The 68,678-nt window shown below is 46.4% G+C and overlaps 2 protein-coding genes across 2 annotated transcripts; both read left to right on the top strand.

Moving 5' to 3' along the window:
- The first annotated feature begins 19,124 nt into the window (after positions 1-19,124).
- LOC306638844 (phospholipase A and acyltransferase 2-like) lies at positions 19,125-26,474 on the top strand. The gene is made up of 4 exons (XM_079102245.1): positions 19,125-19,446; positions 21,560-21,668; positions 24,122-24,390; positions 25,197-26,474. The coding sequence occupies exons 1-4, from the start codon at positions 19,438-19,440 to the stop codon at positions 25,284-25,286; spliced, it is 477 nt and encodes a 158-aa protein (XP_078958371.1). The 5' UTR covers positions 19,125-19,437; the 3' UTR covers positions 25,287-26,474.
- An 8,455-nt stretch (positions 26,475-34,929) lies between these two features.
- LOC306638745 (ubiquitin carboxyl-terminal hydrolase 1-like) lies at positions 34,930-38,006 on the top strand. Its single transcript, XM_079102043.1, is given in 6 exon segments — positions 34,930-36,010; positions 36,013-36,111; positions 36,114-36,980; positions 36,983-37,102; positions 37,105-37,253; positions 37,255-38,006. Coding segments are annotated over 6 exon segments (2,301 nt in total). The 5' UTR covers positions 34,930-35,325; the 3' UTR covers positions 37,636-38,006.
- The last annotated feature ends 30,672 nt before the right edge of the window (positions 38,007-68,678 follow it).

Raw genomic sequence — 68,678 nt, 5'->3', positions numbered from 1 at the left:
CTCACCGATGAGGAATCGAGGGTCCCGTGTGAACCCACTGGAGAGGCTCCTGGAAGCTGGCGCCTGGCTTCCTCAGGAGTCCCCCCACGGGCCTTTCCCCATCTGGCTTTGTGGCCTTTGCTCTGCTAAACCTTAGCTGTGAGTGTCACTCTGTGCTGGGGTCTTCCTATGAGCCAGGGACTCTGGGTGGCCTCAGGATGCCCTCCTCTGGTAGCTGATGCCTGGCTCGTGCACATTGAAAGACTCTCACGTCAGCCAACAGGAGGTTGCCCAGGTTGACTCCTGGGGAGTCACATGGTTGTCCCCAGAGATGCAGCACCTGATTCAGGGGCTCTCCCTCCCATGGTCCCATCCACCTGCCAGCTGGAGGAAGAGGGGTGGACTCTCTCCCAGGGACGTTCAGAGACTGGGGCTTGGAGAGGTGGCCGATGTGCTCCCGGTCACTGTGTGCAGAGGCTGAGCGGGTCCTCCTCTGGCACCACCCTCAGGAGTCACCCAGGGCTGCTCTGCTCCTGTTCCCCCTCTTCCCTCCCTCTGGTCTCTCCACCCAGGGCCCGCAGCATCAGGAATCAATGCCTTCTCTCTTCCTCCTCCCTCCTCCTGCCTCACCTGATGGACTCGATCTCCTCCCAACCCTCATGGCAGGCTCCCCAGTACCAAGGAGGGTCCTCCTGTGATCTCCACCTGCCCCGCACCCCTCTCCCCTCTGCCCGTAGCCCACACAGAGTCCAGGCAGCGTACCCAGGAGCCTCCCGGTCCCTCACCTCCTCCATCTCCGTCAGCTACCTTAACTCAGGCCAGTTGCACTCCTGTGTCCAGAATCCCGTGGCCTCCTACCAGCGTCCACCTCCTGTCCCGGTACCCCAAACCTGGTCCCCAGACCCACAGGCCCTTCCTGACCAACACTGCCTCCCTCCTCCCCTCCTGGGCTTGCCCCCAGACCCACCAAGGCCTGGCCTCCGCTCTCCTCAGGCTTCCTCTGGTTTCTGCCCTCTGCCCTCTGCCCTCTGCCCTCCAGGCACCCTTCCTCCACCCCCCACGCCCACCTTTCCTCTTCCCGGACCCTCCACACTCCCTTCCCCCCAGGCTGCCCCACTGCCTTTCTGGCTCAACTGCTACTCTCTGGGACACAGGCCCCGGAGCCAATCATGCAGGATCATGATGAGTCCCAATTCCCTGTGCCGGTCTCAGCTCCCTCAGCTTCCAGGAGGAAAACCTTCAGTGTTGGGCCTCCCTCCCTGTGCCTCCAACATCGACCCCAGGCCCTGACGTGCACTGAGCTGCAGCCAGGCCTCCTGCCCAACTCCTCCTGCACCTCAGCAGAGGCAGCCTGTCCATCAAGCCACAGCAAGGGCAGAGACAGTGCAGGGAATTTCCTTCCATCTCCAGTTGCCCAAGGTCATGGCCAGGGCACTGGGAAGAGAAAGAGCTGAGCTCTGTGGCTGAGCCTTTGGCTCCATGAGGACACAGGGCAGGGGATGTCCCTGGCGACAGAAAATAGAGCCCCACCACTTCCCCTTTCCAAGTGGTAAAAGAGGCCTTCCAGGAACAGTTTCATCTCCAATCATGAGAGGAACCTGGCTTCTTCCTTTTCCATGAGGGAAGGATTCAACCCTGCTTAATGTGTCTCTTTCTCTTACCCTCTGGGTAGATCATTACCCAGTCTCGAGGCATTAGCCAACTGTGGGAATCTCATCAGCGAAGGTCATCAGCCATAACTTCTGCTCTCAATTCCCTTCTAAGTTTCCCTGTTTGGACAGAAGCCACACACCAAAAATTGCACCCTGGAGATTCCTTGAGCCCATATACTAGAAAAGGCAAAACCATGTGAACGGGGACGGAAATCGGCTCAGTGGATTTCAGGAGGTGAGTGTGGACTGTTTGGGGCAAGTGGTGATTACATGGTTATACAGTCAGACTGAAAATTAGGGGAGGTTGCCCTGTGTGTAAATCATCCCTGACAGTCGCCCCTACTGAGAACACACCTGTAGTTGGCTTTATTGCTCGTTACAATGAGGGGAAATTCCATGGAGAAAACGTGGATGTCTCAGTAAGTGGGTGTCTCAGTAAGTGGGTGGGAAGCCTATTTTGGGGTTTGCGTCTGGATCGGGTGATTTGGGGAGGAAGCGGGGTGTGCTCTAGACTGGGAACTGTCAGATCGCTTTCTACCAGGGGACTCAAGAAACTCTGCTGAGCCAGAAGGCAAACTTGCCCGAGGATGACATTTTAGTTGATAAAAAAGAAAAACAAAAGCAATCATTCCTTTTGGCTGAGAGAGCCATGCTGGTGTTTGGTGGTTAACACAGTGAACTTGTTTTTCATCCGTGCTTAGACAAAATTATGAAGTGGTCCTGTTTTCTCTCACTTTATCACAGTCTCCGCGGGTCCTTGCCTGAGACTGATGTTCCCTGAGATTATTAACGTTCAATACGAGGATAGCATGGCCTAGTTCTAAGGGCTAGACCAGCATCCAGGTGGCAGGGCAGAGGCTGCTTCCCACTCTGCCTCAGTTTTTTAAAAAGAAAAAAATTCCAAATGTGACATTTTCACCAAAGTGTGACAATACAGAAGTAACTCAGAGTTCACACAAGGCACTCATCTGAAGCCTCAGGAAGAAGCACCTCTCAAGTACTTCCCTTTACCACTCTTGAGGACTTTCAGCTGTGAAATCTAAGGTCAGAAGCAAAACCGCTGTCAGTCATGCAAATGAGCTCACTGACAGAAACTGGGGCAGCCACAGAGGTGACAGGTGGGGAAGTCGGTCACAAAAACACACCAGCAGCCCTGCTTCAACAGAAGGGAAATGTGTCTAAGCTAACTAAAATCTCATGGCAGGCCAAAGAAATAGACGTTATCATTGTCTCCATTTTAACCAAGTAACTGGGCCAGGATCTCACAGGGAGTAAGAGGAAGAAGTGAAGCTGGATTTGAGGCAGCGGGCTTCTCCCGAATTGCTGTTAAGATGCAAACCAAGCTCTTTTTTTTTTTTTTTTTCTGTAATACTGGGGATTAAACTTTTATAATCTTGTCAAAGTGAATCCTAATGTTATGTGTAACTAAAAAGAATCAATTAAAAAAAGAATATATATATATTTAGATGTTGATAGGCCTTTATTTTATTCATTTATTTTTATGTGGTGCTAAGAATCAAACCCAGTGCCTCACACATGCTAGGCTAGCGCTCTACCACTGAGCCACAACCCCAGCTCCAGGAATATACTTTAAAATAATAGAAAGTATACTATAGCAAAAGGAAAGAAAGAAATCAAACCAGCAATCAGAAAATGAATTTACTCTAGATGAACCTAACTGTGTTATGGGGCGCAACTTAAGAATAGACCGATCACCAATGACAAGTCCAAATTTGAAAGTCTTTATTAAGCCAGCTGGCTGATTATCTCACACCATGCCCCAAAAATGGCTATTGGGAGAACAGCCCTGACCATAGGGTTGCAGTGGTTTTTACACCATAAATCAGTATATCAATCATAAGTGTCTGTTGCTATCATTTAAAATTACAAACTAATGTCATGGGATCTGAAATCATTAGCAGAGGGGAAAGTGGGTCAAAATGACCTTACTTAGGTTCAAACTAAGGAATGGTTACTAACATCCACACAATCACTGTTGACATCACCGTTAACATGGTACAGGGAACTAGGAATCAAAAAGAGAACAATTTTTCATTATACAAGAATTGCCATTTCTTCATTTTGTATCGCCAAACAAGTCATGCTAAGCAACATGGGTAAAGAGGTGGACGTTCCCGTGAGAGAAGCCGTTCCTGCATGACATGGAGTCTCAAGGTTAAATGAAGTCTGTTTAGTTAATGCCCATTGAGCCTGGCCTATAGCATTTCCATGAAGTCGAATATGTCAAACGGTCACAAGTGAATTGAGCAGTCAGACCAACTGGATCTTTAAGTCATTTTAGAGTGTTGAAGGAAATAAATGAAAGAACAACTTTCATCTTACAAAGGATCCTTGGGTGAGATGGAGATAATGACACATAAAACAAGATCAGAAATCTTGGAAATGAAAAATACAGCCATTGCCATAAACGCACATCCATTTTCAATTGGCAGAACGAACTGCTGCCCATGCCCACTCCACAGAGGGACTCATGAACTGAGCCAGGTTTACCATGAGAACAGAATGTTGGAAAGTTTGCAGTTTGGTCAGAAAAGTGCATGTTAAATCCAGGCCAAGGAAGGTGTGTGTGGCTCCTGAAGGTACCAGCCCTGTGAAAGGGGAATCAAACACTTTGCATCCTGAAAATCAGAGAGATGCCCTGGGGCATCTCAGGAGTCAGAAGAGGCCACCCACCCCAGGCTCAAGGGTAGGAGTGTCAACTAACAGGGAAGACTCTCCTCTGAGGAGAGAGTCAAGGCAGGGGCTCCGCAGGGCAGCTCTCTCAGGGCCGCCTCGGAGGTGTTTCCCCAGGATCATTTCCCTGCTCAGCCATCCAGGGATGCAGGGGATGGTACCGCCATGGTTGGAGGGTGCCCAGCTGCTGCTCCTGCTGGTGGCAAATCTTGGCATCATCTGTCTGGTGCTCATGTTGCAGAAATGAAGAACGCAAGAGTGATGGGCGGTGGAGGCTCCCACGGAGATTCAGAGGAAAGCCTGGCAGGCCAGGCGGCGAGCCCCGGGGTTGGGGAGGAGGATGTGGGTAGCCGTGGGAGCTACGCTGAAGCTGACACAGAGACCCCGTTGTCATTTGGACATGAGGGCCCCACAGAAGTTCCGTGCTCCTGCAGGAATATGCACAGGTGAAATGGTTGGACTGTGAGAGCTTTCACTCCATCAGTCCATCCTGCAGGGAGTGGACTACCCGGGTGGGAAGTGGAGACAGGCGGAGCCTGGTGGAGCAGGTGGGTCGCTGGGGCTGCCCTGGAGGGTGCGCTTCCCTGCCAGCCCGTCTCCCCTGTCTGCTTGCTGGCTGCTTCGAATGGCGCAGTGTTCTTCCACTACCGCCTCTGCGTGATGTCCTGCCTCGCCTGGGACCCAGAGCCACGGCACCAGCCCACCCCTGACTCAACCTCTGGACTAAGAGGGGAAATCGATTGTTCCTTCTCTGAGTTGTTTTTGTCAGATACTTTGGTCACAGTGACACAAAGCCGACTAAAAACTTGGTACCGAGAACTGAGACCATTGCTGAGACTTACCTGACCATGTGATTCAGAAAACTGTGGAGCTGAATTGCAGGAGGAATTTTGAAAAGCTTAGGAAAGGCTCTAGAATGTTGTCGGCAGAGCTTCATGGATGATTCTGCTGGGCACTCAGAAGCCCTGAAGGAACACAGTCTGTGCTCCTGAGGGAAATAAGGATTCCACTGGGAATTGGGCTAGAGGCCATTTGTGTTATTTTCTGGTAAAACTTTTTCTACATCTTACCCATGTCCTGAGACTTTGCATGAAGGGAAATTTAAGGGTGATGGGCTAATTAATTTAGTGGAGGAAATTTCAAGGCAGCACAGCATTCAGTCAGGGGTATGGATACTGCTGGCAGCTTTTAACTAGGCGTCCTGTGAGATTCAGGAGATTTAAAAAGCAGAGATGAGAGATTTTAAAACTTACAGGTTGACCAGAAAAGTGTTTGTAAAACTGGGGCCAATAAAGTGGTTGTCAAAGAGATGATAGGCACTAAGGAGATGCTACATACTTCACATAGAGACAATAGGAAAGACCCTGACGGGCATCTCAGGAAAGGCAAGATGGCATTCACTGCAGGCTCAAGGGCTGAGGAGGTATGAGAAATAACCATCTACTACTCCATTTTGAGAATACAGTTTTAGCTTTAAGTGTAAAATGCCTTGGGAGGTAAGAAAGGTAGCTGGAGGGGCCACCAGAGCGGAAAGTGACAAGCAGTTAACACCAGAGTAGACATTGGTAGCTCCTTGACAAACGGGAGGTGAGAAGGAAGGAATCGACCTGCAGCAGGTCAGGAGTTCAGTCTTTGTTTTGGTCCTGTTCCTTCTTTCTGTGTCTCTGTGCCTCCCCTTTGGGATGAGGATGCTTACTCTGTGCTCTGTATATTGGATCAACGGAACTTGCTTTTGATTTTTACAGGGACTCACAACAGAGATAAGTGTGTGCATGCCAAGAGGCACTGGATCCAAGGGAGTTTTCCCTCCTCAAGAGAACAAAGGGCCGTAGGGACAACTACAGGAATATTTTTTGAATAACCCAAGAGGAGACAATAAGACCGAGGTGATGTTGGGGAAGATTGTGTACCCGTGGCACTTAGCCAGGGAGGAACCGGGGGAGGGATCTTGAGCTCTAGGGGAGAAAACCCTGGTTGTGCCCAATCTGTGAATCCCTGAGCACCAGGCACCCGACCTTGCAAGACTGTCATTAAAGCGCAGCCTACTTTCTGCTGTTCGAATGTCTCTTAATCTATTCTTTGGGCTTGGACAGGTGAGCGTGTTTCTCACAAAAGGAAATTCCTTAGAGAAGAAACATGAGGGTGCCCTGCTTGACGGGGACGCCTAGAAAGTCCTTTCACTGTCCTCAGTCACCAGGCACGTAGAGGCTGCTGCAGCCGTGAGCTCAGGAGCTCAGCCACTGCACAATCCTAGCCTCATCCTCGTGGTGCTACTTCTGCAGAAATTCACGAGGCTGGCGTTCAGGGGTCACGGAGGTCTCTGCAGAGATTTCAAAGGAAGGCCTGGGAGCCAGGAAAAGTACCGCAGGCGGCCTTGAGAGGTTGGAATGTGAAAGTGAAATCGAAGCTGGGATGGAAACCCCAGGGATTAACAGTCGCAGGGCTGCTGCCGAGAAATGATGCGTCTGCCGAGAAATGATGTCGTGCAGACCCAGTGAAACAGCCTAAGGAGCTTGCGCTCCTCCAAGTAGCTTTTGTCAGATATTTTGATCTCAGCAATGCCGAGCTGCCTGAAACAGACCCCAAGAGGTTTCGGATGCAAGGCTAAAGACAGCCGTGCGTGCTGCCACCAGGCGGGCCAAAGGGGCAGGGTCGCTGAAGCCTTGTGGTGAGAACATATCGCCACCGCACGCTGGAGGTGCCATATGTGGAGTTGGAGACCTGTCTGCCCAGCTGGGTCTCAGTCTTGTTTCGGTCCTGTTCCTTCTTCTGGGTCTCCATTCCTCCTCTCTGGCATGAGAATGTTGACTCGGTGCCTCTGTATGTTGGATATGTGGAACTTGCTTTTGATTTTTTACAGGGGCTCACGACCAGGAGTTTGCCTTCAGTCTCAGAGGAGACTTTGGACTGAGACTTTTGGGCAATGCTGGGACAGAGAAGACGATGGGGCCCTTGGAGATCCACTAAATGCATTTTGCGCTGTGAGATGGATGTGCACTTTGGGGGCTGCGGTAAAATGTTATGGTTTGATATAAGGGGTTCCTCAAAAGCTTCTCTATGAGTGCAGGAATATTCAGAGGTGAAATGACTGGCTTGTGATCGCTGTAACCTAAGCAGTCTGTGCTAGTTTAAGTGACCTGAGAGGTAAGTGTAGACAGGTGGGGCATGGTGGAGCAGGGGGTCACTGGGGGTGTGCCTCGGAAAGGGTGCTCTGTCCTGCAACCCCCTTCTCCCCACTCTCTCTGCTTGTGGCTGCCATGAGCGGAGCTGCACTCTTCCTCCAGGACCTTCTACCATGATGTCCTGCCTCACCTTGGGCCCAGAACAATGGAGTCAGCCCACCATGGACTAAACCTCTGAACTATAGCCAAAATGGATGGTTCCTCCTCTAAGTTGTTTGGTCAGATATTTAGGTCACAACAATATAAAGTTGGCTAGAACAGTCCCCAGGATTTTCGACATGCCAGGAATGGGGAACATCTGCCTAGGAAAGCTGCAGGCAGTGAGCAGAGCCAGGCCAAGAGAGAGCCTATGTGGTCTGCAGCAGGCAAGGTCTGCAGCTGCCAAAGCCCTTTCCAGTTCCTATCTTCCCACAGTGTGCTGCAGATGCTGGACGTGGAGCCTCGGGATTTAATGTTGCCCTGCCGGGTTTCGATCTTGCTTTGGTACCATTCCTTCTTCTTAGGCTACTACTATTCCTCTCCTTTGAAATGGGATCATTTACTCTGTACCACTGTATGTTAGAAGTACATAACTTAATTTTTTTTATTTTATAGGGCATAAGAGCTAGGAGTTTGTTTTTGGTCTCAGAGGAGACTTTGGACTTGGACTTTTGGGCCATGCTGGAACTGTGGAGATTTTGGTGACTCTTAGAAGTGAAATGAATTCATTTTGCAATTTAAGATGGATCTGGGCCTTTCAGGGCTAGGGGTATAATCCTGTGGTTTGGATATGAAGTATCACCCCAAAACTCATGGGTTGAAGTTTTCCGCCTCAACGCAACAATGTTCAGAGGTGGAACTCTGGGGAAGTGATTAGATTTTGAGGGTTTTGACTTCCCCATCACGTGACAGCCTCCCATCCACCCCATGAGTCAGGCCCGGGTCCTGCAGGTGCTGTGGTGTAGCAATTAACAGGCAGACACTCCTGTTAGAAGCAACTGGGGTTTGAGTCCAGTTCTGCCACTTCTTCGCAGTGTGTTTTAGGGCAACAAAATTGGAGGGCTGTGGAGGGGTAAGAATGGCAGCTAGACACAGATCTCACGTAAAAATATTCCCAGGCTATTGACATAGGTCCACGAGACCCACACACCCCTGCCCGAGTTCTCTCTGGGAACTCAATACCCCCGACTCTCTGGAGGGTTCTCGGGCTTCAGGAGCTATTTCTAGGGTAACTCTCAGAGTGGAGGAAGCCCACATGGGAGTTGGCCAGGTCCTCTGAGGTCCTGGATCCACCCTTCCTCTGCACATGGGAAACTGAGGCCAGAGTGGAAAGTGACCTCCCCAAGACGCTCTGTGGATTAGAAGATCTGGGGTTTGAGAAGAGACGTCCTGACTCCCAGCCCACAGGTCTCCAAGAGAACATGTCAAATACTCATGGTGATTCACCCCTCTGCTACACAGCCCACTCTGCCCCACACAGCACCCCACTCCCCAAAGGAGACAGATCATGCACACAGGGTCTCACCTGCTCACTGTGGGACTTGCGTATCCCACATGGGTGACAAACTGCTCACAGTCTGAAGCCAGAATTGGGGACAGGCAGTGTAGAAATAGGGGATCTGGTCAGATGAAGGAAAAGGAGACCATGAAAACCATCTGCCTCTGGAAGTTGGAAACTGTCCTTGGAAGAATGGAATGTCAAGGATCTCTGGAGCCCATTGATTACCTAATTTACCTTCTCTTCAGGGACTACAGGCAGGGAGCTGTTAATTAATGCCCCCTGGGCCCTTGCCTGCCTGAATCACTTTGGCCTTCCCCCCACCCCATTCCTTTCTCACTTTTTACTTCTCACCTACTAAACCAGGCCAAGTCACATAGGCAGGAAGGAGAGATAAGCGGGGAGAGAACTGGAGAACAAAAGAGACCCTAACCTATAAAAGTTGTAGGGTGCACTCACTTCTTGGGACTTTAGAACATCAGCCATGGCCCCCTTCTCCCCCTCAGGAGAATTCTGTGCTATTACCTTTAAATAAAACCTGCTTAATATGCTAGCCTTAGCGTGCTTCTCTAGTGTTCAAACTTCAACATTAGAGGGAGCAGAACTCATCATCGATAAATGGCAATATCTCATCCAGCCAAGAAGGAAGAAGGACAGAAGGAATCTGCTGCTGAGCTTTTGGGTTTGCCATTTCAGCAATGTGAGTGCAGGACCCGGTCTCCCCTTAATGAGATGTGAGAATTGTTTCAACTCAGCAGACTCGTGATTGTCAGTGGAGGCCACAGTAGTCCACCATGTGCAGGTCCATCATTTATGCATTCAGTCCCCTCTTGCTGGTCACTTAGGTATTTGACTATTATAAGTGATTATGATGATGAAATATTTACTTGTTCATTTCTATACACTTGTGTGTTCAGAAGGAGATCAAATTGGTTTTAATAATCACCAGTTTTCAGATATGCTGGATTGTTTTTCATATACTACTGGATTGAATCTCCTTTTTGTTCTCAATGGAAAATGTGATCCCCATTTAACAATCGCTCTAGAACCCAGAGCAAAATTATCAAATTTTCTGTGCTATGAGAAGTACTAGAATCGGGATGTGAACTCACTTTTCCCAAGCCCCACAGCTCAGGTTCCTTCACTGTGCTGAGCTCTGGCTTTAGGAAATCCTTCACGTCAGTGTCTTCTGTCCAATGACGTGGCACAGTTCTGGGCACCTAGGATGACAGAAGAGCTCCCAAGTGATGGAGTCCAGAGTCCATCCTAAGGTGGGTCCCTCATGCTAGGAGCATAATAACTAGGCGTGTTCCTCTCCTGCTCCCATTTCCATTCTGAGGCTGATGGTTGACTCAGAACCCTCTTCAGAAATCCTCCTTCAAAGCTCTCCCCAGCCTGGGTAGCTAGACACAAAAGGAGGCACCTGTCCCTGCTCTCATGCACTGTCCTACAGCCCCCTAAGTGTCACTTGGGTTAAGTGGGTCGATTTACTATGTACCATGGATTCAGGTACTTTCATGACTGCTCAGGGAGGTGATACTTGTGAAAAGCTGATTTGATGCAATGTGTTGTTCTGGGAGAGAGACAACGTGTCCTGTGCAAGACAAAGGGTTGGTGAGAAACGAATACCGTGGGTGTGGTGGCACTGCTCCGGAGGACGTGACCCGGTCTGCAGTGCATTTGGCAATCTTACTCCAGCATCTGAATTTTTTCTTTCACTGTCCCACATCTGCCTCCTGATTTCTCCTTTGAACCGGCTCTGCCATTCAGCTGCATCTCTCATAAGAGTTAAATCATCAGCGTGACTCAAGATGGTGGACTAGAGGAAGGCCACATTCCAGTCGCAACAAGGCTCGGGATTCAAGCACTGGACGACTGCTTCTCAGAAAGAGGAGGGAGAGAAGGAATCCCCTGAAATTGAGTACCAGGCAGTCGGAGACTCTTAGAGACCCAGAAATTCAGGTGCACTATACCAAGGACAAGGAGGAAGACAGCGGAGCCGACCTGGTGGTGGAAGCAGCAGTGGTGCTGGCTCACTGCAGAGGGGAGGGGCAACACAGAGAGGAACACCATGGGCGCATCCACACAGAGGAACCTGCAGAACAGAAAGGCAGGCTGGACTCGGAGAACCCGGGGGCTTACAGCAAGCTGGTGTTTGAAAGGTGCTGCTTCTCACCAGCAAATGGAGGACAGAGGCGCGCACCATCTTTAGGCAGACACATTGCAACTTGTTAAGGATCCACAAAGATCATAGCAAATATTCCTGCTCTGTGGCCCAGGGTGTACTAGCAGACTGCGACTGAGGCAGACACAGAAAAGAGCGTACCCAGAGGGATTCGAGCAGAGGACTGCAACTTGCTTTCCCTTGAGTAACCAGCGGAAGAGGCTCAGGAAACAGAAGAGGAGGGCAATTACACTCAGGGACTCAGCCTGGGAAGGCCACATGGTGGAGTGTGCAAGACGTGCTTTGGACATTCAGCAAGTATTGCAGAAAAAACAAGAAGTAACAATGAATGACCAGATTTGACGAGAACTCTGCAACACTAAGAGACCTGAAAACTTAAGAGTCACTGAAACTGAAGAGGTTCTGGTGATGTAGCTAATGGCATTAAGAAACTTTTCAGTAAAATAGTAGCAGCAATGGTTCTAACCCTTAGAAATTAGACAGACATGCTGATAGAGGAGTCATTCAGAACTGCACATAGAATCAAAAAAGAACCTCTTCATGACACATTATAATTCAAATGCTTAACATACAGAGAACGGATAGAATTTGAAGAGCCTCAATAGAAAAATGTGAGGTCACATTCAGAGGTACGGCAATCAGAATTACCTCTTCTTTCTTCTAGATAATATGACCTGTCAAAATTGAATGAAGAAGATACAGAAAACTTAAACAGACCGGAAACAAGCAATGACACAAGAGCTAAGCTATGGAACCAAACTAGGTGCCCTTCAAGGATGAATGGATAAAGAAAATGTGGTGTATATACCCAATGGATTATTACTCAGTCATAAAGAAGAATGAAATTATGGCATTTGCTGGTAAATAGATGGAACTGGAGATTATCATGCTAAGTGAAATAAGCCAATCCCAAAAAGCCAAAACCCAAATGTTCTCTCTGCTATGTGGATGCTGACTCACAAGAGGAGGAGGAGGAGAAAGAGGAGTGGAAGTTCACCTGATTGGTTAGCGGGGAGTTGGGGGAAAGGGTAGGAGGATGGGAATAGTAAGACAGTAGAATGAATCAGACATAACTTTCCTGGGTTCATATATGAATCCATGACCATTGTAAATCCAAAATATATACAACCACAAGATTGGGAAATTGTACTCCATGTGTGTATGATATGTCAAAATACCATGTATTTTCATGTACAAATACAACAACAAATAAAAACAAAAATAACAAGCAATATAAAAGGTCTTCAAACAGAAAACCCAGGATCAGATGGATTCTCAGCTAAATACCAGACCTTTAAAGAAGAACTAATGCCAATATTTCTCAAATTATTTCATGAAATAGAAAGGGGTGGAACACTTCAAAATTATTCTATGTAACCAGTATCACCCCAATACAAAAATCAGAGAAGGACACATCAATGGAAGAAAACTATAGATCGATATCCCTAAACGATTTAGAGGCAAAAATCCTTGATAAAATATTAGCAAACCACATTCAAAAATGCAATAAAAAGATTATAGACCATAATTAATTTGGAATCATCCAGAGATGCACGGATGTTTCCACATATGCAAATGAACAAATTACTTCACCACATAAACAGAAATAAGGACAAAAATCACATAGTCATCTCAACAGATGCAAAGAAACTTGGACAAAATTCAGCACCTGTTCATGGTAAAACAAAAACAAAAAACCAAAAACAAAACAAAACACCGAAGAGAGTAGGAAGAGAAGGGCCTTACCCCAAATCATAAAGGCTACACTGACAAAATTGAAGCCAGCATAGTAGGGAGTGGGGAAAACTGAAAGAATTTCCTTAAAATCTGGAAAAGTGAAGGATGTCACTCTTACTACTTCTGCTTGATAGAGTCCTGGGAATTCCAACTACAGGATGTAGACAACAAAAGGAAATAAAAGGGGTAAAAATAAGAAAGGAAGGAGTCAAATTATCACTGTTTGCAGATGATATAATCCTATACTTAGAAAATCCACTTCGTTGAAGGAGCCAATGCCCCTTTCCCTGTTCTAGATGACATGGGAATCCGCTGCCCTTGCCCCAAGGGACAGATACCTGCACAGCTTCGTCTAGCAGTCCCTGGAAGGGGTCCCCCACTCCAGGTTCCCGTGTTCATGGGGCCTTCAGTTCTCACTCTGCGATTCACAGATATTCTGAAAGCTGCATTTTCATCTGTCCTTCCAGGGGGTAGTCAGATGGACCACGTAACCGTTTCCGACATAGACAACCCAGTGCTGATAGCCAACCCTGAAAAGCTCAATTGATTGTCCAGGTTTGCCCCGAAAGAGAAAAACCAGAGAAAGTTAGACAGGCTCCCAGGCACCTGTGGAACCCTCCCTGGGGACCTGAAGTTCACCTGAGAGCTCCTCCTTGCTCATGTTCACCACCTGGTGAGAATGTGTGGAGGGGAGAGCAACTGTGACCCTCGGGGTCCCCAGCCCCAATGTCACCTTGTAAGGCTCCCCTCCAGGGGATACTGCAGTGTGGAAGTCTGGAAAATGGCATGTGGAGTGGAGAAAGGTTTGTCTGGGTGTGTGCTCCCTGTGTGTCAAGGGTGTGTGCGCTGAGGAGACAGAGGTGCATCGCACCTGTGCTCCCAAGAGCGTTGATGTAACCTTGAATGGACCAGCACCTTCCCTGAGGGGGTGATACTGCACGGCAAGGCTCCAGCCCTCTGCCATTTTCAGACAGACCCACGGGCCCTCATCAGTCCTCCTGCCCGTGCTCCTCCATGCCCACATCAGACACCGCCTCCTCCCTCCCTGCCCCCACTCAGCCTGACTCCTCTCCCTTGGACATGCCCACTTGGGACATGGAAGTGCCAAGAGTCTGATGGGGTTTCAGCCTTACAGTGGAGTCTCTGGGGCCAATTGCTCCCAGCACTGAAGGGCTTGTCTGCCCTCAAGGAGAAGCCCTCTCATCCTGGAATAACTTCGACAACAACCCCAGGAGGGCAAAGAATCCCACTGCACAGATGAGGAAACGGAGGAATAGGAAGGAATAGGGAGGAAGAGGGCCTGCCCAAAACTATCAGCTGGGAAGACCCCCTCTGCCTGCTTTCCCAGTGGTCCTGACTCTCCTCTGCCATCCTCACCCCTCGCTTCTCCACACCCCCCCACCTTGGACACTGCAGCTTTGAGATCTGAGAAAACCTCAGTGTCTCTTCCACTTGGAGCCTGTCCTCAGTGGACGACACACCCCCCTGCACTCCTGAACCCAGGCTGTGCAATCGGAAATGAGGGGTCAACTTTGCCTTCTTTCTCATGCCAATATGTAGTCACAAGGTCCACTCAGTGCAGACTCCAGAAGTTTCTCCTGATTCATTTCCATGTCCAGCTCCCATTCCAGCCTCTGTGACCCTCACCCCAGACTTCTGACTGGCCTCCCACCTCCTTCCCTGGCTCTGCATGTCCAGTCCCAAGGACCACAGTGGCCTTCCCAAGGGGCATGTCTGGTCACTAGCTTCCTCTCAGGTCAGGGTACCTGACGCACACTCCAGGCAGCCCACAGGCCTTCCTCATGGGTGCTTCCTCTCCGTCCTCACCTTCTCTTGGCTCTGCCCAGCCCAGAACCACTGGAGCACATGCTGTCCCTCTCCCCATGGCACCTGTCTGGCCTCTGCTGAGGAGCAGGTCTGTGTCCCACCCCCACAACCTGCCCCACCTGGCTCTCCGGGTACCAGGTCCTGGGACCTCCTCTCCCTGTAAGCAGCATGTGGGTCTATAGTCCCTCTACCTATGTGAGCCCCCCTGCACTGTGAGCTCAGGAGCAGGGTCCTGTGTGCCCACCCTCCTTCCTGTCAACACCAGGACCCTGCCAAAACCAGGCCTGGAACGGGGCAGAGGAGATGAACACAGGGGAAGAATGGAGGGTCCCCAGGGCCAGACCCCTCTCCATCTCCTCCTGCTTCTCAGTCCAGGTGGTCACCTCAGTCAGGTCTGAACGTGGAAATAGACAGTCTCCATCTGGGAAAGCAGGATTTTCATTCCGTCTTCACATGTCCAAGGTCATGGCTAGGCCACTGAGCTTGGACCTCTGCCTAGGTGAGGAAACAGGGCAGGGTGTGGTCACTGAGTCAGAGCAACGCCCTTCCAGAGCCTGCCTCATCTGGATAAAGACACGTGCTTTCCAGGATCTGTTCCATTTCCAACAACTGCAGGAACTCACTTGCTCCTTTTTAGCTGAACACCATGCACTGAATCCAGCCGTGCCTAGAAAGTCCCTGACACAGAAAATCAAGGTTGCTGGGACCTCGTACTTCATGGAGCACAAGAGTGAGGCAAGAATCACCCTGAACTGGGAGGAAAAGACCATGAAGTTAAGAGGAGGGAGCGAGGCAATGCTGTCTGCGACTTGGAAGGATCCAAACCCTCATCCCAGCAGCAACGGGCAAGGCAAGGTGTCTCCCCTCCCCAGCCCAAGACCCGAAATCAAGCCCCACGGACAAAGAGAGGAGATGTGCACTTGAAAAGAACCCATTGACTTCCAGGGAAGCTCACACTTCTGTAACAGCAGAGTCAATATCCAAGCTTTCAAAATCAAAATAGCACAGATGCCCACAGGGCTGCGCACCTGTCATCCCAGGGGCTCGGGAGGCGGAGGCGGAGGATCTGGAGTTCAAAGCCAGCCTCAGGAAAAGGGAGGCTCTAAGCAACTCAGTGAGACCCGTCTCTTAATAAAATACAAAATAGGACTGGGGATTGGCTCAGTGGTTGAGTGTCCCCGAGTTCAATCCCCGGTGCCAAAAAATACATAAATTATGTGTATATATATATACACACACACACACACACACACACACACACACACACACACACACGTGTACTTCTATATAATTTTTCTGTATAATACACATGTACCAATGCCGACTGCCTTCTGGGAGTCCAGAGCTTCAGCACAGCAGGGAGCAACTACCTGACTCTCCAGGGACTGGGACCCTGGACTTGCACGCTTGGGATCCTCTCGGGTAGAAACGCTGCCCACGAGTTGTCACAACTCACTGATGAGGAATCGAGGGTCCCGTGTGAACCCACTGGAGAGGCTCCTGGAAGCTGGCGCCTGGCTTCCTCAGGAGTCCCCCCACGGGCCTTTCCCCATCTGGCTTTGTGGCCTTTGCTCTACTAAACCTTAGCTGTGAGTGTCACTCTGTGCTGGGGTCTTCCTGTGAGCCAGGGTCTCTGGGTGGCTCAGGATGCCCTCCTCTGGTAGCTGATGCCTGGCTCCTGCACATTGAAAGACTCTCACATCAGCCAACAGGAGGTTGCCCAGGTTGACTCCTGGGGAGTCACATGGTTGTCCCCAGAGATGCAGCACCTGATTCAGGGGCTCTCCCTCCCATGGTCCCATCCACCTGCCAACTGGAGGAAGAGGGGTGGACTCTCTCCCAGGGACGTGCAGAGACTGGTGCTCGGAGAGGTGGCCGATGTGCTCACGGTCACTGTGTGCAGAGGCTGAGCAGGTCCTCCTCTGGCACCACCCTCAGGAGTCACCCAGGGCCACTCTGCTCCTGTTCCCCCTCTTCCCTCCCTCTGGGCTCTCCGCCCAGGGCCCCCGCAGCATCAGGAATCAATGCCTTCTCTCTTCCTCCTCCCTCCTCCTGCCTCCCTGATGGACGCGCTCTCCTCCCAACCCTCATGGGCTCCCCAGTACCAAGGAGGGTCCTCCTGCGACCTCCACCTGCCCTGCACTCCTCTTCCCTCAGCCCGACAGCCCCAATTCCCTGTGCCTGTCTCAGCTCCCTCAGCCTCCAGGAGGAAAACCCTGAGTGCTGGGCCACCCTCCCTGTGCCTCCAACATCAACCGCAGGCCCTGACGTGCACTGAGCTGCAGCCAGGCCTCCTGCCCCACTCCTCCTGCACCTCAGCAGAGGCAGCCTGTCCATCAAGCCACAGCAAGGGCAGAGACAGTGCAGGGAATTTCCTTCCATCTCCAGTTGCCCAAGGTCATGGCCAGGGCACTGGGAAGAGAAAGAGCTGAGCTCTGTGGCTGAGCCTTTGGCTCCATGAGGACACAGGGCAGGGGATGTCCCTGGCGACAGGAAATAGAGCCCCACCACTTCCCCTTTCCAAGTGGTAAAAGAGGCCTTCCAGGAACAGTTTCATTTCCAATCATGAGAGGAACCTGGCTTCTTCCTTTTCTGATTTCCATGAGGAGGGGATTCAACCCTGCTTAGAACTTCTCCAACACAGAAAAGTGAGGATCACACAATGAGGTGAGAATCATCAGGAACCGGGAGGAGAAGCTTGTGGAAGGAAGAAGAGGGACAGAGGTGTCCTCTAGGGCTTGGAGACATCCCCGCTCTCAACACAGAGAGGCAGGCAAGGGAGAATCAGCTCAGCAGCCAGAAGCCCAGAGTCGGGCTGAAAGTGGACTGAGAGCAAGCCAAGGGCCCCAAGGCCCAGACACACCTCGCGCACCACTCACTGCCTCCGTCCCCAGCCCAAGACCTCCAATCGAGCCCCATGGACACAGAAAGGAGATGTCCACTGCTAAAGAAATCATTGTCCCCCACGGAAAATCCACTTACTTATAATCCTTGAATTGTTATTAAAGCTTTCAAAATGCAAGCTAGCATAGCTGCACATGGTGGTGCACAGCTGTGATTCCAGTGACTCAGGAGGCTGAGGCAGGAGGATCCCAAGTTTGAGGTGGCCCTTGGCAACTTAGCTGGATCCTATCTCAAAATATTAATCAACACAAAGTACTTGATCTGGAGCTCATTGACACAGTGTCCTAGTCATCCCAAAAGCTGACTGTCCCCATGCTCTGCCCAGGGGGAACACCCTGGACCCTGGTCTGCTCAGCAGCCACATGCACCAGCTGGGGACAGGCAGCGTTCCAGCTGGACCCCCCTTGGTTGTTGACTCCTGTCATGTGACTCCTGGGCCTGAGTTTCTGACTCTGAGCTCATTGGATTACCTGAAGAGCTACAAGTCCCAGCTGGAGGACTGTGGCCTTTCCTCGGCCTCTGCCCTGCACACTCCAGGTGGTCCCTGTGCCCATCTCACCTGCCATCTCCTCAGCAGGCAGTGCCCAAAAAGTCCTCCTGCTCAGGAGATGGTGCTGTGACATTGCTGAAAGTGCCTGGCACCCATGAAGAACTGAGATCACCTGGTTCAAGATCAGCCACCCAGTGATGTCCAGTGTGGCCAGGTAGGGGACTGCCCACAAGGATCTGGTCAGTGTGAACATGAGGGAATTAGCTGAGCCCACCCCACTCTCCCTCCAGAATGAGGAAGGGAAGACCTTGAGGAGGGTCCCTCTGCGACCCCCAGGACACTGTTGTGGAGATGCTGACAGAGGCCAGTGTCCACAGGAGCAGCGTGGGCTGCAGGAGCAAAGGGTCTGCAGGGACGCTGTGGATCCTGCACACGAGGCTCCCCGTTTTGGTTCCAGTTCCCCTGTGTGCTCACCCCAAATCTCTCTTCCCAGGAGCCTGAAGAGGGCAGTGGGCTGGACACTCCTTCCCTCACAAGCCTGCTGAGCTGCCTCCCAGTCCCTCCCACGCCTTGCTGTCCCCTGACAGCAGGATGTGACATCGATGAGGGGCTTGGGGGGTAGCACCCTGGTGCCTCAAAGAAGCAGCCCCTTCTCCCCAGGCAGTGAGGGTGGGGTTCCTGTGGGGCTGGAGTGGATGTGCTGTGACGTGGGGGACAGGGAGGGAGGGTTTCTTTCCACACTTCTGGCCACGCAGACTCCCTGGCTTTCCAGTGTGTGGGGAATGTGGCTCTGGTGGCCTGTTCCAGGTCGTGGTTGGCATCATACTGGGTGGAAATGTTCCCCTGCTCTGGAAGGTTCCTCCTGACTGTGGGGTGTGTGGTGTCCTCAGACCCCTCCTTCCTTGGCGCCCTCCCGTTGGCTCTGACCCTCCATCCTGCCTTCCCCACCCCCACCAACACACATGTGGTCATTTTTCTTCAGTTCTAGGACTTGCGTGTTTCACTTTCTCTCCTCTCTCCATGAATCATGGGGATTTTGGAACGTTCCCCTGACCACAGAAGCCACCACATCCTCCTTAATGCACACAGAGTTTGACCTCTCTCCCCTCCAGCTGGTTTCCATGTCTAACTGTCTCCTGGACGTGTGACGTCCACTCGTTGGAAGATGAAAATTTCTATGTGAACTTTCATCTAAGTTTTCCCCTCCTTGGAGGCTTGGGTAGGTGGAGTTAAGGGAAAACGAAACTCAAAGCTAAATAAAAGGAGTCCGGACATCTAGCCAGCAACACACAACACTTCTGGACAGAAGGATGGCTTCGGTGAGTCCCCAGAAAGGGTTTTAAACTTTCATTTTAAAAGCAACAGTGACAGTCTGTTAGCAGGAATTATGGGTGCTGTCCTTGTGGGCCAGAGCTCAGGCAGGGAGGGACAGGGCAGGTGGAGGGGCAGGTGGTCTGCAGGTCTGGGGCTCCCACACAGCAGGAAAGGAACCCTGGTCTTAGTCTAAGAGCCCAGAGGCTTCTGGGTCTCACAGCAGGTGGGTTTGGGTTCCCTGAGCGCTGGCAGCCCCTGACACCTGGCTGAAGGCTTTGCTTTACCCAAACCAGGCTGCAAGAGTCACCTTGTGAAGGAGGACGCGGGGACTGATATTCCAGCTGAGATCAGAGGGGAGTGTGCAAGCGGGGGTTAGAGTCCAGAGATGGAGTTCTGTTTTTAATTTAATAAATCCCACAATAATATGTGAATGTATTTTCCTTCTTGAAGAAACCAAATCAGAAAATCCAAGGGAGGTCACAGAGGAAAGGGACCAGGGGTGGGAGGAGGGGAGTGAGGGGAGGCGTTGGGGAGTGACATGGGCCAAAACACACTGCACCCTGGGTGTGTGTGTGTACAGGCAGCACACACCCATTGTGTGTACAAGTGTAATGCACCAGTGATAACTTGTGGAAAGAGAGTAAAATAAATAACTGAAAAAGAAACCAACAGCAAGTCGAAGCCATGGGCATGAAGGATGGCGGCTCCCTGGCCTCTCCTTCCCTTGGGCAGCTTGGGCTGCGCTCTGCCAGGTGCATGTCTGTGCAGTGGCTGGTGCGCATAGCTGCCTATGAGTGCTGCTTTCTAGCTTTGCATGTTGTTGTAGTTTGTATTGGGTTCCCTGAGGACACTTCATCTAGACACGCTTCAATCTTTCCCTTTACTTAAATGTCTTTACTAGAACCACTTTCACTATATGTGTACTTCTTTTTTTTTTTTTTCAGTACTAGGGATTGAAACCAGGACCTTGTGCATGCTAGGCAGGTGCTCTACTGCTGACCTACCTCCCCAGGCCTTTTTAAACTTCATAATGAGGCCATGTCTCCTTCGGTTGCCCAGGCTGGTCTCAAACTTGTGACCTCCTGCCACAGTCTCTCAAGTCACTGGATTACAGGCGTTCTAGAGCACTGCCAGAAGTTATTATCATTTTGATGCTCAAAGTAGCCCATCTCTGGTCACGATGACTCTTGATCCTTGTTGCCAAGAACTTTAAATTGCACACTATCACCCACCAGACCTCCCGGGAGCTGGCATCCTCATTCTCTCTGCAGCAGCTCAGCTCCCTGACAAGGGGCACTGGCCCCAGAAGCCTGACTCAGTTGAGTTTGGGGAGGGTGCTGGTTGCCTCAGAATTTGCCAGAAATACAAATCACTCATGCAAACTTCAGAAGGGAACCGTCTCCCTCTGACCTCCAAACACATCCTGTCTTTCATTGCCTGACTTTGCCGGAGCCCAGACTCCAGCTGCCCCAGCTCCTCGGGCCCTCCTGGAATTGTTCAGGCATAGACGTTGGAAACTCTGAGATCTCGGTTTCCATCTGACCCTTTTGATCTCTAGCCAGGTTCCCTAACCATCCTGAGACCCAGTCTTCTCATCTGTCCATGAGGGTGGTGGTAGTTCTTATTGAAGCAGTAATGGACAATGGGGGGTCACGTGTGCCCCAGTGTTTGGCACGCTGGGCTCTGTACGTGGGACTCTGGAACTCACAAGCATCACTGAGACCCAGGCCCATGGCTGGTGGCCCTTACGGAGGCCTTTTAGGCTCCTTGGGAATCACATGGTCACGTGCAGATACACACATGCTCTGTGCATAGAATGTGCTCTCTGCAGCTTGTGCACACGCCTGCCCACACTGCTGTGCTGCAGACCTGCTGCCATGGCCCCTCAAGACAACCTTGCCATCTCCTCCTTGTCCTCAAGCACCTTTCCAGACTAGCAAGCCCACGGTCAATGGAGAGGCTTCCCACCTGTGTGAGGAGAGATCTCTCCACCATGTTTGCATCAGGTGATGAGCAGAGGGATTCTGTAGGCCTGGGATGGGGCTTCTAGTAGGTCAGGTTCTAGAACATTCCATGGGAAAGGCCCCCTTCAATCTGTGCCTGCTTTTTCTCTTGCAGGGTGGAACACAGCTAAAAGTTGGAGACCTAATTGAAATTTTTCGCTTTGGCTATGAGCACTGGGCCATCTATGTGGGAAAGGGCTATGTGGTCCATCTGGCTCCACCAAGTAAGCATGGTTTCTCTGTTAAACTCCAGGGCTGAGACCAAGAGTATGAACACAGGCACAGTTATGTGCTGGTGCTCAAGCCAGCTGGCAGAGCAGGCACTCAGTCGGCACTGACTGAATAAATCTCGCTCTCTCCCTGTGGCTGTGTCTCCTGCTAGTCCTCCTTAGCAGTGAGTTCGGGACGGAACATTGACCTGTGTCCATTTAGAGTGGGGCTCAGTGCCAGGTGAACCTCCTGTAGTTGAAAAGCATCCCTCCAAAGATCCAATACCCTGTGTGTGGGGAGTTCTGGAAGCTGACACAACAGAAGGAGTCCCTCCTTCCGAGGGTTCACACCTGGCTGCAGGTGCACAGGGCAGTGGTGTGGGCCTCCAGCTCCCCAGCACCAGTCTGGAATCCCGGCCCCTCTGCCTCCTGACTGTGGGACCTGACGAGTGGCTGCACCTCACTCAGCCCAGCGGCACCTCAGAGGAGCAGGCTAGGACTTCCTGTCTCCAGGCCACGAGGGCGTGGCATGAAGGAGGCAGTGGAAACCTGGTGCAGGGCCTGGCCGGGTGCGGAGGCCTCCTTCCTTCTGACTGAAGCATCCTGGCTTTAAGGGGTGCGCTGAAACCCCCTCACCTGCACAGAGGGTCACTGTCCAGTCATCAGAATCCCAGCAGAGCTGGTGTGGATAGCCCCTGGGCAGTGAGGAGACAGTCAGGTTAGAGGATCTGAGCGTCTGTGGCACCTAAGCCGTCCACACACTCCAGACTCTGAACGCAAGGTGACAAAAGCTCAGCTCACAGCAGTGGTCACAGCCCAGGGTGTGCAGCGTCATTAAGGGAGGACATTCTCCCCGAGTCTGGCCACCAGGAGCCCGCCCTCCTTAGGCTGTGCTGCTGCCTGGGCTCCCTGGTGGGCCTAACCTGGACAGCAGGTGCTGCTCACAGGAGAGGGAGGGCTGTCGAGCTTAGAGCTGGCTGTGGGGAATCAGGACAGTTCCCTGTTAGGGCTGCATGTCTTTGCCCTTTGTTCTTGTTGGTTGCAGCCCTGAGGACTGAACCCAGGTGCTCCAACACTGAGCCCCACGCCCAGCCTTTTTAAGATTTATTCTGAGTCAGGGTCTCACTGCATTGCTCAGTTGGCCTCAGACCAGCATCCTCCTGCCTCAGCCTCCCGAGTGTCTCAGATTACAGGCAGGTGCCCAACAAATTGCCCGGCTGTGGGGTTTTGGTCTACATTCCGTCCTTCGTCTTATTTCCATTTCTGTAAAAAATCCCCAAGGTTACTCTTGATCCCTGGATCCCTGACCCCTGGATCCCTGTATGTTTATCCTTCAGGGAACTTTGTAGATGGCAATCCAGGACTGACAGATCCTTCACATGGTTCAACTGAATACAGTTTTGGCGGCTTAGTGCTCATAGAAATCGTCTGAAGAGCAAGTGGCTGGTGACAAACTTCATGTCTCTTGAGAGCACACCTCATGTAGGGAATGTTATTAGTGCAACTAGGTGGAGAATAATACCAAGTGTGGAGAGAACATTCCAAACCAGGTCTCTAGCAGCCAGAGTCAACCAGTTGATTTGGGATCTGTGTCCACTGATCATGTCTCCTTGTTCACAAGAAGTACCTGGATCCATCCTTTAGATCTTTTAGGTTCTGGGCAACAACCCTGCTTTTCTTTTCTTAGAAGCAGCATTTGTCCTCAGTAAAGGCTTCAGTTCCTTCCTGTTGAGCAGTTAGGCGATCAAGAGCTGCTTTGTTATGCACTGTTGAAGCTAAACTGCTATGTCAGGCTGTCTTCCTTGCAGAGCAGGTATTGTATCGTTAGCGCTCTTTCCAGGCCCTGCAGAGATATTGGTCAGGGATTTCTGTAATGCACAGTCACCCACGTAAGGGAAGGGTGTGCTGACAAACGATGTCATCCAGAACTTCCCTTCATACTCAGCTCTGGAAGCCCTGCCCGTTGGTCTGTCCAGCGTGCACAGCTGCCATCTGCCTCCTCGATAGGTCCTACCACAGAAACACGCCGTTTGCTCACAGAGTTCCATTGACTCTAACTTCGGGTTCAGTCAGGGTCCTCATACTATATATGAAGGAATCATTTTCACTTTCTAAATTTAGTTCTGCATCATTCAACACTGGACTCTGTATCTGCCACATGAATCACATGGAAAGAATTAATGATAGAGTAAGTCCAGGACCTGCCCAAGTCAGGTCCCATGACATCAAAATTTTCCAGGTACAGGGCAGGCAGGAAGTCATTAGAGCCACCTGAGCCAGGCCTGGTGTACTGCTGCTTTCCAGCGCCGCCCCAGGGGGAATGAGGCTGGTTGAAGACGCTATCAAGGGGAGGAGGCCAAAACTTTCTGAAAACCACTTACTCTCCCAATTTGGCAGTGAGCTGTCTGGCTCAGGGCCAGCTCTGAGCCACTGTGGCCCTACCCAGCCTGAGTGCACTGTTTCCACAGGTGAAGTGGCAGGGGCTGGGTTGAGCAGCAGCATGTCCATCACGGCTGACAGAGCCATAGTGAAGAAGGAGCTGCTGTCCGTGGTGGCCGGAGGAGATAAGTACCGGGTCAATAACAAGCACGATGACAAGTATGAGCCACTGCCACCCAAAAAAATCGTCCAGAAGGCAGAGAAAATGGTGGGGAAGGAAGTCCCCTATTCAGTGACCAGCCAGAACTGCGAGCACTTTGTGAACGGGCTGCGCTATGAAGTTTCCCGCAGTGACCAGGTGTGTCCTCAGTCTGTGTCCCCCTCCCTGCAACCAGACCATTCCCCAGTGGACAGGGGCTGGGCACCTGCTGTGGGATGGCAGTGCCACCTGGGATGGAGATGCCAGAGGTCGGGGATCAGGGAAGCTGGCAGTGAACAGTGGGATCCAGGGGAAGGGCAACCTGGTCATGTCAGGCATAGGAAACTCCTCAGATTTCTTGGGCCAGCTGCTCCCTCTCCTTCCTCTGCCAGGGTAGCTCTGTAACCTGAGAGCAGCCACAGCCTCTGTGTAAATGAACAGGCGAGGCCGTGTTCTGGTAACACTTGATTTATTTTTTGATTTATTTTTGTACAACGATGTGGCAGGCTAGATTTTACCAATGGGACTAGTCTTGGATTAGCAAGTCTTGTTTAAAAGGACTTGAAGTGCTGGGACTGTAGGTCAATGGTAGTTCACTTGCTTAGAGTGCATGAGACTCTGAGTTCAGTTCCTAGAACCACAATAATGAATGAATGAATGAATGAATGAATAATTAAATAAATAATAAAAAAACAAAACAAAAACCAAAATCTTTGACAAATTATGTTATACATTTTCAGGTGACAAACATTTCAAAAATCATGAATGTAAAAGATTTATAGGTGATGTAACATTGTGTATTTTGCATCCATAATTCCAGTACAGATTTTTCTTGCCCATGGTCATTCCCTCTGTGATGTGGATGAAGAGGACAGGGCCTCTGGGTCTTCTCTGAGCTGCAGGTTCTTTGTACAAGTATCTGGTCAGAGTCCTGATGTGACCCCGCCCCTTGTCTTCTATTGCAGGTGACTGACGCATTCGCCATCGGTGCTTCCTCACTTCTCTTTGGTATTGCAGGAATTTTCGGAACGATGCTGGCCAGAAGCAATCACTAAAACTAATAAGTCCACGGCATTATCTTGGTGGCACCAGTTAGCTTGGGGGAATTTGAGCAAATCGGTGAAAAGTAGTTTGGCCTAGAGCATTAACTCTTTGTAATCATGAGCGCTTGATTTCATGAAGCTGAATCAAAGCATAGGAAGCTTTTTCCTGAGGGAGATTAAGCTGGTGCCAAATTCTATTAAAGAGCTGGTTGCACAATGTCATAGTCTCAATGTTTGTGTCCCCTGCCACCCCAAATTCATTTGTTGATGCCCTCACCCCCAATATGATAGTGTTTGGAGGTGGTGTCACTGGGGGGGGTCACTAGGTTTGGAGGAGGTGGTGAGGGTAGGACCCATATCCTGGGGATAGCGTCCCTATAAGAAGAAGAGGCCAGAGCTCTCTTTCCCTCCCTCTGCCATGTGCAGGCTTAGTGGAAGGGGGCCAAGTGTGAGCCAGGGAGATCTCCAGACACCAGACCTGCCACACCTTGGCGTTGGATTTTTCAGTTGCTGTGGCTTCAGAACAGTACAGTTTGTCCCTTAGGAACCCATGCTGTAACACAATTCCCCGTAAGAGTTGGGACCAGATTAATATTAAGAGGCGGGACCAGGATCAATCCATTCATGTGGATTAATAGGTTAATGGGTTGGTAGTCTGGTGCCTTATCTCCGAATGAGTTTCCTATCAAAGCCACCTTGTCTCCGTGTCTTAGCTTCCCCGTCTCTGTCCATGTGATTCCCTGCAATGCCTCAGGACTCTGTCAGCCAGAAATACATCTCCAGATGTGACCTGTTGTCCTGGGACCACACCATGAGCCGAAATAAACATCTTTTCTTTATCTTTTACCCAGTCTGTGGTGTTTTGTTATTAGCCCCAGAAAACAGACTAAGACCCCCATCTCCAGAACCGCGCTGCGTGCAGAAGTCTGTGGTTTAAGCCGCGCCACCTGCAGCACACTGTCACAGCCTGCGCTGTAAACACGGACTTGGCCCTTCACGCTTTCCTGCTTCCTTCCTCCTCTCGGAGGGTTGTTTTGTGTTGTTTTGTTTTGTTTCAATGTAGTTAATGCTGTGGAGACATGCCAGGGACAGAGGGGAGACCGAGCTCCCTGATGGGTAAGAACGGAAGCCGTCCGTTCAGCCAGGGCTGGAACCTCGTTGGCTGGAGTTGCGTGGAAGAGCCTTGGCCTTGAGTGCGCCCCCTTCCTCTAGCCACTCTCCATTCCAACAACGGTCGGCACCACTCTTCCCCTCTGCTCTCCACGTCTCACTCCTGCCTGGTCTCTTCTGCCCCCCCCCCCCCCCCCCCGAGCTCCTGCTTCCTGCCACATCCGCTTGCCGTGACTCTGGGGCCCGGATCCCACACTCCCGTCCGCTCTGCTCTCCCTGCCCTAGTTCAGCGCCACTGTGCTCGGCTACCACGTGCTCCCACGCGAGTTCCTGGGACTATCTGTTTGGTCAAGTGCAACACGCAGCTTTGCCTACCATTGGCTGCTCTTTCATCACACGACCCCCTGGGTAATGGGCTCTGCCCACTGCGGTCTGTCACATAATTCCCACCTGGCCACAGAAGCAGTTTCACTAGGAGAGGATTGCGGGTCAGTCCAGGTTCATGGCTAACACTCCTGGTACAGGGGCAGTGGAGAATCAGGTAGTGGGGTAAAGCTGGCTCCAACTTTGGCCCCTCAACAACTGCAGAGAGCTTCGATCTTGTACTAGAGGAGATTCATCGTCTGGAATTAGCAACTGGAGCTCACAGTCATAAGATCTGATTCCCAATGTAAGTAACACTGTTATTTGTAAAATTAAAAATGTGTGAATCAAACTTATTTACTTTTTTTTTTTTTCATGTATCAAATGCTCCTTTTCTTAGCAGGTATCAGGAGTGGTTAGAGAGAAGCAAAAGTGCTATGTCCCCTCCAGCTCATTCCTCCCCTGGCCAGACCCCTCTGTCTGTGCCTGTGATGTGGAGAAAGAAGACCAGCTCCTGTGACTACTGTGCTTGCAGAGCCAGTCATCATTTTTTCTTTTTAGGCAGTGTGGGGACTGAACCCAGGGCCTTACATATGCTAAGCAAGCACTCTACTACTGCACCATATCCCTAGCCCTACAGACCCAGTTCTGGGAGCCTGAGTTTGTCACCCACTATAGCAAATGACGGTGAGCTACCGCAGGTCACACACAGAGTTCTATAGTAATACTGGTCCACCCGTCTGAATGAGTTCATGCCAGCTCTTGCTCACATCTTGCCCTCAGTTAGTGAAATCATATTTCAGAGCCATTTATTGAACAGGCGATCACCAAGGAGTCACTGGGCCATTCATCCATTTTGTCCTGAAAGCTGAATGAAGACACACTCCTCTGTCCTCCTGGGTGCTGTAGCCATACCTCACATGAAAGCTTCACTCAGTGCTGATACTCAAATATCAGCATTAGGCAACTAGAACCCCATACAGATGCTGGCCATGCCAGATGCATTCAAATGCCAATCCTAAAGGCACAGCTCCAAGCCTGACCCGTGTTCTGTCACCTCAGAGTTGGGTAGAGTCTCTACAAAATTTTAGCCAATCCACATCTTATAACTAATAGTAATTTCACCTGGGAGATGTCATTTTCAACCTCCAACTGTGCTGGGTATCAAGTCCTTAATTTTTCCAAAGAAATCCCACCTCCAAAATTCAATTTACTAACTAGAAAAACATCTGGTGATCAGATGTTGCTATAGTTTGGATAAGAGATGCACCCATCCCAAAGCTCCTGTGTTAATGCAGAAATGTTTGGAGGCACAATGATTAGATTGTGAAAGCTTATTCTGTCCATACTGCTATGATGGAATTGATTGTGCTGTAGCTATAGACAGGTGGGGTGTGGCTGGAGAAGGTGGGTCACTGAAGTCATGCCCTGGAAGGGTTGTTCTTCCCTGAGAACCCTTCCTTCTTCTCTCTTTCTCTGCTTCCTGGCCACCATGAATGGAACAAAGCTCCTTCATCATGCCTTTCTGCCATGATGTTCTTCCTCGTCTATCAAAATTAAGCGCACGTAAAATTAAAATTTTAAAAATGGATCCAAATACTTTTAATTCACATGATTTAAAAAGGTTCAACTTAAATTGGGTAAACTAATAGGAGTAAAATGTCTTTGAAATTAACTCTCAAGTCTCTAGGTGGTCAAACTAATAAAATGTTGATGTTTATAAATGTCTAATATCAATTGTTTCTGGGACTTTTCTTCAACAGGAAAGAACTGGCAAATACTGTTCAATACTGTTTATATAGACTCATGAAACAATATATGTAAGCTTAAAATGATATTTAAGGAAGTCAAAGATCAACATCAGAAATAAAACACTTAAGATTTGTGAGGGGCCACGCCTTACCTCAGATAAGGCTCTGCCTCCCAACTTGCTGCATGTTAGAGTTGCTCCAAAATAAGCCAGTCTTCAGGTTATTTAAAGTTATGGTCAAAGGATTGGTTCTTGCTGTGGAATCACTGTGATCTCAAACAGGGGATATAATATAGAGCTGAAATGCTCAGCCAAAATTCAACATAGCTGTTATACAAGCTGAATGTACTTTTGCTCTTGCTAATTTCATTTTGTAAAACTGTTACCTGCTAGTTTTACAGAGGTACTGCTTCAAGAACACACAACCTTGGTAACTTGTGATAATAAGGCATCACCTACAGAACAGATAGTATGTAGTGGTAACCTTTGGTACTAATACAGACTCCACTTAAAGAAAAGGGTAAATAACTGTAAAGTTACAGACATTGAGGTTAAAGACCAGTACTCTTACTTTATGACTGATGAGACTGGCTTGCTGGATGGTTAAGATCAAACTTAAAGATTGAAATTACATACAGAGATTATTGACTTCTGTCATCTTCATGATATTCATTGACTTGTTCCAGATGCTACAACATTTATTTTGTATTAATCTCATTTCAGTACTCATGTCTTTTTGTTCTTCTCTCACCCCCAGATGACTTTACAACCTGCTCTTCCCCAACCAGACTTCTACCATGGACTCCTCCATTGACTCGGTTTCTAAAAGTGAACTCCAAACTGCTTGCCCCATGCTGCCCCCTTCCAGCTCAAAACAGCCAGAGCAGATGTTGCCCCCTTTCCTTTCAGCAGTAAAGAGTTCCTAAAGCAAAAAGGAGGAATGAAGCCAGAACAGGGAACAGGCAGTTAGTGTAGAAAGAGGGGATCAAGTCAAATGGAGGAAATGGAGGGCATGAAAGCCATCTGCCTCTGGAAGTTGGAGACTGCCCCTGGGAAAATGTAATATCAAGGATCTGCAGAGCCCGTTGATTACCAGATTTACCTGGCTGAATCACGTTGGCCCTTCCCCTGCCCATTCACTTCTCACTTTATGCATCTCACCTGCAAAACTAGGCCTGATCACATAGGCATAGAGATAAGGGGGAAAGAACTGGAGAACAAAAGAGACCTTAACCTATAAAAGATGTAAGGTGCCCTCGCTTCCTGGGACTTTAGAACATCAGCCGTGGTCCTCTTCTCCCTCACGGGAGAGGTCCATGTTATCACCTTTAAATAGAACCTGCTTAATCTGTTAAATCCTACTACAATGTTAAGATTAGTCTGTATATTCTACCTTATAATTCTTGCAGTTCTTAAATGTTTGTGGTCCATTTTCAACAAGAGACTCATGAGGATTCAGGTCAATCAGGTCCTCCTGAAAGAATCCCTTATCCAAATTAATAAAAATGGGGGAAATGTTGGGAGAAATCCTAGTTCTTGGCTCGCAGCAGTTAATGTCTCAAGTGTGTAAACTTGCAGAGAGGAGCATTCCCCTCTGACCACTTATGAAAGTAAACAATTGCCCCCAAATTGACCTCATGTTACCAAGGGAACCTATATAGGGGCCTGGTGGTCTGATCCCCCGTGGCACATTGTGATTGGGCAAAAAGTTTATAAAATGTATGGATTTTCCTACAATAAATGAGTTTGCAGGCTGCTCGCCACAAGCCTGCTCCTACCCAACTCCTAGGGTCTGGGTCTTGACACCACAGCTCTTACCTGCACCTGAGCTAGCCTGGCACCCCCTACAGGGATATAGAAGTATTTTGACACCTTCCCCCAAGAGTGGATGGAAGCTCTTGGCTTCTCCAATATATGATATAGATATGATATAGAAAAACATCAAAAATCTGTTGGACCCATTTCCCAGATCCACCTTTAATACACCCAATGATGTGGACTGGAGAATCAATTCCAGTATTTTCTGATGATATTCATATGATGGGAGGTTTCACAGATACTCACATTACACCCATCCATGTGACCGGATTTGACTATACTGGCTGCAATGGAAACTTATCTATATGCTGGTCCCATGATAGACTCTGGCTGTCTAGAGGTAACCTTTGAGGAAAAGACAGGATAGGGAGTACCTAGGCCAGCCAATCATACTGGCCCTTGGAACATAGAATTGATATTCAAACAGTTATTAGGATGGGACTTTCTTATAAAAAGCCAGTCATTTCTATAAAATATCCACCAATATCTTACTGCCTTAATTGTTCTGCAATAGAATCTGGCACCTTTCCTAAATGGATAGAATATACAAATGTCTTGCCAATACTACATAATATTTCTAAGGGTGATGGATATGTTTTTGGATTGATCTTCAAAACTTAATAAAAGTTACATCAAAATATCTTCCTCTAGAAGATTCAAAGCCACAAAGGCCTAAAGTGGCAACATTGCCATTTCACTTTTACTTCTTAAAAAGAATTTGCAAGCAACCATGTTTAATCTAAATTTTTAATATAATGAATGATCTAAGGAACTAAGCAAATAATTGAATTATTTAAAACTATTTTCAGAATGCAAAATAAGATTAGATACACAATCATTCTGATTTTTGAAACTCCATGTAATTTGGACTATTCCCTATTGTTTGGATATTACTTTGCATTGATAGTAACCATATAATAAAGACCAAATTAGAATGCAACAGACTGATTGATATTATACTATAAAGATGAATAATTCACATTTATATTCACAGTTATTTCTTATTTGATGATAATTTGGGTCCTATATATTTTTTCTTTTTTTATTTAATTATTTATTTTTTGACTTTTTACAGGCTGCATTTTGATTCATTGTACACAAATGGGGTACATGATTGTGTTTATGTGGTTGTATATGATGTAAATTCATACCATTCATGTAATCATACATGTACATAGGGTAATGATGTCTGTCTCATAACACCATTTTTCATACCTGCCCTCATTTTAATGTGTTCTTTTAGGTTTCTATCTGTTCCCACATTAATTATAGCTAGGGGCAGAATTCCTTCTGTTAAGATACTATGACCCCTGAATGTTAAGTATTAATAAAATGATTGAGATCAAATTAAATGCTTCAACAGCTATTATTAAAAATATCAGTGTTTAAATATCTCCAATTTAAACAAAGGCTTAAATGCCATAATGATTGTAATCATGTCTGTGTTGCTACAACTAAATATCATGCTTCTCAATGGGACTAAGTTAATTAAGAATCATCTAATGGACATTTGAAATAGCAGTAATAATAGTTTGGATCTTATAAAAGCACATCACTACATCCAGAATATTCAAAAGGTAGAGTTGATCTCATGGACTCTGTAATTCTGGTTGATCAAGTACTTCCAAAATTGAATGGTATGTTATTGAAATGACTCTTTTGCTACTAATTCTTTTTGTATCATGATAATAGGTTGCCATACCCTCAGAACCAAGATCTGGGACCTTTAAGCAGCTCTCAGAACCAAGAGGTGGAACCTCAAAATAACTGCCCATCATTTATATTTTAAAAAATAAATAAGGGGGAGACTTGGGGAGCCAACCTTATTTAGCAGAATCAGATGTGGTTGAGCCATGAGACACAGAAGCCTGACTTCTAGGAATTGGCAACCACGGAGGATTGTCCCAGATTGCTGGTGGGTATGTGGCACTGTGTGGGAGTGGTTCCCTGTCTGGTTCCATGGTAGCTTCCCTGGGCAGATGGCTCCCCTAACTCCACCTCAGCCTGTTCATCACAGAAGAGGCCCCTCCTGTTCTGGGCCCTTTACCTGTGCAACTATAAACAAAAGAGTTGGGCTACTCCATGTTGTTAGAGACCAGATCAGGTATGGCCAGATCCTTCATGTTCCCTCTCATTTAAAAAGTGTTGACTCTTGTGTGTTTATTGATTAGATAAGTTTATGGGTGCTTGATTGATTGATAGCCAATATCATCTTCCAGCAGTTAACCCTTTTCTCATCCACATGGGACATGCTGAGAGACCCCCACAGTTACAGGCTGGAAAAGCTTTAGAATGTTGTAGAGTGATTCTGGTGGTAGCTCAGAAGACCCTCAGAAGGGACAGATGGATTTCATAGACTCTGGAAAGTTGCTAGATTTAGATCCTCCTTTAGTCAAGGGCTCCCGAGAAAAGATAGGGACTGGGAACTGTCGTGGCAAACATCAAGGATCAGGAGAGCAGAGGAACTGAGGGGCGGTGACTGCATCTCTACTAGAGTCGCCACGGCGGCTCCTAACACAAGATCTCTGTGGCTACTTCAAGGAGTCACTGTTTCCTGGTGTCTGCTCCTCAGAAGAAAGCCTGCAATTAATAACATGGGGTCCTTCTGTCATCATGAGAAATTCCACCTGAAAGCAAGCACTTCCAGTTCAGAGTTCACAGCTCTCTCACCCTCCAGGGCCTGGCCTGGAGGTCCTCCTCACTGTCCTGTCCCCAGTGGATAAGGACCCAGCCTCTTCCTCTTCCCTCCCCTCCCTTGTGTTCAGTTTCGAGTTCTTAATCCTGAGGGCTCCATTTCCTGAATTATGGCCACTTCTCGGTGTTGGGCTTATCTGGACTCATCCTGACAATGGGTCGCAGGAATCCTTTTGGGTCAACTTCCTGGATCAGGACATCTGTTCCTGATATGGGGTTAGTAGCAAGAGTGTTTGTGCCTGGCTTCCTGGGGTCAGAGATCTGAGTCCTACTTGGTCCTGTCTTTCAGTCCGGGTTCTACCTCAGCTTCATGCCTGCAGGGGGAGGACCAAGGCAGAAGCTGAGGGGAGACATAGAAGACCACAGCCACAGGGATGCTCTTCAAGTCCACTGTGCTCCGCTCACAAATGCAGCCTGGAAACTTCTACCTCCAGCCTGCCTCAGACCTGACCTCCGGTTCTTGTCTACATGGCTACCTGGATTTTTAATGGGGCACCTGAAACCTCCCATAAACTGTATGAGTTCTTCGTTTCTTTCCTTTCTCATTTCCCTCCCTCTTGGTTACGGGATGACCTAAATCTAGCAACTTTCCAGAATCCGTAAATGTACCTATCTATCCCTGCAGAAACTCTGCATGTTTTCTGGATGTCTGGATCAGAAAGGAGGAAAGTAACATTGACGGAGCCCCTCTTGGGTGGTTAGGGTAAGTTCCAGCTCTGTGACCTTGTAAAAAGTGCCTGACCCTGAGAACGCACTTCCTTCACCTGTAACTAGTGGTAATGAGTCACTTCCGGTGGTGCATCCCACTCAGCACCGGGGTTAGCCTGGATAGGGGAGCTTTGGGAAGAGGAGAGAGATACACGGCCTGAAGGAGGAGGTCATCAGAGTGAAGGTGGTCAGGAGGTCAGCCTCGGGTGGGTTCCTTAGCACTTCCTCGAAGCCCTCCCCTCAGGGAAAATGTTGGCACCAACAGATGGCTCCCTTTATGTTCCCCCTCATGTTTTTCTCTCTGGGAAGCTTCTGCCAGACTCCTTCAGACTTTTCCAGAGGATAGACTGCTCTGTCCCTTTGCACATCCCTCCTGCCCAAAAAAGGTAAGAGGCTAATGTCCTCTGAAAAAGTTGCCTGGTATGGCAACTTTCCATTAGGGAAATTTACCCCAAGGGCAGTCAGTTGGCTTGGTGCTAAAAGAGGTGGTCCCTATAAGCCATCTTTACCTCTCAACATCAGATATTTTTCTAGTAAGCTTACTGAATGCTGGGGATGGGTTTTCCGTGAAAAATTAAAAACTTGATTATCAGTATAATTGGAGACTAGAAAGACTAAAATGACCACTGACTAGTGATATTAGTGTTAGTCACGAGATCTGAGTTGGCTAAAATATTTTAGAGATCTGATGTGTTAGCTTTTCATTGCTGTGACAATTACCTGAGAAAAATAACGTAGAGGAGAAGAGATTTATTTGGCTCAGGATTTCAGTTGTGGACAACTTGCTCCATTGCTCTGGGCCTGAAGTGAGCAGATCGTCATGGCAGAAGTGCATGGCAGAGGAAAGCGTATTGGTTCATGGCATCTAAGAAGGAGACACAGATAGATGTTAGATCAATAGAGAGAAAGCAGAGGGTCCTTAGAAGGGCACACCCAGTGATCTACTTCCTTCAGCTAGGTCTGATCTAGTCCACTCAGTTACCAATGGATTAATCCACTGAGGAAGAATAACCCTCAAAATCCAATCACTTCCCCAGAGTTCCACCTCTGAACATTGCTGCGTTGAGGCGCAAAACTTCAACCCATGAGTTTTGGGGGGATACTTCATATCCCCTAGCCCTGAAAGGCCCAGATCCATCGTAAATTGCAAATTTATTTCACTTCTAAGAGTCACCAAAATCTCCACAGTTCCAGCATGCCTCAAAAGTTCCCCTCGGTGGAGGAGTGGGAGAGACCCTGGCGGTTCAGGCGCTCTGCGAGCGCGACCACCGCTTGTTGCGCTCCTAGCGGTCCTGGGCGGGCGCAGCGGGCGCCGCTCCGGGGATGTAGTGGGTGGCGCGCTGGGCAGGAGCGAGCGGCGGCGACCGGGGTTCCCGCTCTGAGCTGATGGTCACTCCCCCGCGGGAGGGCGATCCCATCACCTTTCCCTTGGGTCGGGGACCCGGCGTCTCAGGCAGGGACTCACCTGTGGTACCCACACTCATCCCGACTGGACTCAGCGGCGTCACCGCCGAGGACCTCGCTTAGGGCCATGGCCGGATATAATTGGTGATTACAACTGCCCTCTATAAATTAATTCTTGTCAACTCCTTGGGATTTGAAAAGAAAATGCCTGGTGTCATACCCAGTGAAAGTAATGGGCTTTCAAGAGGTAGTCCATCCAAGAAAAACAGACTTTCTTTGAAATTTTTTCAGAAAAAGGAAACTAAGAGAGCCTTAGATTTCACAGATTCTCAAGAAAATGAAGAAAAAGCTTCTGAATATAGAGGATCAGAAATTGATCAAGTTGTTCCTGCAGCACAGTCCTCACTTATAAACTGTGAGAAGAGAGAAAACTTGCTACCATTTGTGGGACTGAATAATCTCGGCAATACTTGTTATCTTAATAGTATACTTCAGGTATTATATTTTTGTCCTGGTTTTAAGTCTGGAGTGAAGCACTTATTTAATATTATTTCAAGGAAGAAGGAAGCTCTAAAGGATGAAGCCAATCAAAAAGATAAGGGAAATTGCAAAGAAGAGTCTTTGGCAAGTTATGAACTTATATGCAGTTTACAGTCCTTAATCATTTCAGTAGAACAGCTTCAGGCTAGTTTTCTCTTAAATCCAGAGAAATATACCGATGAACTTGCTACCCAGCCAAGGCGACTGCTTAACACACTCAGGGAACTGAACCCTATGTATGAAGGATATCTACAGCATGATGCACAGGAAGTACTACAGTGCATTTTGGGAAACATTCAAGAAACATGCCAACTTCTAAAAAAAGAAGAAGTAAAAAATGTAACAGAATTATGACTAAGGTAGAAGAAAAAACTCACCAGAAAGAGGAAATGAGTGGAATTAGCAGCATGGAGACTGACAGTACGAGGAATTCTGAAGACCATAAAGAAAAACTCCCAAAGGGAATGGAAAAAGAAAAAGTGATACAGAATTTGGTAACACAAAGAAAAAAGTTAAAGTATCTAAGGAACACCAGTCATTGGAAGAGAATCAGAGACAAACAAGGTCAAAAAGAGAAGCTACTGGTGATACATTAGAGATTCCTCCTAAAGTAATCCCCAAGTGTGTTTCTGAAAATGAGAGTGCAAGACTCTCACAAAGGAAATCAAGAGTTAAAATAAATTGGTTAAAGTCTGTAACTAAGCAACCCAGCATTCTTTGGAAATTCTGTAGTCTGGGGCAAATAACAACAAGCCAAGGATCCAAAGGACAGTCTAAAGAAAATGAGTATGATCTTGAGGAGGACTTGGGGAAGTGTGAAATTGATAACACAGCTAATGGTTGTGGACTTGAATCTCCAGGAAATAATGTTAAACCTGTAAATGTTAATGAAGTTAAGTCCATAAACAAAGGTGCAGAGCAAATTGGTTTTGAGCTAGTGGAGAAATTATTTCAAGGTCAGCTTGTATTAAGGACTCGTTGTTTGGAATGTGAAAGCTTAACAGAAAGAAGAGAAGATTTTCAGGACATCGGTGTGCCAGTACAAGAAGATGAACTTTCCAAAGTAGAGGAGAATTCTGAAATTTCTCCAGAGCCAAAAACAGAAATGAAGACCTTGAGATGGGCAATTTCACAATTTGCTTCTGTGGAGAGGATTGTAGGAGAAGATAGATATTTCTGTGAAAATTGCCATCATTATACTGAAGCTGAAAGAAGTCTTTTGTTTGATAAAATGCCTGAAGTTATAACTATTCATCTGAAGTGCTTTGCTGCTAGTGTCTTGGAGTTTGATTGTTATGGTGGTGGCCTTTCCAAGATCAACATCCTTTATTGACACCTCTTAAATTGTCACTAGAAGAATGGAGCACAAAGCCAACTAATGACAGCTATGGATTATTTGCAGTTGTGATTACAATTAATAGTGGGCATTACACTGCTTCTGTTAAGGAAATTTTGTGGTTGACCAGACGTGTGAAATAGGTAAGCCAGAACCAATGAATGAGGAGGAAGCAAGGGGTGCAGTTGAAAATTATGATGATGAAGAAGTGTCAGTTAGAGTTGCTGGAAATACACAGCCAAGTAAAGTTTTGAACAAAAAAAAATGTAGAAGCTATTGGACTTCTTGGTGGACAAAAGAGCAAAGCAGATTATGAGCTATACAACAAAACATCTAATCCTGATAAGGTTGCCAGAACAGCATTTGCTGAAAATAGAAATTCTGAGACTAACAATACTAATGGGACCCATGAATCTGATAGAAACAAGGAATCCGGTGACCAAACAGGCATTAACATTAGTGGATTTGAGAACAAAATTTCATATGTAGTGCAAAGCTTAAAGGAATATTTAGGGAAGTGGTTGCTTTTTGATGATTCTGAAGTGAAAGTTACTGAAGAGAAAGACTTTTTGAATTCTCTTTCCCCATCTACATCTCCTACATCTACTCCTTACTTGCTATTTTATAAGAAATTATAGAGTGAGTGTACTTTCCTTGTGTATATATTAAACAGACGTGGACAAACATGGGTAAAGTCAATTACATCAGAGTCTAGCTTTTATCTTTTGAAGCTATTGGATATTATTGGTCTCTCTAGGTTTTTATATAAATAGTGAAATTTGAAATACTGAAAAACCATGTTAATTTTTAGAATTCATTTTCCTTAGAGACTAGTGATGCATTAGCTTCTGGGAACAAACTTGTATAGGTTCTTAATCATCCAAAATGGAAGCATTTAAACACTTTTGGATTTACACCAATCTTTTGTGTTTGCTTTTAAAAATAAAGTGCTTGTATTTGTATTCTCCATATTTTGGAGTAATTATCTACATGTTTATAGCTCTGTGGTTTTTCATTAAGAAACAGAATCTCAGGACAACTGGGAGCGCCATAAAGGAGGCCGCTCGGCACAGCGCTGGGACTCGGAGCAACCACTGGGGCAACGGCGGCTGCCCAGGGGAGGAGTGGCGAGGAGAGCTGTGTGGACTCAGGACACTGGGGCCTGCCCTGAGGAGGAGGAGGAGGAATGTGGCCGCTTGGATTCGGAGTGACTGCACCAGAGCTACAGGCGGTTGCCAGAGGAGAAGCTCCGCGGCGAGCTGTTTGGACTCGGACCACTTCTGAACACCGGGGCCTGCCCGGAGGAGGAGGAGGAGGAGGAGGAGGAGCGTGGCGGGTCGTTTGGACTCTCAGTGACTGCATTAGTGCTCCAGGCGGATGCTCAGAGGAGAAGGTGAGTGGTGAGTTGTTTGGACTTAAAGTGACAGCTCCTGAAAACAGGGGCGCTGCCTGGAGGAGAAGCGTGGTGGGTCGCTTGGTCTTGAGTGGACACACCAGAGCTCCGGGTGCTTGCCCAGAGGACCCATGCAGCGGGTCTCGTGGATTCAGAGCCACTCAGAGCGACCGCTCCTGAACACCCGGGGGGTTATCTGGAGAAGGAGGAGGAATGGGGAGAGTCACTTTGACTCGGAGTGATTGATTGCCCAGGGCTACGGGTGGTTGGTGGGAGGTGGAGGCACGCAGTGAGTTTCTTGGACTCCTAGTGACCGCACCGGAATACTGGGCGGCTGTCTGGAGGAAGAGGCGTGTGGCGGGTCTCTGGGACTCAGAGCGATTGTACGGGGCCCCAGGTGGCTGCTCAGAGGAGGGGCCGCATAGCCAGGCGATTAGGTGCAGAGCAGGGTCCCAGGATCTAGGAGGCTTCTTGGTGGAAGAGCCTCACAGAGACAGGCTTAGGCCGGAGCGAAGGTTCCAGACCTGCGGGCAGATTCTCTGAGGAGGGGCAGCCTAAGGAGATTCATCTGTGAAGGGTGAGGCTCCCAGGCCTAGGAGGTAGGGCCGGGCCCCTGGGAAGTTTGCAGAGGAAGGCAGCCCAGCCCAGGCGGTAGCTGTAAATTGAGGGGAACCTCTAGGAAGGAACTGACCAGAGAGACCACCCCACCGGGTGAGTCTTCCCTGCTGGGTGAGGTTTCCCCACAAGGACGGTAAAACCAGAGACTCAGGCCCAAACAGGATTTGCCTCAGCCCGCAGCCTAGGTCCCCTTTGGATGACCATTGGTTAACAAGTGGAGGCACCTCTGCCCACTAGCAGGGATTATACCCCACCTGAAGGCCACCACTCCTAGAGAAGCAGCTTCCTTGTGTTGCACCGCATTATCAACTTCCTCTAAGACTTCAGCCTACTGAAGGCTAAGGGGGGATATATATAGAAATCTTCAGGGACATTGTTAGTCAATAGAGGAAATCTGCAGTATCTCAGCGGTCCACTGAAACCTGAACAATATGAGAAAACAAGGAAAGAAAATGCTGCAAACAAATCTAGATGTTACATCAATAAAACCCAATGACAGCATGGCAGAAGAAATGACAGAAAAGGAGTTCAGAATGTACATAATTAAAATGATCAGAGAACCAAACGATGAGATGAAAGAGCAAATGCAAGCATTGAATGATCGCACCAATCGACAATTAAAAGAGCAAATACAGGAAGCAAAAGATCATTTCAATAAAGAGTTAGAGATATTGAAAAAAAAACAAACAGAAATCCTTGACATGAAGGAAACAATAAACCAAATTAAGAACTCCATAGAAAGCATATCCAGTAGGATAGAACACCTGGAAGACAGAACCTCAGACATTGAAGACAAAATATTTAACCTTGAAAACAAAGTTGAACAAACAGAGAAGATGGTAAGAAATCATGAACAGAATCTACAAGAACTATGAGATATCATGAAAAGGACAAATTTAAGAATTATTGGGATTGAGGAAGGCCTAGAGAAACAAGCCAAAGGAATGAACAATCTATTCAATGAAATAATATCAGAAAATTTCCCAAATCTGAAGAATGAAATGGAAAATCAAGTTCAAGAGGCTTATAGGACTCCAAATACACAAAATTACAACAGACCCACACCAAGGCACATTATAATGAAAATACCTAACATACAAAATAAAGACAGAATTTTAAAGGCTGTGAGAGAAAAGAACCAAATTACATTCAGGGGGAAACCAACACGGATATCAGCAGATTTTTCAGTCCAGACTCTAAAAGCTAGAAGGGCCTGGAACAACATTTTTCAAGCCCTGAAGGAAAATGGATGCCAACCAAGAATCTTATACCCAGCAAAACTTACCTTCAAATTTGACGATGAAATCAAATACTTCCATGATAAACAAAAGCTAAAAGAAAATGGATGCCAACCAAGAATCTTATACCCAGCAAAACTTACCTTCAAATATGACGATGAAATCAAATCCTTCCATGATAAACAAAAGCTAAAAGAATTTACAGAAAGAAAGCCATCACTACAGAACATTCTCAGCAAAATATTCCATGAGGAAGAGATGAAAAACAAAGAAGCAAATCAGCAAAGGGAGGAATTATCCTAAAGGAATTGTCAAATAAAGGAGGAAACAAGTTGTGTCAAACAAATAAATAAATAAAATTTAAAAAATGAACCAAATGACCAGGAAACCAAATCATATCTCTATAATAACCCTGAATGTTAATGGCCTGAATTCATCAATCAAAAGACATAGACTGGCAGATTGGATTAAAAAGAAAGATCCAACAATATGTTGCCTGCAAGAGACTCACCTCATAGAAAAAGATACCCATAGACTAAAGGTGAAAGGATGGGGAAAAACATACCATGCACATGGACTCAGCAAAAAAGCTGGAGTATCCATCCTCATTTCAGATAATGTGGACTTCAAGCCAAAGTTAGTCAGAAGGGATAAAGAAGGTCATTTCATACTGCTTAAGGGAAGCATAAATCAGCAAGATATAACAATCATAAACATCTATGCCCCAAACAGTGGCTCATCCATGTATGTCAAACAAATCCTTCTCAATTTCAGAAACCAAATAGACCATAACACAATAATACTAGGTGATTTTAACACGCCTCTCTCACCACTGGACAGATCTTCCAGACAAAAATTGAACAAAGAAACCATAGATCTCAATAACACAATCAATAATCTAGACTTAACGGATATTTATAGAATATACCATCCAACCAAGAGCGAATACACTTTCTTCTCAGCAGCACATGGATCCTTCTCTAAAATAGATCATATATTATGCCACAAAGCTAATGTTAGCAAATACAAGAAGATAGAGACACTACCATGTATTCTATCAGATCATAATGGATTGAAGTTAGAAATAAATGAAAGAGTAAAACACAGAAACTATTCCAACATCTGGAGATTAAACAATATGCTATTAGATGATGAATGGATAACAGAAGATATTAGGAAGGAAATTAAAAAATTCTTAGAGGTAAATGAGAACAAAGAAACATCATGTCAAAATCTCTGGGACACTATGAAAGCAGTACTTAGAGGGAAATTTATTTCATGGAGTGCATTTAATAAAAGAAGTAAAACTCAACAAATAAACAACCTAACACTACAGCTCAAAGCCCTAGAAAAAGAAGAACAGAAGAGCACCAAAAGTAGTAGAAGACAGGAAATAGTTAAACTCAGAGCTGAAATCAATGAAATTGAAACAAAAGAAACAATACAAAAAATTGACAAAATAAATAGTTGGTTCTTCGAAAAAATAAACAAAATTGATAAACCTTTAGCCACACTAACAAAGAGAAGACGAGAGAAAATCCAAATCACTAAAATTCGGAATGAACAAGGAAATATCACAACAGACAGGATTGAAATACAAAACATAATTAGAAGCTATTTTGAAAATCTATACTCCAACAAAATAGAAAATTTCGAAGACATCACCAGGTTTCTAGAGACATATGAATTGCCTAAACTGAACGAGGAGGACATAAACAATTTAAATAGACCAATTTCAAGTACTGAAATAGAAGAAGTCATCAAAAGCCTACCAACAAAGAAAAGTCCAGGACCAGATGGGTTCTCAGCCAAGTTCTACAAAATCTTTAAAGAAGAGCTCATTCCAATACTTCTCAAAGTATTCCATAAAATAGAAGAGGAGGGAACCCTCCCAAACTCATTCTATGAAGCCAATATCACACTGATACCTAAACTAGACAGAGACTCATCAAGGAAAGAAAATTTCAGACCAATATCCTTAATGAACATCGACGCAAAAATTCTCAACAAAATTTTAGCAGATCGCATACAGAAACATATTAAAAAGATAGTGCACCACAATCAAGTGGGTTTCATCCCAGGGATGCAAGGTTGGTTCAACATCAGGAAATCAATAAACGTAATTCACCATATTAATAGACTTAAAGTCAAGAATCACATGATTATTTCAATAGATGCAGAAAAAGCATTTGATAAAATACAGCACCCCTTCATGCTCAAAACACTAGAAAAAATAAGGATAGTGGGAACATTCCTTAACATTGTAAAGGCCATTTATGCTAAGCCCATGGCTAATATCATTCTAAATGGTGAAAAACTGAAAGCATTCCCCCTAAAAACTGGAACAAGGCAGGGATGCCCTCTTTCACCACTTCTATTCAACATCGTTCTTGAGACTCTGGCCAGAGCAATTAGACAAACCAAAGAAATTAAAGGGATACGAATTGGAAAAGAAGAACTCAAACTATCCCTGTTCACTGATGACATGATTATATATTTAGAGGAACCTGGAAATTCCACCAGAAAACTCTTAGAACTCATAAGTGAATTCAGTAAAGTAGCAGGTTACAAGATCAATGCTCATAAATCCAACACATTTTTATACATAAGTGATGAATCTTCAGAAAGAGAAATTAGGAAAACTACCCCATTCACAATAGCCTCGAAAAAAATAAAATACTTGGGAATCAATCTCACAAAAGAGGTGAAAGACCTCTACAATGAGAACTATACAACACTAAAGAAAGAAATTAAAGAACACCTTAGAAGATGGAAAGATCTTCCATGTTCTTGGATAGGAAGAATTAATATTGTCAAAATGACCATACTACCTAAAGTGCTATACAAATTCAATGCAATTCCAATTAAAATCCCAATGACGTACCTTACAGAAATAGAGCAAGCAATTATGAAATTCATCTGGGAGAATAAGAAACCCAGAATAGCTAAAGCAATCCTTAGCAGGAAGAGTGAAACAGGGGGTATTGCAGTACCAGATCTTCAACTCTACTACAAAGCAATAGTAACAAAAACGGCATGGTAATGGTCCCAAAATAGAAAGGTAGATCAATGGTACAGAATAGAGGCCATGGACACCAACCCAAATAAATACAATTTTCTCATACTAGACAAAGGGGCCAAAAATATGCAATGGAGAAAAGATAGCCTCTTCAACAAATGGTGCTGGGAGAATTGGAAATCCATATGCAACAGAATGAAACTAAACCCATATCTCTCACCATGCACGAAACTAAACTCAAAATGGATTAAGGACCTTGGAATCAGACCAGAGACCCTGCAGATTATAGAAGAAAAAGTAGGTCCAAATCTTCACCTTGTTGGTCTAGGATCAGACTTCCTTAACAGGACTCCCATAGCACAAGAAATAAAAGCTAGAATCAACCACTGGGATAGATTCAAACTAAAAAGCTTTCTCTCAGCAAAGGAAACTATCAGCAATGCGAAGAAAGAGCCTACAGAGTGGGAGAATATCTTTGCCAATCATACTTCAGATAGAGCACTAATCTCCAGAATCTATAAAGAACTCAAAAAACTCTACTCCAAGAAGTCAAATAATCCAGTCGACAAATGGGCTAAGGAAATGAATAGACACTTCACAGAAGAAGATCTACAAGCAATCAACAAACATATGGAAAAATGTTCAACATCTCTAGTAATAAGAGAAATGCAAATCAAAACCACCCTAAGATTCCATCTCACCCCAATTAGAATGGCAATTATCAAGAATACGAGCAACAACAGGTGTTGGCGAGGATGTGGGGAGAAAGGTACACTCATACATTGCTGGTGGGGCTGCAAATTAGTGCAGCCACTCTGGAAAGCAGTGTGGAGATTCCTTAGAAAACTTGGAATGGACCCTCCATTTGACCCAGCTATCCCACTCCTTGGCCTATACCCAAAGGACATAAAATCAGCATACTACAGAGATACAGCCACATCAATGTTCATACCTGCTCAATTCACAATAGCCAGACTGTGGAACCAACCTAGATGCCCTTCAATTGATGAGTGGATATAGAAACTGTGGTATATATATATATATACAATGGAATATTACTCCGCCATGAGAAATGATAAAATTATGGCATTTGCAGGCAAATGGATGAAATTGGAGAATATCATGCTAAGTGAGATAAGCCAATCTCAAAAAGCCAAAGGACGAATGATATCGCTAATAAGTGGAGGATGACACATAATGGGGGGGAGGGAAGGGTTAGTGTTAGGGTTAGAGTTAGGGTTAGGGAGGGGGGCAAGTATGGAGGAAGGAAGTACTGTATAGAGGGTAAAGAGGGATGGGAGGGGTGGGGGAATGGGAAAAAATAACAGAATGAATCAAACAACATTACTCTATGTAAATTTATGATTACACAAATGGTATGCCTTTACGCCATGTACAAACAGAGAAACAACATGTATCCCATTTGTTTACAATAAAAAAAAAAAAGAAAAAAAAAAGAAACAGAATCTCATTCAGTACATTTAGTTTTATAACAGGAAGGGAAATCTTTGATGGGCTGTATCAGAGGCACAAAGTCTAGAATGTGTATTCACAGTGGTGTACATTTTGTGCCCTGAATCACTTTGAAAAGTGTCTCAGAAAACTTGGACAGTCCTCTATACCTTCATAAGAATTTTATATATATTTATGAGATGATTCTGTATTCTAGTAAATCTTTTGGGGCATGGACTAATTTGTATCTCTTCATACTCATTCTGCACGATCTGTATATAGTACATCAAACTTAGAGGTGTGACCTTAAATTTAACTTTTTTTAAATACTGGGAGGTCAATAAAATTTAAACTACTTAACAACTATGTATACAAATGCTCAAATTTTTTACTTGCATTTTTAAAAATCATAAATATAGCTGACTTCTCTTAAAGAACAGAATCAATGTGTGTGTGTATATAGAGAGACAGAGAGAAAGAGGAGAGAACAAACATGCATGTTACCTTTAATAATACTCAGTATTTTCTGACAGTGGAGGTGAAGATTATCTCAGAGAAACTGCTTATAGGCCAGCCTGGTTATCATGCTTAAAAGAGGTTTACAATAAAAACTGTCACATCTTGGTTGCCCTTGAAAATAGACATAATTTAATGGAATCTAAAATGAGAATTTAAGATGATGCTTTGGGCACAAAAACTTTGTTAAACTATAATATTAAATTTTGTATACTAAATCAGTAAGTGGTTAATTGTCATATGATTTGTTAAAGGACATTCTTGGTACTAAAAGAGATTTTGATTTTGAATATATAAGTGCTTCTGGGATAACATAATCCCATTTCAACAAATAAGAATACCTGGTCAACAATAAATGACCCATTTCCCCACAAAAAAAAAACTCCAAGTCCAAAGTCTCCTCTGAGACCAAAAACAAACTCCTAGCTCCTATGCCCCTATAAAAATAAAAAATTAAGTTACATACTTCTAACATACAATGGTACAGAGTGAATGCTGCCATTCCAAAGGAGAGGAATAGTAGTAGCCTAAGAAGAAGGAATGGTACCAAAGCAAGATGGAAACCCAGCAGGGCAACATTAAATCCCGAGGCTCCACGTCCAGCATCTGCAGCACACTGTGGGAAGCTAGGAACTGGAAAGGGCTTTGGCAGCTGCAGACCTTGCCTGCTGCAGACCACATAGGCTCTCTCTTGGCCTGGCTCTGCTCACTGCCTGCAGCTTTCCTAGGCAGATGTTCCCCATTCCTGGCATGTCGAAAATCCTGGGGACTGTTCTAGCCAACTTTATATTGTTGTGACCTAAATATCTGACCAAACAACTTAGAGGAGGAACCATCCATTTTGGCTATAGTTCAGAGGTTTAGTCCATGGTGGGCTGACTCCATTGTTCTGGGCCCAAGGTGAGGCAGGACATCATGGTAGAAGGTCCTGGAGGAAGAGTGCAGCTCCGCTCATGGCAGCCACAAGCAGAGAGAGTGGGGAGAAGGGGGTTGCAGGACAGAGCACCCTTTCCGAGGCACACCCCCAGTGACCCCCTGCTCCACCATGCCCCACCTGTCTACACTTACCTCTCAGGTCACTTAAACTAGCACAGACTGCTTAGGTTACAGCGATCACAAGCCAGTCATTTCACCTCTGAATATTCCTGCACTCATAGAGAAGCTTTTGAGGAACCCCTTATATCAAACCATAACATTTTACCGCAGCCCCCAAAGTGCACATCCATCTCACAGCGCAGAATGCATTTAGTGGATCTCCAAGGGCCCCATCGTCTTCTCTGTCCCAGCCTTGCCCAAAAGTCCAAGTCCAAAGTCTCCTCTGAGACTGAAGGCAAACTCCTGGTCGTGAGCCCCTGTAAAAAATCAAAAGCAAGTTCCACATATCCAACATACAGAGGCACCGAGTCAACATTCTCATGCCAGAGAGGAGGAATGGAGACCCAGAAGAAGGAACAGGACCGAAACAAGACTGAGACCCAGCTGGGCAGACAGGTCTCCAACTCCACATATGGCACCTCCAGCGTGCGGTGGCGATATGTTCTCACCACAAGGCTTCAGCGACCCTGCCCCTTTGGCCCGCCTGGTGGCAGCACGCACGGCTGTCTTTAGCCTTGCATCCGAAACCTCTTGGGGTCTGTTTCAGGCAGCTCGGCATTGCTGAGATCAAAATATCTGACAAAAGCTACTTGGAGGAGCGGCTCCTTAGGCTGTTTCACTGGGTCTGCACGACATCATTTCTCGGCAGAAGCATCATTTCTCGGCAGCAGCCCTGCGACTGTTAATCCCTGGGGTTTCCATCCCAGCTTCGATTTCACTTTCACATTCCAACCTCTCAAGGCCGCCTGCGGTACTTTTCCTGGCTCCCAGGCCTTCCTTTGAAATCTCTGCGGAGACCTCCGTGACCCCTGAACGCCAGCCTCGTGAATTTCTGCAGAAGTAGCACCACGAGGATGAGGCTAGGATTGTGCAGTGGCTGAGCTCCTGAGCTCACGGCTGCAGCAGCCTCTACGTGCCTGGTGACTGAGGACAGTGAAAGGACTTTCTAGGCGTCCCCGTCAAGCAGGGCACCCTCATGTTTCTTCTCTAAGGAATTTCCTTTTGTGAGAAACACGCTCACCTGTCCAAGCCCAAAGAATAGATTAAGAGACATTCGAACAGCAGAAAGTAGGCTGCGCTTTAATGACAGTCTTGCAAGGTCGGGTGCCTGGTGCTCAGGGATTCACAGATTGGGCACAACCAGGGTTTTCTCACCTAGAGCTCAAGATCCCTCCCCCGGTTCCTCCCTGGCTAAGTGCCACGGGTACACAATCTTCCCCAACATCACCTCGGTCTTATTGTCTCCTCTTGGGTTATTCAAAAAATATTCCTGTAGTTGTCCTTACGGCCCTTCGTTCTCTTGAGGAGGGAAAACTCCCTTGGATCCAGTGCCTCTTGGCATGCACACACTTATCTCTGTTGTGAGTCCCTGTAAAAATCAAAAGCAAGTTCCGTTGATCCAATATACAGAGCACAGAGTAAGCATCCTCATCCCAAAGGGGAGGCACAGAGACACAGAAAGAAGGAACAGGACCAAAACAAAGACTGAACTCCTGACCTGCTGCAGGTCGATTCCTTCCTTCTCACCTCCCGTTTGTCAAGGAGCTACCAATGTCTACTCTGGTGTTAACTGCTTGTCACTTTCCGCTCTGGTGGCCCCTCCAGCTACCTTTCTTACCTCCCAAGGCATTTTACACTTAAAGCTAAAACCGTATTCTCAAAATGGAGTAGTGGATGGTTATTTCTCATACCTCCTCAGCCCTTGAGCCTGCAGTGAATGCCATCTTGCCTTTCCTGAGATGCCCGTCAGGGTCTTTCCTATTGTCTCTATGTGAAGTATGTAGCATCTCCTTAGTGCCTATCATCTCTTTGACAACCACTTTATTGGCCCCAGTTTTACAAACACTTTTCTGGTCAACCTGTAAGTTTTAAAATCTCTCATCTCTGCTTTTGAAATCTCCTGAATCTCACAGGACGTCTAGTTAAAAGCTGCCAGCAATATCCATGCCCCTGACTGAATGCTGTGCTGCCTTGAAATTTCCTCCACTAAATTAATTAGCCCATCACCCTTAAATTTACCTTCATGCATAGTCTCAGGACATGGGTATGATGTAGAAAAAGTTTTACCAGAAAATAACACAAATGGCCTCTAGCTCAATTCCCAGTGGAATCCTTATTTCCCTCAGGAGCACAGGCTGCGTTCCTTCAGGGCTTCTGAGTGCCCAGCAGAATCATCCATGAAGCTCTGCCGACAACATTCTAGAGCCTTTCCATCCTGCATCACTAAGCTTTTCAAAATTCCTCCTGCAATCCAGCTCCACAGTTTTCTGAACCACATGGTCAGGTAAGTCTCAGCAATGGTCTCAGTTCTCGGTACCAAGTTTTGTTTTAGTCTACTTTGTGTCACTGTAACCAAAGTATCTGACAAAAACAACTCAGAGAAGGAACAATCGATTTCCTCTTAGTCCAGAGGTTGAGTCAGGGGTGGGCTGGCGCCGTGGCTCTGGGTCCCAGGCGAGGCAGGACATCACGCAGAGGCGGTAGTGGAAGAACACTGCGCCATTCGAGGCAGCCAGCAAGCAGACAGGGGAGACGGGCTGGCAGGGAAGCGCACCCTCCAGGGCAGCCCCAGCGACCCACCTGCTCCACCAGGCTCCGCCTGTCTCCACTTCCCACCCGGGTAGTCCACTCCCTGAAGGATGGACTGATGGAGTGAAAGCTCTCACAGTCCAACCATTTCACCTGTGCATATTCCTGCAGGAGCACGGAACTTCTGGGGGGCCCTCATGTCCAAATGACAACGGGGTCTCTGTGTCAGCTTCAGCGTAGCTCCCACGGCTACCCACATCCTCCTCCCCAACCCCGGGGCTCGCCACCTGGCCTGCCAGGCTTTCCTCTGAATCTCCGTGGGAGCCTCCACCGCCCATCACTCTTGCGTTCTTCATTTCTGCAACATGAGCACCAGACAGATGATGCCAAGATTTGCCACCAGCAGGAGCAGCAGCTGGGCACCCTCCAACCATGGCGGTACCATCCCCTGCATCCCTGGATGGCTGAGCAGGGAAATGATCCTGGGGAAACACCTCCGAGGCGGCCCTGAGAGAACTGCCCTGCAGAGCCCCTGCCTTGACTCTCTCCTCAGAGGAGAGTCTTCCCCGTTAGTTGACACTCCTACCCTTGAGCCTGGGGTGGGTGGCCTCTTCTGACTCCTGAGATGCCCCAGGGCATCTCTCTGATTTTCAGGATGCAAAGTGTTTGATTCCCCTTTCACAGGGCTGGTACCTTCAGGAGCCACACACACCTTCCTTGGCCTGGATTTAACATGCACTTTTCTGGCCAAACTGCAAACTTTCCAACATTCTGTTCTCATGGTAAACCTGGCTCAGTTCATGAGTCCCTCTGTGGTGTGGGCATGGGCAGCAGTTCGTTCTGCCAATTGAAAATGGATGTGCGTTTATGGCAATGGCTGTATTTTTCATTTCCAAGATTTCTGATCTTGTTTTATGTGTCATTATCTCCATCTCACCCAAGGATCCTTTGTAAGATGAAAGTTGTTCTTTCATTTATTTCCTTCAACACTCTAAAATGACTTAAAGATCCAGTTGGTCTGACTGCTCAATTCACTTGTGACCGTTTGACATATTCGACTTCATGGAAATGCTATAGGCCAGGCTCGATGGGCATTAACTAAACAGACTTCATTTAACCTTGAGACTCCATGTCATGCAGGAACGGCTTCTCCCACAGGAACGTCCACCTCCTTACCCATGTTGCTTAGCATGACTTGTTTGGCGATACATAATGAAGAAATGGCAATTCTTGTATAATGAAAAATTGTTCTCTTTTTGATTCCTAGTTCCCTAAACAATGTACCATGTTAACGGTGATGTCAACAGTGATTGTGTGGATGTTAGTAACCATTCCTTAGTTTGTACCTAAGTAAGGTCATTTTGACCCACTTCCCCCTCTGCTAATGATTTCAGATCCCATGACATTAGTTTGTAATTTTAAATTATAGCAACAGACTCTTATGATTGATGTACTGATGTATGGTAAAAAAAAAAAAAAAAAAAAAAAAACCTGCAACCTTATTGTCAGGGCTGTTCTCCCAATAGCCATTTTTGGGGCATGGTGTGAGACAATCAGGCAGCTGGTTTAATAAAGACTCTCAAATTTGGACTTGTCATTGGTGATCGGTCTATTCTTAAGTTGCGCCCCATAACACAGTTAGGTTCATCTAGAGTAAATTCATTTTCTGGTTGCTGGTTTGATTTCTTTCTTTCCTTTTGCTATAGTATACTTTCTATTATTTTAAAGTATATTCCTGGAGCTGGGGTTGTGACTCAGTGGTAGAGCGCTAGCCTAGCATGTGTGAGGCACTGGGTTTGATTCTTAGCACCACATAAAAATAAATGGATAAAATAAAGGCCTATCAACATCTAAATATATATATATTCTTTTTTTAATTGATTCTTTTTAGTTACACATAACATTAGGATTCACTTTGACAAGATTATAAAAGTTTAATCCCCAGTATTTCAGAAAAAAAAAAAAAAAAGAGCTTGGTTTCCATCTTAACAGCAATTCGGGAGAAGCCCGCTGCCTCAAATCCAGCTTCACTTCTTCCTCTTACTCCCTGTGAGATCCTGGCCCAGTTACTTGGTTAAAATGGAGACAATGATAACGTCTATTTCTTTGGCCTGCCATGAGATTTTAGTTAGCTTAGACACATTTCCCTTCTGTTGAAGCAGGGCTGCTGGTGTGTTTTTGTGACCGACTTCCCCACCTGTCACCACTGTGGCTGCCCCAGTTTCTGTCAGTGAGCTCATTTGCATGACTGACAGCGGTTTTGCTTCTGACCTTAGATTTCACAGCTGAAAGTCCTCAAGAGTGGTAAAGGGAAGTACTTGAGAGGTGCTTCTTCCTGAGGCTTCAGATGAGTGCCTTGTGTGAACTCTGAGTTACTTCTGTATTGTCACACTTTGGTGAAAATGTCACATTTGGAATTTTTTTCTTTTTAAAAAACTGAGGCAGAGTGGGAAGCAGCCTCTGCCCTGCCACCTGGATGCTGGTCTAGCCCTTAGAACTAGGCCATGCTATCCTTGTATTGAACGTTAATAATCTCAGGGAACATCAGTCTCAGGCAAGGACCCTCTGAGTCTCTGACAAAGAGAGAAAACAGGACCACTTCATAATTTTGTCTAAGCACGGATGAAAAACAAGTTCACTGTGTTAACCACCAAACACCAGCATGGCTCTCTCAGCCAAAAGGAATGATTGCTTTTGTTTTTCTTTCATCAACTAAAATGTCATCCTCAGGCAAGTTTGCCTTCTGGCTCAGCAGAGTTTCTTGAGTCCCCTGGTAGAAAGTGATCTGACAGTTCCCAGTCTAGAGCACACCCCGCTTCCTCCCCAAATCACCCGATCCAGACGCAAACCCCAAAATAGGCTTCCCAACACCCACTTACTGAGACATCCACGTTTTCTCCATGGAATTTCCCCTCATTGTAACGAGCAATAAAGCCAACTACAGGTGTGTTCTCAGTAGGGGCAACTGTCAGGGATGATTTACACACAGGGCAACCTCCCCTAATTTTCAGTCTGACTGTATAACCATGTAATCACCACTTGCCCCAAACAGTCCACACTCACCTCCTGAAATCCACTCAGCTGATTTCTGTTCCCATGGTTTTGCCTTTTCTAGAATATAGGCTCATGGAATCTCCAGGGTGCAATTTTTGGTGTGTGGCTTCTATCCAAACAGGGGAACTTAGAAGGGAATTGAGAGCAGAAGTTATGGCTGATGACCTTCGCTGATGAGATTCCCACAGTTGGCTAATGCCTCGAGACTGGGTAACGATCTACCCAGAGGGTAAGAGAAAGAGACACATTAAAAATGTAGTTCAGCAGCCAAACATTACAGAGTTTAGAGCTGTGTGTGTGTGTGTGTGTGTGTGCGCGTGTGCGTGTGCGTGTGTGTTCACGTTTTCCAGGTCACAGCTCATACCATGAGATCTGTTAATCTCTTCAAGCCAGGAAACCACATCTGTCACAGCCGCTATGACTGGAGTCACAGCTGGGAGAAACTTAGGACCGTGCATGGCTCTCCTCCCAGATGTGCTCATCTTCTGCACTGACCACATCGGAGAGTCAGGTGAGGGCTGGTGGGAATCTCCACCCTGCATTTTTCTCCTTTTTTGGTTCCAGGGATTGAACCCAGGGCACGACCCCAGCATTTTTATATATTTGATTGAGAGACAGGGTCTCTCTGAGCTGCTTGGGGCCTCATTAAGTTGCTGAGACTGACTTTGAACTTGCAATCCTCCGGCCTAGGCCTCCCGAGCCGCTGGGATTACAGGAGTCCGCCACCAGGCCTGGCCACCCCACATTTCTCAAGTCCTTGGTGGTGGCCCTCATCTCGGCATCTCTCCAGGGATGTGATTCTGCTTCGGATTTTCTAATCTCCTCCCCCAGGTAGAGGCAGCTCGGACAGCTTTCATTTGGCCTTTCCCATCAGAGTAGCCCTCCCTCCCCGCTTAGGAAACAAGTGTGGGAATTCTACCAACGACGAGGCAGGGCTATCCCATATGCAGTCTGGAACAGGAAAAATTATTAGGAGATAGATTTGGGGACCTACCAGACCCACTCTGAGTGGGACTGGGCTAAAACTCCATTCATCATCTGACTGCTCTAAGCCCCTACTGGCTGGGGGGCCACAGTGATGCTCTGGATTTCCTGAAATCAATGTCAGTTTAGAGACAGTACATTTAAGCTGAATAAGGTCCCCTTACGCATGTTGGTTTGGTCTCTTTGGGGAGTCCTCTCCTATCTGTGGTCCTTCTTGGTGTGGGATTACTGGTGGGGTTTGGGGAAGCTTCCACGGGAGCCCTCTTGGCATTTCATATTAATACAATACACTAATGCTGCAGTATCAGCACTACATACAGTATCAGCTTTCTCACATTGGACCGCAGTACTGATGACGTTTCTGCAGTCCGCACATGGGGACCTGGCCTCATGGAGTTTAGGTGACATGTCCAACACAGATGAGGAGGGAACTCGGGCATGCCACATCCCTGATGAACACCTTTAAGTCTGGAAAAATCTTCCAGAGGATTATCTGCATGGGATCATGGGTAGGAAACTGGGTCTAAAACTTTAGTTTAGGTTCTAACACTGCCCCTGGCCAGCTGGGACACCTTCACAGAGCCACTCTACACAATTTAGATTCAGTGGTTATCCAGAAATATGGGACAGTTGGCCCTGATTGTTCTAAAGCACAGGGTTCTTTTGAAAATTAAATGAGAGGGAAAGTAGGTTGTCTTAAGCAGTGAGTATGAAAAGAATCAAGTTCAGTTCCAACAAATGGATTTTCACACTCAACTTAACATTCCTAATAATAGCAAGTCACAAATACATTGAAGATTCACGGCCTTGTTCACCTAGAGTCCAATCCCCAGGGACTCACTCAATGCAACTTCTCTTAGCCAAGAAGTCGATCAGCAAGACCGAGGGGCTTCTTCTCAGCTGTAGCCTCTCTCAGCATCTCAGATGTCCTCAGATGTCCTCAGGTGTCCGATCAGCTGGAGCCTGGGTGGCAGTCATTGATGTGGGAGAGGTGGTCAGTCGTGTGGCCTCGGTGACAACAGTGGATCAGCAATCAGCCTTAGTGTGGACAGCAGCCAGGGCAGTCAAGAGACAGAGCGACGTGGAGTCCTCTGGTCACGGTGCTGCTGACAGTTTGCTCCAAACTTCCAGGGGTGTAAGTAGTGATTTTCAGCCCAGTCATGCTCTAGACTTCATTGATAAAGACCAGAACACGGCTAGACTAGAGCCCCCACTCAGATCATAGATAAAGGTTCATATCGGCATTGCTCTGGAGTGTCATGCTGCCACACAGCAAGTTTGTCACCAGGCGCCTTTTATGATTTTAGTTTTACAAGTCCAGGCAAATACCAAATACAGCTTCTTGTTACTACATAACACACAGCTGTAGCAATCCTATCCTTTCCTTGTCTCATTACATAGGTAAAAACTGGGAAAGTGCTGATCTGAGGCTGGTTGGCACAGTTGCTCCTTCCCCGACCCTGTGGGGTGATCAGGGCCGTGTATCCATCCCACCCTGCTCTGCGGATTCTCAGGGGGCATGTGACCTACACCCACCTCATCCTGGTTCTCCTCCCACGTGGCTGCACATGGCACGGTCCCACCACATGGAGGTATGCATGGGTCATGCTCCCTAGTTTGGAGAGTGGCCACCTCCTCCTTCTGCTGGCTATCATCTCCTAGGTGGGCCCCATCTTTAGAACCCCCTCTCTCAGCTAGCTGGTCACTAATTTTCACCATGGCTGAGCTGGAGAGGATTCGTGGCTTGGAGGGTTAGCCTAGGGCAATTTCTCATGGCAAGGGGGCTCAGACACACCCCAGATTCTTCCAGGCCTAAAGCAAAGATCCTCACCAGGGCTGGGCCCCAGAGTCTCCTGAGGGTTCCCACAAAATCTCAATTGGCAGGCCCAGTTCCAGAGATCGCCTGTGAGAAACTTCAACGTTATTTGGTAACAGAATGTTATGATTTCATGCCCCAGGCCCTAGAATGAAGAGTGCACGGATACTGGCCAGTGTGTCCAGGGCCTGGGGCTGAGGAGGGGAGGGAGTTGTGGAGGAGGGGTGCCTTGCTGGAGTCCCAGGGCACCAGCTTCCTCTGGTCCCGCTGCTGGGGAGAGGCCCACTTCTGTATCTCCTGCCAGATCCTCCAGGGGAGCAGAGAGACAGCCTGGTGTTCCCAGGGCGGCAGGAGGTCCTCCCCAGGTCCGGGCGATGCACCGCGGGACTGAGACTGTCAGAGGACTCCCTGCTGCTATGCCCATAGTTTGGGGATGAAAATGAGACCCAGTTCTGGCCAGTGAAGGGTGGGAGCAAATCAGTCATGGGAGGAAGTGTGGCGGGGGAAACCAGGGCCCAGGTTTACGCCACGTGCATCCAGAGATGGCGACTGGCAGAGAGCAAACGGCTTTCTGAATATGTATGGAGAAAGGCAGAACGCGATTACAATTGGCTGTATGATAATCAATTCAGCTGCCAAGCACGTGGACAGATATACTTTACATGTATGCTCGAGCTCGTGATCGCTTGACCTTTAACAGGATTGGATAGACATATCTGGTTGCAATTGCTTATGCATGAGACTGCTTATATATTGAGGGTGTTATTTGAATAAAGCGGAAGCTGCTTCATGAACTTCTAAAGAGTACGTGTCTTCTGTCCCGCTGGTCGTGCCCAAAGCGCGAGAGGCGGCTTTCCATAAGCAGAGTCGCTTGGAGCCGCCAGGCAAAGAAGCCACGGTCTTTCGTAAGAGCGGCGCGAGCCGCTTGAAGCAGCCCATCGGCAAGCAGCAGCAGCTTTCCGCAAGGAAGGATTTTATTTCCTGAGAAAAGAGTCACAACTCTTTTGGGAAAGAGTTGAGTGGGAAACATCCTGCTCTCTTTTTTGTGGACATTGCTAGGTGAATTGTGCCACCCGGGGCTGCTGAGGCCATAGTGGCCTGTGCAGGGTAGCATGGTAGACACGGGTCAATGTGACTGGAGGAGCTGGGTCTTTGGTGGTGAGCTGCTAACTGGGCCTGGCCATCAGATTGCTGCCGTCTCCTGGAGACAAGGAATGCCCAGGTGCTGAAGTTGTTCTCAGTTTACTTCTGTGTCTGTGCAGCCAGATGCCTCCTGCCTGGGCCCAGGTGATCTGCGGTGCTCCCTGCCTGCAGTGCCGTTTCTGTGGGGCACACGGCCCTCAGGTGGGCCCCACGCTCTCAGCCCAGCCCTGCTGGTGGTTTTAGGAAGATAACGTCCCATGTGAACGGAGACAGGGAGACAGCATCCCCTGCCTCTGAGTCACCCTGGACTAGGATCGGCTGCCAGGGCGTCTCTCTGGAAAGATCTTGGGTTTCTCAAAAGAGGGCAGAGTGCAGGACCTCTCTTCCTGGTGATCAGGCTCCTGCTGCTCCTAAAGTGGCTTTGAAACATCAAGGATTCGATGATTTCATGCAGTCACGTTAAACCTTTCCACTTGTGGCCTACATTGAATTTTTAATTAATCTTCTTCTACTCTCCTGGTCTTCCTTCTGTTTATTTATTGTTTCTCGTTGATGCTTTCTAGAGACACATAAAGGCGAAACTCACGGTGGTATCTTCATAATTTGGTCAATCTCATTCCATAGTTCTCCCTTGTCCAGGTCCTCCTCCCTCCAGCTCATTTTCGCTCTTATCCTGCAGGGAGACACTGTTTGCTTAATAAATTCCCTTATTTGATTTCCCGTGTCTGGCGTAGTTTCGTGGAAATTCCCTTACACTCTCCACCACTGATCTCCCTTCTGTTTCCATGGGCTCTCCCTTCCCCCCTTTTCTTTTGCTTTAACTTCCACGTATGAGAGAAAACTTTCCACCCTTGACTTTTTAAATCTGGCTTGTATTACTCAGCATGAAGCTCTCGCATGGCATCCATTTAACCCACAAATGCTGTAATTCCAGTCTTCTTTATGGTAGAGCAGAAGAGGAACCGGGGAGAGGAGGAGGGAGGACGAGGAAGCACTGGATCTGGGAAGGAACACGTTCCACCCCCGTCTATGGGATCACGTTCACAGGAACCCGACAGTGTGCATGACTGTAATGTGTTAGCAAAAGCATTTCTAAAAAATCAGAATTAATTTTAAATATAAACCAACTAACAACAATAGTAATGAAATGGTCAGAACCAGAGGCTCAGGCACTCCCTAGGTGGAGCCTTCTGGGTGCCCTGCTGTGTCCTGGTCCATGATGAGCTTCTGTCAAAATGGAGAAGGAGCTGAGCGGTGAATCCTTATGCCCAGATCCCACTAGTCCCAAACAGATCTGAAGCCCAGGTGGGCCCAGGGAGGGGACAGTCAGGGTAAAACTGCCTCCTCTAGGGATGCGTGCACAGAGGCGGAGGGTGAGGGCCACCTGGGGATCTGCAGGAGGGCCAGCTGGGAGAGAGCGATTGGCCGGGAGGGAGGGAGGCCAGCAGGGGCTGTGTCACCAGAGTGTGAATGGAAGGCCAGAAGCAATGAGCTGATGAATTCAGGAGAAGCTTCCTGAGCCAGCTGGAGAGGACGTGGGCATTGAAGGCAGGAGGGAAGGAGAAGGAGGGTGACAGAGAGCACAGGATTGACGGAAGAGCCAGGACTGAGTCCCGGGGGAGGGGGTGCGTACACTCAGACCAGCCCTGGAAAAGGAGGGAACAGAAAGAGGAGAGGGGACAGAAGGCAGGCTCCAATGCATGGGGAGGAAGGGGATCTGCAGCAGGGCTCCCCCAGTCCTGGGAGAGAGTGGCCATGGAGAGAAGCAGTGACCACAGCGTGGCTGTGGCATGGGGTGGTGTGGGCTACTGTCTGGCTGGGGTCTGGGGTGAGGCCAGTAGAGTGGAGGCCTGGGCTGTGAGAAACAGTGAAGCAGGTGTTAGGGAGTGTGGGCTGCTGATTGGTCAGTTTGCATCTGAAAACAGTATTTATTTATGGGGGGTTGTGTGCCAACTCTAGAAATTGCATATCCCGGGGTGGGGCGGGGACAGTCTGTCCACTCAGCAATGCCTCCATGTTAAAGCCTTGGAACAAGAACTGAAAGATCCACACGGTTAATTACACAATAACCACGCGGCCTGAGGGTCAGCATAGCGAAGAGGGTTCAATAGTCCACGTTGGACTTTGGCCAAGTGGGGTGAGTTTCTCCAGCACCGATGATGCCTCTTGCAGATTCACGTGTGCTGATCTTTCATGCAGGACACATGCTGCTAGATGCATTTGTAAAAATGCCATCATAGCCACAGCCTAAATGCACGCCAGGAACAAACCGTGTCTCAGGGGCCCCTTAAAGGGGTCCTTGGATAGTGACAGCAAAGCTGGTGATCTCATCAGTCACCCAAAGTCTCTTCCATTTCAGGTACCACCTGTTGCCATGGGGTAGTTCAGAAGTTCCCAAAGGTCTGTGGTTTCTTAGAACTCTGTCTATTTCTTAGAACTCTGTCTACACTGTCTGTGGTTTTCTGTTGCAGTTACGTGAACACCCACAACCTGGAGACCTGGTTGGTTGAAGGTGATTGCATTTCTGCAGACACTGGGCTGTCTATGGAGGTGATGGTTATTGTGGTCCACATCACCACAATAGGTACATATGAATTATTTGTTTAAACACCAGTTTTGAGAAGAGTGAACAAATGTGCAATTAATGACTGTGCTTATTAGCTTTTGTTTCCCTTCAAATTATAATACTCCAGATTTTTATTCACCAAAGGAACGGGACTCTACTCCTTGACAACTCTGTTGACCTTCTCTTACGTGTCCAGGATCACACCAGGTGACAGGAAGTAAGATAATGTGAAGACCATTCTCACTTGCAATTGAGTCATAAGGTTTCTGCATAATTGCACAGAAATAGCCAGACTTTTGAAGTTGTTTCACATCTTGTCTTACCACTTCTGGTTCTTGGATATGTTCTTTTCTGGCTCAAAATTTGTATTATAAAACAGAGGTAAACCTTTGAAGCTGGAAGGTAAATTTTCAAAACCTTGTCTGAGTGAGATCTGTGCCCAAAGATTCATAAGGAGTATTTGTATAATGTCATTGTCTGTAATAAATAACAAGGATAAACAACTTTAGTGTCTAATAGGTGGAGATTTGTCAAATGAACAAAGGTACCTTGATAGAGGGGAATATCATGGTGGCCATACACTGCATAGCATAGCCTCACTCTTGTTGCTATGGGAACGTATTCTCCACACACCGTTAAGTATTTAGGTGATAAATGTTGTTTATCAAATAAGTGTGCACATGTGAAATTTAATAGGAAACGAGAGTGGAAGAGAAGTTTGGAAAGGGATGGTCACACTCAGAAACTAATAACAAACTCTTTGTTCATTCTCCTTCCCCTCTGTTAGTCAGCTTTGTGTCACTATAAAAAATACCTGAGGTAATCAACTTATAAAGAGAAAAGGGTTATTTTGGTTCACAGTTTTGGAGAGCCATGATCAATGGGCCTAGCTGCCTTTGGGCCTGTGTCAGGTCAGCACAGCACGGGAGAATGGGACAGAGCAAAACTGCTCCTTCAGTGTGCAGGAAGGTAAAAAAAAAAAAAAAGAGAGAGGGAGAGGAAGAGCCTGGGAACCCATTCTCCTCTTCTAAAGAACATTCTCAACGACCTAAAGATCTTCCACTGGGTTCCGTCTCTCAAAATTCCCATCACACTAGCACCTCCAAGACGTGGGCCTGTGAGAGACTGTTAAGGTCCAAATCATAACATTCTGTCCCTGGTCCCAAAAGGTTATGCCCATCTCACAGTACAAAATGCCGTGGTCCATTCCCAAGAGTCCCAAAACCTTAACTACTCCAGCATTGTGCAAAATCCAAGAACATAGTCTCCTGAGACTCAAAAGGCAAACTCAGCTCTGAACCCCTGTAAAAATAAAATAAAACAAGTTTCAAACTTCAGAGAAACAATGGTGGAACAGGCAGAAGGTAGGCATTTCCATTCCAAAAGGGAGGACCAGGGGACTAGAAAGGAGAGACCCGACAAAACAAGGCTGAAACCCAACAGGGTAAACTCTTCATCCTGTAGCTGCTGGCAGGCACCCAGAGCCCACAGCAGTGGCCTGTGGACTCCCGAGGGCTTGCAGCCCCTCTCCTAGGGCTCTGCTGGCTGCTGGCCTATGGTCACTCTCGTAGGCTGCTACGCATGCTGCCTGTGGCTTCCCTTGGCAGGTGGTCCTCACTGCTGGCACCTCTTTCTGCTTAGGATCTCCATCGTGGCTCAGCTTCACTCTCTCCGCCCCACACGTGTCCCTGTGAGGGGCTGCTTGTGGGAACTGTGCTCTCTCCTTACTGCCTGGTCTCCCAGGGTCCTTGGAAATCTTGCTGGGAGCCTGCGTGACCCCATGCTTCACTCACATTTCTATCACTGTGACAAAATGCCTGAGAGAAGCAACTTAAAAGGAGGAATGGTCTATTTTGGCTCACAGTTTCAGAGGATTCCGTCCACGGTTGGTGGGTTACATTGATTTGGGGTTGGGGCAAGGCAGAGCATCGTGGTGGGGAGTGTGTGATGGAACAAAGCTGCTCACATCACAGTGTCGGGGAAGCAAACAGAGCAGAAGAGGCCAAGGTCCCAATAGCCCCTTCAAGGACATACCCCCAATGACCTAAGAGACTTCTACAAGGCCCTTCTCTCAAAGGTACCACCACCTCTCCATAGCACCTCCTTGTGGATTAAGGCTGAACAATGGGCATTTGAGGGCCATTGAGAGGGCTTAGCACCCTCCCTTCCCTAACTTACACCACTGAGCATGACATCATCTTAAGGAGCATCTTTCTGTGACCACAGGTCGGTCTGCCTCCTCTGAATTTTGCAAAAGAGACAACAAACATGAAAATGTAAAAGTCAAGGTGAAATGTCAGCTTCTGAAGGAGGTGGTGGAAACACACAGTTACATGGTCAACAAATACTTGGACAAGGAATCCAGGCCACCGCTTTCCACGAGATCATCAGTTTGGCAAAGAAGAGAGTTGGTGAATCATGTCACTACAAACTTTAATTTTTGAACTGTGAACACCTTGCTACTGAACTGAGATATGGCAAGCACTTCAGCAAGCAGGTAAGACCCCAATAGGGCAATTGCTTTGGGAGCTGTGTTTACAGAGAGATGAAAATAACTGTTGGCAAACCCCAGAGGTCCTTCCTGACACTCTTACATAGATTCCAAGGGTTAGGCATTCAAATAGTGGACTCATTCATAGAGAGAATGCGATTCCCTTGATTTACTCCTGGGCACTGGGACCCAGAGAGTCCTGATAACTTGTCCAAGAGAACACTTTGGAATTTGAACCCATTTGTTTTACCCACAAAGTCAAAGACACACCCACTGAATCCCATTGTTTTCTCTTCTCTGTATTTTTGGTGGTTAAAATCCTTTTTTCAAGACTACACAGAGTAGTCCAGGGGATGCTCGTTGCCTACAGATCAGGGAAAACCGCCTCCGGTCTGGCACTTACGCTGAGCAGTTAGAAGATCTGCTGCACGATCACCTTATTGGCTGAGATATGCTTTCCTCAGGTAGGAAGTGGACAAGTGGCTTTGTCCCATCCACTTAACAGTTCACCGTGAGGAATGAAGGAGGGAACAGGGCTATGGAAATTGGGAAGCTCTGCTCAGATGTGAGCTGATGCACTAACAGTTGCTCCTCCCCAGCCCTGCAGGCTGGACAGGGTGAGTACTTCTTATCTGCATTCTGAAGAAGATGAAGCCAAGGCCAGGCAACTCCTCCAGTCACATGATTTACTGAAAGATGAGCGGAACAGGCCTCCTCACCTCGAGGCTGGTTCCCACCCACTCCCAGCTGCCTCTCATGTGCACGAGCATCCTCCTTCTCAAACCTGGACAGCACCTCCTCATCTAGCCTGTCTGCTCTCCGCTACCTAGATTTCCTCCAGATTCTGAGCCAACGGTGGCTTGGGAACACTGAGCTCAAATCACCATTTGTTTTCTAAGCTCTGATTGTTTTCACGCAGGCTGATCCCTCATTCCGGGTCAGGTACCTTGGGTGCAGAATGGGTCATTGGAGGTGGATGTCTGAGATCCCAAGTTGCTCTGACCACAAGAGATCCTTTGCTTCTGAGCCCAGCTGTGAAGGCAGCTCCTGAGAAGTCCTCTGGGCTGTCATGGAGAGTCTGAGCTGAGCCCAGATCCAGAGAATGTTCCTTGTCCCCCGAGGGATATCTCCACTATTTGATTGTAGACTTATGAATCATTGAAGAGGAAGCAAGCACTGTTAACTCTGTTAAGCTCTGTTAAGCTCTTTCAACTTCACAACCTGGAAAAAGACTCCTAAAATCTGAGAGTCAATTTCTTCCTCTTTAGTTAGGGGTAATAATGACTGACTCACCATGTTTGCTGAGGTGATATAAGTAAGATACCTTAGAACAATCCCTGACCCATAGCACATGCTCAATAAATTTGTTCAATGCATTTTACTTCTACCTTGCTTTAATCTATTCTTGAGGTGGGTAGATTCCAACCTCTTTTACATGAGTCCAACATCCCTGACGACGGACATCTTCCACCAATCTTCAGGGTCATTTTCTGGTCAGCTCTTGTAACAAAGAGTCCTACCTGTGACCATCATGTGAAGACACAGTCACTTGACATGTCCAAATCTGGGTGAATCAAGTTGCCCTTGTTTGATGCCAGTAAGTTATGTTTTCCTCTACCCAGCTCCTTGCAATTTTCCTTTCATGCTTCGAGTGGGTTTTCAGCAGTGGCGAGGCCCCTGTGATCTTCCAGGCTCATCCTACCGGCTGCTGGGTTGCTGCCTTCACCACCAGCAGCTTTCCCAGGGAGCACCCAGATGGAGTCCTCCTCCAGAGGCTTTGCTGTGGCCTCGCCATTCTGGCTCTGGGAGAGGGGTCATGTCCATACATTGCTCATGATCCCAAAGCTGCAGCAAGCCCGTTTCTTAGTTCCCATAACACAGCGCAACCAACCTGAAGGTAATAGAATTTACTAGAAGCGCTGAGCTACCAGGAAGGAAAAACAACTAAAGGAATACATTACTTTGGCTACCGCTTAATGTAGGTATGCTCTGAATCCCAGGCCCAGATCGCGTAGTCTGTTTCCAGTCCTGAAGGGTGAACCTTGAATGGTTCCTGCTCTGCCCACATGTCCAGGGGCCCAGCTCACCTTCCATGACCCAGTGCTTCCTGCCATGGCTGTGTCATCGGAGTCAGGGCTCCATGGCACCTGGCCACTTGGAGAGGAAGATCTCTTCTCTTTCAGTACCTCAGCTGCTCCAAGGCCTGGTTTTTCCCAGGGCACCTACAACATGAATACCTATTTTCCTTGTTGGAACACTGAGTCCTTCCAAAGAAAATTCTCTTCACTCCACAATCAAATCAAAGCTCTCAGTACTACAAGTACCTCTTTTATTTGTAGCCCTTATCATATCTGTGACTTAATTTTTATTGTGTTTTTGTGATTTTCATCTAATTGTTATTCCCTCTAGTCAGCTATCCAGACTCCTTTCTTCACTGTTGTAGGTCCAGAATCTACTGCCTTACATATAAAGTTATTCTCGATAAAAGCATGTAGAAAGGTTGAACAAATCTACAATTGAACTTAAGAGAAAAAAGAAAAAGGAAACAAGTGCCAGGAATGAAGAAAAAAGTTAAAAGTCAAAATATTAAGCTTAGGAGCTGGACCCTGGGTGTCAGAAAGGCATGGAGGCAGAGGAACTAGATACTGACTCTGATACGCAGTTTGGAATTAGGCTTTGAATGTCTGTGTGAGGGAGGAAAACCAGCTGCAGACAACGAGATTTATGGAATGAGAACTGAGATCTCTAAATAAAGCTGGGTTCCCCCTCCCAAAAAGTCCTTCAGTGGAAGAGGAGGAGGAAAAATCCTCACAGAGTTCAGGGAAGAAAAATGTGCAGGTCTTTTATGATAGATTGTAAAACCAAGCATTTTCTATGTGCAAGAGGGAAGTCTATAATTTCAGTACCCACCAGAGGATCCCCCAGTAGGTAAAGCCCTCAATCATCCTACAGATGTTAAGTACAGGGCATACTGGACTCCCAGAGGAAAAAAATCCAATGCAAATTTTCAGAAGTACAAACTACACCTACATAAAACTGAGTAATGGGAGACAGGAGACCAAGTCAATGGGGAATTGCTCCCTCATTAATTTGAGATAAAAGAACATTCTAGCATATTTACATCGATGGCTATGTGCATTCATATCTCTATATGACAGCAGAACTGCTGGGCCCCTGTGGAGGGAATGTACATTTAGCTCTAATGGACAGAGACAAACCATGTTCCAAAGTATTTAAATTGATTGACATCCCTGTAAGCAATCTCCGTGAATTCTGGATGATACATTTTCTTTTCTTTTTACCCATTTTTAAGTTAGAACTTCATAGTTATACATAGTAATTGGGTTCATCCCTTCAAACTCATACACACATTGAGTTCGATTTCAGTTCATGATCCCCCCATCCCCTCTCTTTGCCCTCCTGTAGATAGATGATAGATAGATAGATAGATAGATAGATAGATAGATAGAGAGATAGACAGATAGATAGACAGATGATAGATAGATAGATAGATAGATATAGAGATATAGATATATAGATATATCACATTTTCCTTATCCATTCTTCTGTTGGAGGGCATCTAGGTTGGTTCTATAGTTTAGCTATTGTGAATTGAGCTACTATAAACATTGATGTGTGGATAGGATGGTTTTGCTGATTTCTTCCTCAGTTGAATCAGTGTTGGAGCATAAGAAAGCTATTGGTTTCTGGGTGTTGATCTTGTATCCTGCTATTTTGATGAATGCATGTATAAGCTCTAGAAACCTCTGGTGGAGTTTTTTGGGCTTCTAGATAACAGATCGTGTCATCAGCAAATGGGTAGTTTTACTTCTTTTCCTATTTACAGCCTTTTGATTTTCTTTTCTTGCCTGATTGCTCAGGTTAATATTTCAAGGACTATATTGAAAAAAGTATGCTTTCTTCTAAACTAATTCCTGATCCATTTCAATTTGACTTTTGTGCAGGGTGAAAGATAGGGATCTAGTTTCATTTTCCTACATGTAGATATCACAGCACCATTTGTTAAAAAGACTGTCTTTTCTGTCCACAGAGAGTGGACAGCCTTGTCTTCTTCCCAATCTTAGAGGAAATGCTTTTAGTTGTTCTCCATTCTGTATAATGTTGGCTTTGAGTTTGCCATAAATAGTCGTTATTATATTGAGGTAAGTTCCTTCGATTCCTAGCTTCTCTAGTGTTTTCAATATGAATGGACGCTGAATTTCATCAAAGGCCTTTTCTGCATCTGTCAAGATGATCATGTGATTCTTGTCCTTAATTTTGTTTAAGTAGTGAAGTACATTTATTGATTTGTTTATGTTGAACCATCCTTATATCCCTGGAATGAAACATGGTCATGGTGTATCATTTTTCTTGATATGGTTTGTGAATATTTTATTAAGGATTTTTGCATTTATGTTCATTAGGGGTAGTGGTCTCTAGTTTTCTTTCCCTGGTGTATCTTTGATTGGTTTTGTTATCAGGGTTACACTGGCTTCATAGAATGTATTTGGGAGTGTTTCCTCTTTTTTTTTTTTTTTTGTGGTGGGTGCTGGGGATGGAATGAAGGGCCTCGTGCTTGACAAGCAGTCACTCTATGAACTGAGTTATATCCCCAGCTCCAGTTTCCTCTCTTTTAATTCCATGAAATAGTTTGAAAAAGAGTGGTGTTGGTTCTTCTGTAAAGGTCAGGTAGAACTCAGCTGAGAATTTATCTGGTCCTAAGCTTTTCTTTTCTTTTTCATAAGGCTTTTAATTGCTGTTTCAATTTCATTACTTGATATTGGTCTGTTTAAGTTTTCAATATCTCCCTGGTTCACACTGGGCAGATCATATGTATCGAGAAAGTTGTCAGTGTCATCTAGATATTCCAGTTTATTGCAGTATAATTTTTTTTTCAAAATAGGCTCTGCTTATAATCCTCTGTATTTCAGAAAGGTCAGTGGTGATATCTCCTTTTTCATCTCTAATTTTATTGATCTGCATCTTCTCTCTCTTAGTTTAGCTCAAGGTTTATCAATCTTATTTATTTTTTCGAAGAATCAACTCTTCGTTGCATTGATCCTGTGTATTATTTTTCTTCTCAATTTCATTAATTTTGGTTCTGATTTTAATTCCTGTATTCGACTGATGTTGGGATTAGTTTTTTCCTTTTCAAAAACCTTCAGGTGGAGGATAAACATTTATTTTGTAACTCTCTATTTTCTTAAGGCAGGCACTCAATACTGTAAACTATTTTCTTAGAACTGCTTTCATACTTTCCCAGAGATTTTGATATGTTGTATCTCTGTTCTTGTACATCTCTAAGAAGTCTTGATTTTCTACTCACATTTCTTCCATTTTTCATATATGAGAGTATTGTTCAAACTTCATGTTTATGTGGTTTCTATTTTTTATCTTGTTGTTTATTCTAGTTTCATTCCATTATGGTCTAATATGATGCATGGGATTATATCTATTTTTTTGTATTTGCTAAGACTTATATTGTGACCTAGAATGTAGTCTGTTTTGGAAAAAGTTCCATGAGCTCCTGAAACACTTGATTCAGCTGTTTGGGGGTAAAATATTCTGTGTTTGTCTATTAGATTCATTTAATTTATAGTATATAGGTTGGATATGTCTTTATTGATTTTGCCCTTTGACGACCTATCTATTGGTGATAGGAACATGTTGAAATCACCTATTATTATTATATTGGAGTCTATATGGGATTTAACATCAAGGACTATTTTTTAATGTAATTGGGTTTGCTGAAACTTAAGGCATATATATTTACTATTGTTGTATCTTCTTCTTGGATTTTTCCCTTTACCAGGATATAAAGATCTTTTTTTTTTTTTTTTGCTCTTGATTAATTTTTGCTTGCAATCAACTTTGTCAGACATAAGAATAGCTACTCCAGTTTGTTTACAGACTCCATTTGCATGGAATACTTTTTTCCATTCTTTTATGTTCAGCCTGTGAGTGTCTTTGCCCATAAGTCTCTTGCAGATAGCATATAGTTGGCTGTTGTTTTTAGAGCCATTCTGCTAGTCTATGTCTTTTTAATTGAGGAGTTCAGACCATTTATATTTAGTGTTATTAGGGAGTTTGGGGATTTGTTTTAAGGTTCCTTTGTGTGCAGTTTATCTTTGAGAATTCATTATAGTGCTGGCTTGGTTGTCATGAACTCCTTTAGTTTATCCTTACCATGAAAAGTTTTTATTTTCCCATAAAGCATGAAGAAGAGCTTTGCTGTGTATAGTGATCTTGGTTAGCAATTGTTCTCCTTTAGAGCCTGGAATATCTCATTCCAGGCCCTCCTTGATTTTAGTGTCTGAATTGACCAGTCAGAAGTGAGTCTTATTGGTTTGCCTCTAAATGTGATCTATGTTTCTCTTTTGCAGTTTTAATATTCTTCCTTATTTCTGTTAGGCATTTTGATTACAATGTGTCTTGGAACTCCTCTTCTGGTTAGGTCTGTATGGGTTCCTGTATGCCTCCTATACGTGAATGTCTATCTCATTTCTGATATGGGGAAGTTTTCTGTGACTATTTCATTGAAAATGTTCCTAATGCCTTGAGTTTGTGTCTGCGTGATCTCTTCTATCCCAGTGGTTCTCAGGTTTGATTTCTTGATGTTGTCCCAGAGTTTCTGTATATTCTTGATCATGTGTTTTTCCAATAACGTATTCTATGTACTCCAATTCATATATCCTGTCTTCCAGGCTTAGGTTCTGCCTTCAAGCCCTGAAGTTCTATTTTCTATGTAATCTAATCTGCTGATGATGCTTTCAAGTGAATTTTTAATTTGGTTCATTGTGTCTTTCATTTACAGGAGTTCTGATTGGTTTCTTTTCAATATTTCTATTTCCTTATTAAAATGGTCTTTCATCTTCTATATTTTCTCTCTTAATTCATTCCTGACATCTTTTAGTTCATTGAACATTTTAATGATCAGTTTTATATAATCTTTCTCTGGGATTTCATCTTCTTCCATATATGTGGGATCCTTTGTTGGAAGATGGTGAATTTTGGGAAGAGATTTGTTTGCTTGTTTCCTTTTATTTTCAGAGTTCCTGGTCTTGCACATCAATTGAGATGGAATTCCCTTACTCTTTTATATGCTTGTCTATCTGTATGTGTGTGTGTTCATTCTAGGATCTCTCTCTTTTGGGTATATGAGTAGGTACCAAGGGATAGAACCTGAGATCCCTCTCATTGTTCCTCCTAGTTGTTGGTTTGGGATTTTTGTCTCCTATATTCTTTGAGTAGGAATAATATTAAGGCTAAAGCAGGGCTAGATTGTGTTGGGGGTGAGATTTACTGTTGCTTCATTGAGATGTGAGTATTAGCCAGCAGCAGGATCTCTATTCTGTAATCTTGAGGTGTCCTAAACTCTTTCTGGTTACCCTGGAGAGGGAGGCAGGGATGTCATTAATGTCAGCAACGGATGTGCAGCCTTAATATAAGTGTCTGGTATCTACTTTGATACCCATAACACTAATTTCCACCTGCAGAGGAATGGGGGTGTCAGTATTTTACAACACTACCAAAAATAAAAAAAAAATATGTGAACTAGATCAGGCTTTGACAGCAAGCGGCTACTTTGTTGTCCACTGTATTAAAAATTACAACTTGAATGAGGTAGGGAATCACATAATCTATAAAATTTTATTATTTATTTGGACTACAAAATAAGATAGAAAGGTAAGAGAAATTTGAAGTATTTGAAAAAGTGATCAGAGGAGAGATGGGAGATAGGGAACAGGCGTCAAGGAGTGTAAAGAA

The sequence above is a fragment of the Sciurus vulgaris genome (genome assembly GCF_902686455.1).
Source record: "Sciurus vulgaris genome assembly, chromosome: 11".
Taxonomy (NCBI): Eukaryota; Metazoa; Chordata; class Mammalia; order Rodentia; family Sciuridae; genus Sciurus; species Sciurus vulgaris.
The sequence above is the reverse complement of the archived record's forward strand: the minus strand, read 5'-3'. Positions and strand labels throughout refer to the sequence as shown.

What these genes read in the sequence shown, in the direction of transcription:
- LOC306638844 (XM_079102245.1), top strand. An exon ending in GGTCCATCTGGCTCCACCAA is followed by an intron (nt 21,669 to 24,121) that starts GTAAGCATGGTT and finishes CTGTTTCCACAG; the next exon opens with GTGAAGTGGCAGGGGCTGGG. An exon ending in AAGTTTCCCGCAGTGACCAG is followed by an intron (nt 24,391 to 25,196) that starts GTGTGTCCTCAG and finishes CTTCTATTGCAG; the next exon opens with GTGACTGACGCATTCGCCAT.